At 41.9% G+C, this 71,735-nt stretch overlaps 3 protein-coding genes across 15 annotated transcripts; all 3 read left to right on the forward strand.

Moving 5' to 3' along the window:
* The first annotated feature begins 3,255 nt into the window (after positions 1–3,255).
* On the forward strand, positions 3,256–31,061 carry LOC135633728 (N-terminal acetyltransferase A complex auxiliary subunit NAA15-like). Of its 8 annotated transcripts, XR_010495103.1 has the most exons (28): positions 3,273–3,506; positions 10,400–10,478; positions 10,579–10,661; positions 10,749–10,898; positions 12,135–12,250; positions 14,073–14,178; positions 15,807–15,878; positions 16,265–16,380; positions 17,177–17,309; positions 17,686–17,763; positions 17,937–17,990; positions 18,092–18,162; positions 19,780–19,834; positions 19,925–20,020; positions 21,693–21,821; positions 21,907–21,989; positions 22,095–22,325; positions 23,447–23,579; positions 23,663–23,773; positions 23,958–24,089; positions 27,527–27,583; positions 29,711–29,808; positions 29,893–29,951; positions 30,028–30,139; positions 30,205–30,305; positions 30,428–30,570; positions 30,659–30,770; positions 30,840–31,061. XR_010495103.1 is itself a non-coding variant. In XM_065143578.1 (27 exons), exons 1-27 carry the CDS (start codon positions 3,456–3,458, stop codon positions 30,677–30,679), a joined length of 2,670 nt encoding a protein of 889 aa, XP_064999650.1. In that variant the 5' UTR covers positions 3,256–3,455; the 3' UTR covers positions 30,680–31,061. The 8 variants fall into 8 exon arrangements, 4 of the variants coding, with proteins under 4 accessions (XP_064999650.1, XP_064999649.1, XP_064999651.1 ...); XM_065143578.1 differs by having other exon boundaries at positions 3,256–3,506; positions 30,659–31,061; XR_010495102.1 differs by having other exon boundaries at positions 30,428–30,770.
* Positions 31,062–38,069: 7,008 nt separating this feature from the next.
* On the forward strand, positions 38,070–48,453 carry LOC135633625 (auxin-responsive protein IAA1-like). 5 transcript variants are annotated; one of them, XR_010495074.1, is made up of 5 exons: positions 38,070–38,342; positions 38,765–38,946; positions 47,101–47,212; positions 47,821–47,952; positions 48,212–48,258. XR_010495074.1 is itself a non-coding variant. In XM_065143312.1 (5 exons), the coding sequence occupies exons 1-5, from the start codon at positions 38,098–38,100 to the stop codon at positions 48,247–48,249; spliced, it is 639 nt and encodes a 212-aa protein (XP_064999384.1). In that variant the 5' UTR covers positions 38,070–38,097; the 3' UTR covers positions 48,250–48,408. The 5 variants fall into 5 exon arrangements, 4 of the variants coding, with proteins under 4 accessions (XP_064999384.1, XP_064999383.1, XP_064999382.1 ...); XM_065143312.1 differs by having other exon boundaries at positions 47,891–47,952; positions 48,212–48,408; XM_065143311.1 differs by having other exon boundaries at positions 47,891–47,952; positions 48,135–48,376.
* Positions 48,454–49,843: 1,390 nt separating this feature from the next.
* LOC103972933 (serine/threonine protein phosphatase 2A 57 kDa regulatory subunit B' kappa isoform) lies at positions 49,844–54,947 on the forward strand. Of its 2 annotated transcripts, XM_009387346.3 has the most exons (3): positions 49,844–50,201; positions 50,468–51,750; positions 54,181–54,947. In XM_009387346.3, the coding sequence occupies exons 2-3, from the start codon at positions 50,590–50,592 to the stop codon at positions 54,547–54,549; spliced, it is 1,530 nt and encodes a 509-aa protein (XP_009385621.2). In that variant the 5' UTR covers positions 49,844–50,201; positions 50,468–50,589; the 3' UTR covers positions 54,550–54,947. The 2 variants fall into 2 exon arrangements, with proteins under 2 accessions (XP_009385621.2, XP_009385620.2); XM_009387345.3 differs by having other exon boundaries at positions 49,844–51,750.
* Positions 54,948–71,735: the final 16,788 nt, after the last annotated feature.

A 71,735-nucleotide genomic window follows, 5' to 3' on the forward strand; every position in this document is an offset into this window, starting at 1 on the left:
GGACCAATGACATGCCGGACAACTTGATTAATGCTTAGTATTAATTATCTAGATTGAAGTTTGTTTTACATGTGTAGGATTAACTACGATGACAGTAAGACATGTAGTAGGTGTTGCGCTGGAGTCAAGACCATGATCACGTTGGGGGTTCGAGAGTTCGATGGAAGTCCGGACGGTCATCGGAGGTTCTATGGGAACAAATCCGAGAAGTCTAGGAGCTTGCCAAAGAAGCTCGTCGGAACTTGCCAAGGGGATCGTCGCAAGTCCAGGAGTTTGCCGGAAGTCCACCGGAGCATCGCCGAGGGTTCGTCGGATGTTTGCCGGAAGTTCGCCGGAAGCTTGCTTGAAGAAGCGATTGACGCACCGGAGCAAGTTACAGTATTAATATCTTAAATATCGTAGTTAGCATGTAGATTAAGTTAGGAATGAGAGGTGATCCCATTAACTTAATCTGGGGGCAATTGGGCTCTTGATAGACCCAAATTAGGTTGAATGGATCAGCCCATTTGGACCCAGAATTCCTAGCCAGCGGTAGCATCGCCTGGGCCGGTGGTGGCACCACCTAGGAGCTTAGTCTCTTAGGGATGCCAAGCGGTGGTACCGCCCTTGTCAAGCAGTGGTACCGCCTGAGCTCGGTCTCCGAGTAAAGTCAAGTGATGGTACCACCTGAGCTCAGTCTCCAAGTAGTGTCAGGTGGTAGTACCACCCAATTATGGTGGTAGTACCGCCAGGACCCCGGAAATCCGGGAGATGATATTTTTTAGTTCCAAATTCAAACTAATTTGGGCCTATATAAACCCCACCTTTTCCTGCATGAAAGGTAACCGAAATCTTGATCTTATTCTGAGAATTTAAGAGCTCAAAAGTGTTGTAAAAGGCCAAAAATTCTTCTCCCTCTTTTCATCTAAGTTTTGATCATTCAAAAGAGGAGTGAAAATATGTAAGGGTTGTCTCCTAAGCCCGTCAAAAGGAGTAAAGTTGTAAAAGGGTGGTTGGCCTTCGCCTATTGAAGGAAGGCCTCTAGTGGACGTCGGTGACTTCATCGGAGGAGGAAGCCAAAAGTGGATGTAGGTCAAGATTGATTGAACCACTCTAAATCCCGGTTTGCATTTACATTCTGCTCTCTATCTTAACTGCAAACTATCTCTATTGTTTTTCTTCAACTGTACTTCACTTAATCTTAAGTTGGAGAACTTTCCGAAACGATTTTTCATCGAAAGTGTTTTTATCATACGAAAGTCATTTTTCTGTTACACTAATTCACCGCCCCCCCCTCTTAGTGCTCTTGATCCTAACATGTTTGACTTAGAATAAGAATAATAAGCAATTAAGGCAAAAAACAATGAAGAGCAACAAGAAAGTGTATGTAGTGGTTCGATTGTCGTGACCTACATCCACTCCCGATTCCTCCTTCGTTGAGGCCACCGACATCCACTATTGGTCTTTGTTCAATAGGCGAAGACTAGCCACTCTCTTACAACACTTTCTCCATTTTATAGGTTTAGGAGACAACCTTTTATAAGCCTCACACCTCCCTTAGATTGATCACAAAGCTAAAAAAGGAAGATGATGACACTTAGCACTTTTTCAACATTTTTATAACCAAAGTCTTAAGACTTTTATTCACACTTTTCGTGCCCTTTCATGCAGGAAAGAGTGTGATATTTATAGGCCCTAAAGACTTCATAAATGAAGTCAAAAAGTGTCTCATCTCAGGTTTTCGGGGTACCGACGGTACCACCGCCTATAGATTGACACTGGGTGGTACCACCACCCAGTCAAGGTGATACGATTGCTTGATAGAGCCTCTGAGATCGAGCTCTGGTGGTACCACTGCTTGGCAGCATTAACTGTCGACGGTACCATCGCCCATACCACTTGGGAGGCTAGGCCTCAAGTGGTTCCACCGCTCAGTCTCGACTGTGCCATCACCCAGTCTGGGCAATGACACCACCCAGTCTGGGCAATGCCACCGCCTGACATGGCTCCAAGCGGTTGAATGGGCCATCGAACCGGCCTAATTCAGTCCTGTTTAGGGCCTAATTGGCCCCTAATTGAGTTAGTAGGATTTCTCCCAAAATTAACTCAAATTAAAGTCCTAACAACGATAGTTAAGGCTAAAACAATTTACGATATAAGGAATCTAAGTTGTCCAACACGTTAATTGTTCAACTGAACTCTCGGTGAACTTTCGATAAACTCTTGGCGAACTTTTAGTGAGCTTTCAACGAACTTCTTGCAAGCTTTCGTTGAACTCCCGATGAACTTTCAGTGAGCTTTCACTGCATCATTCAATCCTTTGGTGTATCACCCGATTTATCCGTCCTGATGCCCGATCACCGATCATTGACTCCGACCCAATATTAAATTCTTCTTTAATCGTTTTGCCTATATCATGATCGTAGTTAGTCCTATATCACTTATCTCAACATATAAATTAGATCATTAATTCATTAATTGATTTAATCATCAAAATCTGAGATTCAACAATAATAGCGAAGCTAAAGAGAGGATAACCAAAGAGAGGATAGCGAAGCTTTCACATAAGTTACTCTTCTATAAATCAATATCTTTAGACGATGAGGATCAAAATTATATTTTTCTCTTTTTTAGTGTTATTTCTATATATGACTGTACATGCGTTATCTTCTATTAGTAGAATTGACAACGTAAGGAGAAATAAGATTAAATATTTTATTTTTATAAGTATAAGAATATTAATATAATTTTTTAAAATGTAATGATTCGGATACTAAACATAAATAGCTATAAGAGGTAATATGTAATTAATCATATTTGAATTATAAAAAATTAAAAAGAAAGGATAATATTGTAAAATATATTTATAAATCATTCTAATTATTTGTGGAATGGAGTGTACGTGGCCTTGTTTTTTGTTTTTTTTATAGAGGGCAACCCGAGTGTTTCTGACTTACCTCTTTTGCCAAGATCCCTAAATCTGATCAGATTTGAGGTGTAATTGAAATCATGATTTGGATCTAGTTTATGCTTAAGGGTATACAAGAATTTTGAAGTACTACATTTTTTGTTGCTTTGAAATAAATACAAAATTGATCTGGGCCATCCAACGAGATTGTAGCCGCCACAACCCACTCCGAGAAGATGCTGTAGCCGTCCGATCGGCATACCCTGCTACTCCATGATCGGTCGACGGTAGGATGATGGAAGCACGATCCTCAAAGCGAAGGTGCGGCCCCGATGCCATCCCCATATAAACGATGGTTCTCTCAGTTCATTCGGTCAGCTGATGCTTGTGAAGGAAGCGAGGCAGGGGTAGGGTTGCAGCATTAGATACCTCCGCTCCGCTGCTCCGCACCCCTCCCACCAAAAGAATTGAAGACGAGAAACCCTTTCGACTCGATCCTTCCCTCCTTATCCTCGCCCGGCTCCTCCTCTTCTTGCCCTTCTAGGGTTTCCTTAGATCTCCACCAAGTATGGGTTCTTCTCTTCCCCCCAAGGAAGCCAATCTCTTCAAGGTCATCGTGGTAAGTGCAACTTCTTATGGTCCATTCGCTCGATCATCTGCAGTTCCATTTCATCCGATGATTTGCTTAGTTTGCCTCATCAAGACCCTAACATTTACTTGGTCGTCAATGTTCATCTTGATTTTAATGCTGGTCTGATCAGGGTTATCGCTTACCTGTTGTTCGTATTAATTTGCACGAGTTACTAAATAGGTTTTCCTTTTCAAACTTAAAGTTAGTTAACTGGTCCCGCTGTTGTATATTAATGTGTGCAAAATTCAGTAATCTTGGCTTTGTTGGCGTATTTGTTTGAGACATTATTCGCTATTTTTTAGCAATCTCATGAGCTACCATATTCTAAGTAGACCTATATAGATATCTTATTATGAGGGATAAGGATGCATGATTTTATACAATTTTGTTCGTTAAAAAGTAGGTTGCTGCATGTTCTTTGTCGATATGGTTTCTGCTGCATATGCTCAAGTGTTTGCTTGTTAGGACTCTAGCTAGGAGAGTCCTAATTGAGAGGGACATTCATGTAAAACTGTTAGGACTTTAGCTAGGAGAGTCCTAATTAAGAGGGACATTCTGTTAGGACTCTATCTAGGAGAGTCCTAATTGAGAGGGACATTCTGTTAGGACTCTAGTTAGGAGAGTCCTAATTGAGAGGGACATTCATGTAGGAGGTTTTTTCTTAGAGAAGAATTAGGAGTTGTAAGGGAATAGGAGTCTTGAGTAGGAGTCCTATTAGGAGTTGGTTAGAAGTAAGAGTCCTATTAGGAGTTAGGGTTTAGAAGCCCTATAAATAGCCATGTATTCCTCCTCTTTTCTCAAGCAATAAATGAATCTTTTCTGCAGCCTTTGAGCAGCAACTTGGAGGGAGGAACCCCTATAGAGTTCCAAGGAGGCCGATCCCCTAAAGAGATCAACCCCAAGTTTAGAATCTGCAAGGGTTCTAACACCTGGTATCAGAGCAGCGTTCTTGGCGTCTCGCTGCCCTTCCACAACCATCCATCAACCCTCTACAACCATCCAAAGCAATTCCCACAATTGCTTAAAAGATCGTCACCGAATTCCGTCATCATCTCCACCACCACGGATCATCCTTTGATCTCCCCGTGAATTGCAACAGGTTCTGGTTTCCTACCTTATTGCTGCTGCAATTTAGTTATCCTTATTCGAAAATCCAAAAAAAAAAAAAAAATCTTTCCTATATTGCTGCATAAACTTTTCGTCACAAAGTTTTCATCTCTACGACGAAAGATACATTGCAGAATTCCAGCCGCATAGCACCATCTGTTTGATCTTGCTACTGTGCTTTTTCTATCCAAATTTTTACGAAATTTTTATGACATCTTTGACACTTCTTAACAGTGGATTTCCCTTTAGTTTCATCAAAAAATTCTCAATATAAACTACTGATCTTTTATGTCCAATCTGCTGCACTTGAATTGCAGAATTCAAGCCGCATAGCACCATCTGTTTGATCTTGCTACTCTGCTTTTTCTATCCAAATTTCTACGAAATTTTTATGACATCTTTGACACTTCCTAACAGTGGATTTCCCTTTGGTTTCATCGAAAAATTCTCAATATAAACTACTGATCTTTTATGTCCAATCTGCTGCACTTGAAAATCTATGCTGCAGAAAATTTCAGCTGCATATCGTTGCCTTAACCCATCTATTTGCAATCTTTTTTGAATGAAATTTCTTATACACTTCATAGATCATCTTGGCTTCCATCTAAGATTGATCTATTAAGAAATTCATCTCTAAAAACGATTTTATATTGCTGCAAATTTTCATCGTAACCCGTTGAAATTTTTCGACGACAATTCTGCAATTGCAACTTGCACCAATTTCCTTGCTATTATACTGCCGAAATTTTCTTGATTAAATTAGATATCCTTGCTGTCATATAAACTGTGATTTTGCTATCAATTTCCTCCTAAATTCTCTTAAGTTTTTGGCGGAAATTATGTCGAGAAACCGTTGTTTCTTCGACGACAATTCTACTCTTACAAGACAGCACATACTTGCTGCAAATTCTACGGATTTCTGTCAAACCTTTGCTACCATCTACCACAGATCCAAAACTTTCATCCACAACCTCAAAACTCTGCCAAACCACACCCTCAAACTGTACCCAAAACAGCCACAAAACAAGCCTAAATCGTAGCCTACATCCACCGATCCACCAACCCTTTCGACCATCACTTCTCTCAACCTATACATGCCTTTAACCTGACAACAAAAGAGAGATCTTAACATCATAGATTTGGAGGCATATACTATGGCATCTAAGGAGGCAATCGATGCTAAATTCGAAGCCTTGGAGACGCGAATGGAGGATAAGATTCGGACGCTCTTTACCGAACTCAGATTGGGCCGACTACTAAGCCCGAAAAAATCATATCACGGAGAGAGCTTTGCCCAATCGCACCAGGCCCGAAGAGATGAGTTCCAAGGGAGGGGAGGCTCTATGATCGATCCCAATTATCCACGCATAAGGGTGGACTTCCCTAGATGAAAAGAAGGAGACCCGATTGGTTGGATCTTACACGCGGAGCGATATTTTCGGTACCATAAAACCGCGGATGCATCTATGGTGAAAATTGCAGTTATACATCTTGAAGGGGATGCTATACAGTGGTTTGACTGGTTTGAACATACTTATGGAGTCCTTTCATGGCAACAATTCAAAGAAGGACTGCTGATCCGCTTCAGACCAACCGATTACGAGAATATTGACGAACAACTAGCAAAGATCCGACAAACCTCCACCATTCAGGAGTACCAAACCAGGTTTGAAAGGTTATCTAATCAAACTCTTGATTGGTCTAAAAACAGCTATTGAGGACCTTTATTGAGGGCTTGAAGCCGGAGATCCGAGGAGAAGTTAAAGCGCGACAACCGTACACGCTTATGGCAGCCATCTCTTTTGCACGATATCAAGAGGAGCAATTGAACCATGAAGCTCGAAGGACTAGGGTCACTCCTCAACCAGTAATATTGAAGCCCTTAGCCCCCCCTACTGTTGACCGAGTCCCTGCACCAAAAAGGTTGACAAGAGAAGAGCTTCAGGAGCGATCTGCGAAGGGGTTATGTTGGCATTGCGACGAGCCGTGGAGCCATGAGCATCGCTGTAGTAAAGGGAGACTTTTTATCATTGAACCAGTAGAAGAAGAGGTCATTGAACATCCAGAAGAGAGCATTGAACATAAAGAAGAAGATACAAAAGAAGAGTCACAACCGACCGAAGTTACGGTACATGCACTAGCCGGCTACTCAAACCCGCAAATGATGAAAGTTGGAGGCCTTCTCAAACAACAACTGATCACTGTTTTCATCGACACGGGCAGCACTAATAATATCCTAAATAGTAAGGTTGCTATCCGAATGGCATTACCTATCGAGAATCATTGCAGGTTTGATGTTAAGGTCACCGACAGACGGATTTTGAAGTGTGATCGTAGGCGCCCGCAGGAGAAACTATTGCTGCAGGACCAAGAGATAATTGCAGATTTCTTCCTTCTCCCTCTTGATGATCATGAGGCCATGCTCAGAATTAAATGGTTGATAACATTAGGTGATTTTTCTTGGAATTTTATGAAACTAATTATGAAATTTTACAGTAAGGAGAAACAAGTGATACTGCACGGGAAACGTGGGGGCGACGTAACGATGATTTGCACACAACAAATGAAGAAGGTTTTGCATAAAGCATGCAGTGGCTTTTTGGTAGAACTTGAGCAGCAAACTAAGGGAGAGCCAACAAAATTAGAAGATCCAAATCTACTTCCTTTGCTTGCTGAATTTTTAGATATACTACGCAACCTACCTCTTACCCGTCGGCATGATCATTGTATAACGATTCTTCCAGGCCAATCTCCAGCAAATGCTCAGCCATATCAGTATCCACTTCTCCAGAAGGATGAAATAGAAAGGATTGTAAAAGAGATGCTCAAAACAGGAGTTATTCGGCCATGTTGTAGCCCCTACACTTCACCTGTGCTCCTCATACGAAAGAAGAATGGAATATGGCGATTATGTGTTGATTATCGAGCTCTCAATGGCATAACCATCAAGGATAAATACCCTATTCCAGTAGTAGATGAGTTGCTAAGGGAGCACAAATCTTCACAAAGCTGGACCTTCGATCCGGGTATCATCAAATACGAGTATGCGAAGAAGACATACCGAAAACCACCTTTTGAACACACAACAACCACTATGAATTTTTGCTTTCTTCATTATAAGGTGGAATATCTTGGGTATATCATATCAGAGGAAGGTGTGGCAGTAAAACCCTTCAAAATTGGGGCAATGCAAAACTTGTTGACCCCGAGGAACATAAAATTGCTACATGGCTTTCTAGGTTTAACAGGTTACTATTGCAAGTTCGTGAAAAACTATGGAGAGATCAGTGCACCACTTACTTCCTTACTGAAAAAAGATGTCTTCCAATGGTCGGACAGAGCCTCCGCTACCTTCGACAAACTTAAGGTAGCCATGATGATGACGCCGGTGCTAACACTACCATATTTCAACCGACCCTTCATTATTGAGGCCGACGCATCTGGAGTCAGAATTGGAGCCTTTCTCATGCAAGATGGTCAACCACTCACATACACTAGCAAGGCATTATCTCCCTCCCATCAAAATAAGTCAACATATGATAAGGAGATGCTTGCCATTGTGCGCGCAGCAACGAGGTGGAGACCCTACTTGATTGGTCGACGATTTCAAATTAAAACCGACCATAAAAGCCTCAAGTACTTTTTGGAGCGAAAGATATCATCCCCTGAGCAGCAAAAATGGGGGAAAGAGAATGTACTTGCAGATGCGCTTTTGCAGCTACCCGAGCAAGCTGAAGTTTCGGCCATTTCACTTCCGACCAGCAACTTTCTTAAGGATATTAAGATGGAATGGCAGGAAGATTCAGAGACTAGTAAGATTATAAAAAAATTGGAGGAAGCACCAAGCTCCGTAGCTCATTACAATTGGGACTCAAAAGAACTACACTATAAGAGTACTAAATTGAAAAGGAGTATGGCATATCACTCACAATCCGACGGCCAGATAGAAGTTGTAAATAAGTGCTTGGAGATAGCCCAAAGCCACCCACCAAATATGACTACCCAAGGAGGACTTCAGACTCAGCTAAGTACCATTATTGATCGACGGATTATGACTCGACGCCGACGATCCACTACTGAATTGCTAATACAGTGGGCAAACCTACTAACAGAAGATGCCACTTTGGAGAACTATGATGACTTGAAGATCAAATTCCCAAAATTCATGAATCGTCAGCCTCGAGGACAAGGCTGAATTGAAGAGGGCGGGTTTGTTAGGACTCTAGCTAGGAGAGTCCTAATTGAGAGGGACATTCATGTAAAACTGTTAGGACTTTAGCTAGGAGAGTCCTAATTAAGAGGGACATTCTGTTAGGACTCTATCTAGGAGAGTCCTAATTGAGAGGGACATTCTGTTAGGACTCTAGTTAGGAGAGTCCTAATTGAGAGGGACATTCATGTAGGAGGTTTTTTCTTAGAGAAGAATTAGGAGTTGTAAGGGAATAGGAGTCTTGAGTAGGAGTCCTATTAGGAGTTGGTTAGAAGTAAGAGTCCTATTAGGAGTTAGGGTTTAGAAGCCCTATAAATAGCCATGTATTCCTCCTCTTTTCTCAAGCAATAAATGAATCTTTTCTGCAGCCTTTGAGCAGCAACTTGGAGGGAGGAACCCCTATAGAGTTCCAAGGAGGCCGATCCCCTAAAGAGATCAACCCCAAGTTTAGAATCTGCAAGGGTTCTAACATTGCTGTACTTGTTTTGTTAAATTCAACCAGCAATCACATTTTCTTGAATGAACTTCATAAACTCCAGCACCATCCAGTTCTGGTTTATGCGCGTCATGCATCATGCACGATGGTCAGCATCTTTCTTTTGATAAAGAATCCACTTGCAAATGATAATATCTTACCAGTAATGGGTTTTTATTTTGACTGCCTTATTAGATGTGTTTTTCATGGCTTTGCTTTGAGGAAAATGTCAACGTCTGAACATGTTTGAACAGAACATTAATGGTTTCAAACATACAGTGAATATGAAATTTCAGTGTCCATATTGTTGTGTCATTGTTTTTGTTTGTTTTATGGCATTGTAAGTTTTATGACATTGATTGTGAGAGTTTGGTGCTTACTAGTTTTCACAGGCTAACCACATCAATGTTTTTGGCAAGTATAAGACAGACCAATATGTATTTGGCAAAGAATTTTTGTGAGTTAGCACATATGTAGGCAACACCAGATATAGTTGTGTAGTTGCAAACATGATGCATAGGTGTGCTGGATTTTAATGCCAATTAGAATGTATAATGTCAGCGTGCAATTCCACAGAACAAGTTTGTTATTTCTTCCGATCTAAGAAAGTTTGTGATATTTTGTTAAAATGGATTGCTGCCTTTTGGGCATCTACACGTCTGCTTCATGAAGATTTTTGGTAGTGCTAGAAATAGGGTTTTCTAGCGCATCAAAAGATTTAGCAGCTAAGCTTAAAGCTTGTGCAGGTGATGAATTTACGTCTTCTATATTCTAGGAACTCTCCTGTACTCTCATGCAACTTCTTTTATCTATTGCATGGGTGTTCTGTTAGATTATTAGATTCATTATCATGTAAATTAGGAACACTGCTTGGAGCTACTGCGACTTTTTAAATATAATGTTTGAATATTTAGTGTAAGAAACATAAGTACTGTAAAAAGATGTTTGATCCATTATGATTCTTCATCTATTATTTAAACAATTTCTGGAAAAAAATTGTTTCATCAGCTTTTTTGTTGTTCAGTCTTGTCTTCCTCATATGGTAATGAATCCTCAAGCTCAAGCAAGCAATTTTCTGTTTTTCATCAGAAATCATATGAGACCAAACAATATAAAAAGGGACTAAAGGCTGCAGATTCCATATTGAAGAAATTTCCTGAACATGGAGGTGGACTTCTTTGTTCTTGGTGCTTTGCGTCTTTGTGTTCTGACCAACTTGTTTCAATGTAAGTGTTGGCTGATGTCCTTATTTTTTTTGCGGCTGTTAGAAACCTTGTCCATGAAGGGATTAACATTGAATTGTATGGACCGGAAATCAGAAGCATATGAGCTTGTTCGTCGTGGTCTCAAGGTTATCCAGTGTTCTGCATATAGAGAAAAAGGTTGCCATTTATTTTATCTAAAATATACTTTTGCTGACTCTGAAAAAGGTTTGCAGAATGACCTTAAAAGTCATGTGTGCTGGCATGTTTATGGTCTACTCTATCGATCAGACAGAGAATATAGGGAAGCAATTAAGTGCTACAGAAATGCTTTGAAGATTGATCCTGACAACATTGAGATCTTGCGGGATCTATCACTGTTACAGGTGTGTATGAAAGTGGTTAGCTCTTGATCTTACTATTAGATCGTGTGAGTTTCTTGTTATCTCTTTACAAATTTTTATCTCATCTCCTACATATTTTAATTTGATGATATTAAAGTTGTCTTTTTCTTTGTACTGCTGAAGATGGTTATTCCATTTTTGAATTTTATGGTGATGATAATTGCTATCTTAGGCATGTCTAGAACTTATAATTCCGATACATTGTTAATACTTTTAAGTCAATGCATTTGGTCCTTTGATCCTGTTGTGGGTCATTATGTAGCAATATGAGATCCATTGATTTCCAGTAAATTATTCTTAGGTCTTTGTTTTACCGCTCCTCATACTGCTAATCTAAACCAACTCATTACCTTACTGACATTCTCATTTCACAACCTCTGCATTTTGTTCTCAACCATAACTATTGCTAATTTTTCAAGATGAAAACATTTCCTTATTTAAAATCTAAGATGTAGGACGCTAAATTTTGCACAGATAATTTATGGCATAAATTTAATCAAGAAGAGTTGTTTGATGGCCTAGTCAAAGTTACACCAAGGTTTGAGCATTACATGTAGTCCAACCTGGTTGCTGTAAATGCATCATATATATTTTCTTTTGTGGCCTATACAGAAATATCTTCTGGTCGCAAATTTAGTATGTATGCATTTGTTTATATTTACAACTTTGATTTTTGGTTTTTACCAACTATTGTCCAGAAGCTTTAGTTTAAGAAATGTTCATTACCTCTATCAACTTCATGGGTGTCTGTTGCCCATAACTGCTCATCTTCTTTTGATTTGATACTGGTTATTGGGTGGTTTTGGTCCCTTAACTAAGTGGTCACTTTTCATAGCTTATTACACATGCATTCTTAGATTAATGTGATCTCAGCTTAAAATGTTGGGCTTCTTGAGGTTTCAGTTTAGCTTTGGTTATTTTTTTAAAATGTTGTTTTGTTTTTTATATGGTTTGCATTATCGGTCCGTACCGGTGTATCGACCTGCTGTCGGTACAATATGTACTGAGTTGTACCGAGCATACTGACACATAGTATATTAGAATGTACCAATGTACCGCCCATACTAGTCTTCTATTGGATCAGTATGTAACGCCCATACCGAGCAGTACACTTCGGTACATCAAATCTTGGTTTTTTATTTACATGCTAGTTATGTCATAATTATTATATTAAGTACAAATCAAATTTGATTTACTATAGGTACATTCTTTTTGCAGGTACAAATGCGGGATTTGACTGGGTTTGTGGAAACTAGACAACAACTTTTGTCACTTAAGCCAAACCACCGCATGAACTGGATTGGCTTTGCTGTTGCGCATCACTTGAATTCCAAGTATGTGTCATTTTCTTAGAGAACTCATTCTAATAGTTCACCGATGACTACCAGTTGTTCTTACCATTAATATGTTTATGAGATTTGACATGTTGAAAGTCCTTTATTTTGTGGATGATAGATTACATTAGGTCACACCTTGTCTCTTTTTAGGAATATAGTGGGACAGTTCAATCCTCTTTGGTTAAGTAAAAGCATAGCACATTAATTCTGTTAAGTGGTAGATGGTTGAGTTATCATTTCTATATGGAGAATATAAATGCCCTAATATTCATTCCATGTGATGGAATCAGATAATAGTTCTATTGAAGCATTACTGTGCAGAGGGGCAGAAACAACCAACAAACATCTGATTGAAAGAGAAACATGCCCAGATCTCCAGGATTTTATCCCAGCATAGAGCTGTGCTTTTTCCTGCCTTCTTCTATAAATTCGTGATATTTTTGTGTAGTTACTTTGATTGTGTTGCTATTGGTACATAAGTTATTAATCCTTATTTATTTCTATTGACACTTCCCTGAGACCACATAAATGTTCCAAACAACGTCCCTCTTGTGATTTTTGTTACACATTCTCTTAATCCATAGGTGAATCTGAGATGACTGGACAGGCCATTCAAATTCTATGGTTGTGCACAATATAGTGTCATGCTGAAGATCTGAGTATAAGAGAGCTGGTCAGCTCTTGACTTGCCCTGGTCCAGATCCTTTGTGCAGGTGAAATTTAGAAGCTAGTGCTGATCCATCCATCAGGCTGTTGACATTGAAAAATAAAATCTTCTAAATGAGGTGACTTTTAGTTTGAGGATCTCAGGTTGGTCAATTAAAGCTCAAATTCTCGACTTTTTTATTTTCTCGAGATTCTATCACCAAGCAGGCTCTAGAATCTTTGAAATTAGTATTTGATTCCAACACAATTTTTTAAGTCTTGATTTTTGGGACTTCAAAATGCCATTTTTGGTGGACATCAACAGCATGGAGTGGCATTGTTTCATGTCAGTTCTGGATTGAGTAAAGTGCTGCAGTACATTCTGCATTATGCCATTGATGCTCCCCATATTCTTTGACATGTGCTCATAAAATCATAATTGTGGATTTACACATATATTTGGAGGTCTGTCCATCGTGCCTTTATCCACTCACCACATTGATTTGAATGTTTTGACTGTCATAGGCAACACAGTTGACATGGTGGAAGTTTGTTTAAATTGCTCATTAGTAGTAGTCCTAACACAAACGCTAAATTTATATGTTTCTGTTACAGTTTATGTTGTGATTCATCTTGTGAGTTCCGTCGGTGCAAAATTGCCTGTTAGGCATGTAGTTCTAGGTTGGAAGCTAATCTAATTGAAGCTACTTCAGTTTAACCATGCCAACCTTGTTTCTACTCATGAGTGCTTCATGAGTAAATGTGGATAAATTGTTGTAGGTGTTTTCTCTCCAAAACATCAGATCATTAATTAGCACCACAATAGTAGCAATGTTTTGTCATCATCTTTGGTCACAGTGAACTCACAAACTTCGTATCAGTTAAGTAGCATTGGGGTTCTTGGACAAATGCTTTGCTTGCACGTACTATTAGATTATTCTTTTCTTTGATAAGTCACAAGTGCTAAGGGTATTAATTTTTCAATATTATCTCTGCTTATGATAGATATCACAGTTTATGACCCCATATTTTTGCTGTGCATTGTGGTAAGATGGAGTATTCTTGGATGTTGATATTAGTAATTTTAATATCCAATGATTCTCTATTATATTTTCTTAGTATAAGAACATTATATAACTTTTTGTTACTTACCATTGATTTCTGTGCATGTCAGTGCTTTAAAGGCTGTTGATATTCTAGAAGCTTATGAAGGGACACTTGAAGATGATTATCCCCCAGAGAATGAGCATTATGAACATGGTGAAATGCTTTTGTATAAGGTAGCAATGTTTAGATAATGTAACTTAAAGAGATATATGTATCATGTTTTTTCGTTTTGTTAATTAGATCTTGTGCAGTAATTTCTTTCTTTTGCATTCTTTGTAGTAGCTTTCTTGATCAGGACTTTATAACTAGGCTGGTAGACTTGCCGGTTACTCTGCATGAAGAGTCGTGCTAGGAAATTCTTTTACGTTGGAAGGATTTGCAGTTTTGATACTTGTCCACATAAAAAATGTTAAAAAAATAAAATCTTGCTATATTTTGTAATCAATTTGCAAAATTTTGCTACTATTCTTGCCCTAGTCTGGTCTAGAATTGTGTCTAGGAGTGAGATATTGTCTAAGAAGTATATGCACAATCCCTGTTGATAATTAGGGTGTTGAGAAATGAAGACGGTATCTCCTTAAATTGTAGGGACTTTTGAAAAGAGAGGTCAGTCATGTTAGAAAAGGAAGGTTTTTGTAGTAGGACTGATAATGTTACACTGGTGATGAAAAACCTTTGTTATGTAATTATCGGGAGGCTTTTTTAGAGTTGGCAGGCCTTATCCTTCTCATAACTTATGTTATGATCTGCTTTTTATTCTAGTTTTCTTTTAAATCTTTCATCTGATTTCTGCTGAGTTCTGGCAGCGAATTCTTCTTTTTTTTCCCTCTATTGATGAATTTGGCATATGATACGATCTGTGGACAATGTGATGTTCATCATTATCTGTTGATAAAATGTATGATGATAAATTCTGAATAGCCACACAGCTGTTGTAACCCTTTAATTTTAGGCTGAAAATTTTAATCAAGCTTTTCAAATTTTCTTGAGAAGTAATCTGGTTTCTTGCTTCATGATGCTGGACGTTGAATATAATGCTAAGCTTCTGCTTAAAGTGTTTCATTCTATTTTCATCTGAAGGCTTAAATGAGAAAATGAAAGGCTTGAGTATACTAGTTAAGGAAACAGCCATTTAGAAATAAATGCACTTGGGAATTTATGAAGCTCACTACAGTTTGTTTGGACAAGGCTTTAATTTTATATGTTTCATTTTGCAAGTTGAAAGTTGATAATTTTGGTAATTTTCTTAAAGTATGACTTCCTTTTTTAATTATAAGTTGTTATCTTAAGTGATTTTCTTAAGATATGGCTTCCATTCATAATGATAAATGCTGTTCCAGCATTTCTTCTTTTGCTTTCTTTGTTTCACGAGTCAATTTTCTTGATTAGTATAAATTGTGGCCACTAACATCTGCAAGAGTTTTCGTGGAAAAATTTGAAGTATGTGAAGAGTATATTTTATTTTGATAGCTAGGGAAGCAGAGTGCTGCTCCATGGATCATGTAGTTTATTTGAAGGCTGTATTGCTAAAACTAACCTCCGAGGGCACCTTGATGCCTATATGTCTCCATGACTATGCATTCATTATTATGTAACAACACCAATAGTATCTTTTCTTCGGCCTTGTTTTTTTGATAGACATAAGGCTTAATCCAACCAGTAATTAATTAACTGACGAAGCAATTTACATTGTCTTCATCCAGCTTTTTTCTGTTATTGTTCATAAACTGTTTGTTATTACTTTAGAATATAGGCTTTGTTGGTGGTTATGGGGAAGGTTATATTCTTACGACTTCTACAGATTTCATTGTTAGAGGAATGCGGGTTGCTTGACAGAGCACTGGAGGAAATGCACAGGAAGGAGGCTAAAATTGTAAGTTCTCACTGTAGTTGAAGCTATGTAGTTCACTATCTGTTATTCTAGTTATACAAATCATGGTTTGCAATATCGTACCGTACCACTTGGTACGGATGGTACATACCAGTCCGATAAAGGACCGATATGGGCAGTATATCGGTACACCTTAGTGTATCATGTATTGGTACCTCAGTATAGCTTGGTACATACCATATCAACAGCTGATCGGTATACCGATACAGTACGGTATTCAGAACTTTGATACAAAGTATCGATGGAAAGGTCAGTATTGCCTACACGAAGGTCCTCGACAGTTAATATCAGATATCTTTTTATGCATTAGATCATCTTTTTGACTTGTTACAACATATTCCTTGCTTGCATGCATATTTTCTCATCAGGTGGATAAGTTAGCCTTCAAGGAACAAATGGCATCCATTGTGTTGAAACTTGGTTGCTTCCAAGAAGGGGAGAAAATATATAGGTCCCTGCTCTTTATGAATTCTGACAATTACAGGTAAGTGGTACGGTATATGAATCTTTTAATTATCAAAGGGGCGATATTTGAATTTTCTTCTTCTGTTTTTTTTTTATTTGTATGACATGCTTTATTCTGCCAGTAGATTTTTAAGTCTCTTACTTTTCCAGTCAAATATGTTTATGCATTTGGTGGTGAACCCTCAGGTGCTGATACTGCAGCAGATACTTGGTCTCACTTCATTGCTTAGAAATTTGCTTTGGTATTGATGGAGGGTCTTAATTCCTTTTATTTATCATAAGAATCTTGATAGGCATATATTATTCTTTTGGGGTTGAGATAGTTTCCTATTTTCCTTATATATTCAATTAATGGTAATGATCATCTACGAACTGTTTGGGATTGCCTATATGGATTCTTTTTAGCCATTAATCTATAAAAATATTATCTTCTATTCTTCTAGAGCATTTAGTGGTCAAACTCAAGGTTCGCCATACAGCTCGATATAGGCGGTATGTACCGGTCCAATAGGAGATTAGTATAACCGGTACATTGGTATGTCTCGGTATAGCTTGGTATAACTCGGTATATACCGTACCAACAACTGATCGATACATTGGTACGGACCAGTAAGACTAACCATGGGATTGAAACTATCTTTTTAGCCATCTAGTGCCAAATGCTTTTTTGCTTTTCCATATACTGAGTATGTGGCGTATTCTTAAATGCCATTTGGCTTTTTGGTTATCTTTTATCTCATTCTTTTCTATCCAAGCCATGGACCTATTTTATAGGCTTCAAACTGTATTAATTACTGTTACTTTTCATTAAACAGGTACTTTATTGGCCTGCAAAAATGTCTTGGACTATATTCTGAAAAAGGTGAATATACATCTGATGAAATTGAAAGATTAGATGCTTTGTATAAGTCACTTAGGGAGCAATACAGTTGGTCTTCTGCTATTAAGGTAAAATAATCTTTTCTTGTAATTGGACAATGATTCTGGTTTATATTTTTAGTTACTCTTTCTAAATGCTATCAATTATTTGGTTGGAATGAATAATCTGTCTTTCATTTTTGGTTCATGCCTGTTAGAATGTTATTATCATTTCTTTTGAGGCAACTAGAATTCAGGAAGTCTCTGCAAAAGAAAACTCTTCTGTTTTCTTCTTGATTGTGATAGCACTGTCATGCCTTTTAGAATGTTTGCTTGAGCAGCTACTCGAGCTTCTTAATCTTTAGCAGAATTTTTATTTTATTTGTATTATTAATATGCTCTATCATCCCTGCAATGTTCTATTTGCAATTACTGTATCACTTATTGGGTTCTTTTTTTTGGTCAGCGAATACCACTTGATTTTCTAGAGAGTGTCAAATTTCGGGAAGCAGCAGACAACTATGTCAGGCCTTTATTAACTAAGGTTAGACAAAATTATTTTACCACATTAATTGTTAAGCTTTTTATATTATACAATTATGACCCTTCTGTAGTGGGTCACGCTGTTTCTTATTTTTATTTTTTTCTCAGTTTACTATACTCTTCGAATTGGGTGTAGTGGCCAATCAAAGCTAACATAACTTGTCACACATTCAGGGTGTTCCTTCATTGTTCTCTGATCTTAGCCCCTTGTATGAACAAAATGGAAAGGTTTGCAGAATCCTTAATGAAAGACCTATGCGATTTCTTCCCAAATTACTCTTCAAATCAAAATTTGATAAAATCATTGAGCAATTGGATTCATTTTGCAGGCAGCCATTCTTGAACAATTATTTCTTCATCTAGAACACTCAATTAAATCAACAGGATGCTTTCCAGGAAGGTAATTTTGAAACCAGACTTTTCTCTCATGATGATCACTGTGAATTTCTGTTTAATTGATTTGGATTGGTCCGTGTACTGGTCGTATTGTTGACCATATATAATGGTCAAACCATGCTGAACCAATCGAGATTTCAATTCTTGCATGACAATAATTATCTTCAGATTAGTTATTGAATAGCTATGTTATGAAATAGCCATACAGCATAATTTGGACAGTTTGGCATAAGATTCACCATGCCAACCTAAACTTAAATTCTGGCTGATGAATATCCTCTGGAGCAAGGTATGCAATTTCGAATAATACCACCCGGTACGGGTGGTACGTATCGGTCCGTCGGCTGATCGGTACACGAATCGCTCGTTATCGGACGGAACAGAATATATATATATTTTTTTATAAAAGGTGATGTCATGTCGCCTTTTATAAGAATATATATATTTAAATATATATAATCTTATATATACATATATATATACATATATATATATATATTTATATATATATACACACACAAACGAGGTGACGTCGCCCCACGTGGGAGAAGGAAAAGGCGATGTCGTCGAGGCGATGCGAGGTCGCCTTTTATAAAAAAAATATGTATATATATATATATATATATATGAGGCGACGTCGCCCCCCCAGGGAGAAGAGAGAGGCAACGTCACCGAAATATATATATATGTATATATATAAATATATATGTATATTTATAAATATATATTTATACATATACGTATATATATATATATAAAAGGCGATGTCGTCGAGGCGATGTGAGGTCGCCTTTTATAAAAAAGAATATGTATAAATATATATATATATACATATGTATATGTATATATATATGTATATAAATGAGGCGACATCGCCCCGCCAGGGAGAAGAGAGAGGCAACGTCGCCGAAATATATATATATATATATATATATATATATATACCGAGTGGTATACCGAACGATATACCGCTCGGTATACAATATCGTACCATACCGAGCGTACGTCGAAACTCCGATACGGTATTTCAATCCTTGCTCTAGAGACTCCTTATTACATGAAACAAGATACATGATTTGACGAAAAATGTTGATCATTTTATAACAACTCAGGTTTAAAAAGAATCTTTAGGCAAGAACTTCGGCTGGATTGGCAGTGAGTATATGCACATGACTGTGTGGTTCTGACATCATTGTATCCTTGTCATTTGACAGTTATTCTCTCTTTTGGAGAAACTCTGATGTAAATACTAAAACCAGGAAATGTTGCATTTTTTTAGACATTGTTAGGCAATCTCTTAATAGAATTATTTTGCATCAGATAGGAAGGAGCTTTCCTAGAATGCTTCATAAATTCATATACAAATACATAAATTGAGCGCTACCTTCAGTTAATTTCTTATGTCTTCTAATGATCTCTAACCTGTATTGTATTGGCTCCGATACTGTTCTAATCTTAAATATTTAGCTAAGAATAAGCATGTCATGATGTATTTCTTTCAAACAACAGCCTATGCCTTTGAAAATTATTGCTAAGGTTCCATTTAAAATGCATAATTTAGATGTGTTTCTTAGAAATGGCATTTGTGACTGTGGTCATAATTTTTCTTTTCAAATTTCAGTTCCAAAAGAGAGCCTCCTTCAACAATCATGTGGACTTTGTTTCTGGTTTCCCAGGTTTGTTTTGTTGTCTCTTATGAAATTAGATTTATGTCATTCTGAATTTGTATTACATATGTCAAGACTTTTATTTCTGTTGTGATGCAGCATTATGATCGACGAGGCCAGTATTCCCTTGCTCTAGCCAAAATTGATGAAGCTATTGAACACACTCCAACTGTCATTGATTTGTACTCCATTAAGGTTTGTGTCATAAATCAACATTAGCAAATGTGGACATATCTGACTTAGCAGTGATGAAACTGTCATATGCAAATTATGGTTTACTATATTTATTCCAATTTTCAAAGACACAAAATAGTGTTTATTTGTTGGAGTTTTTTACTTAAGTTGGTGTGTCTCTTCCATATTTCAGTGTCTTGCTTGTTTTGGGATACTTTGTTTAAGGAAGGGGGGTGAATTTTTTTTTCTTTGGAGAAAGAGTTATGCTAAACTATTTAGACCTCAACAGTTGTTGAAATCAAGGGTTGGTTTGGTATCAAGCTTTATATACAATCTCATGTAATTAAAGGTATCTAGGTAAACTCTCTCTCAAAGATTAGGTTGTTTTGGTATCAAGCTTTATATACGATCTCATGTAGTTAAAGGTATCTAGGTGAACTCTCTCTCAAAGATTAGGTTTACCTGGTTACGTCTTTTAGCTGAGGCATCCAAATGACATTTATAATGTCATGACCCAACCTGATGGGATAACCTGAACTATTAGTAAAAAATGTTTAAGCCTTGTCAATTATAGTAGAGTTATACATCTATTTGAGCCTTTTCCCACTTTGTATGTGAGATTAAATCGGGGTATTATATATAGTATTATCTTTTATAATGTTAAGTGATGGGAAATAAAGATTAGAAATAATAGGTTGCATTTAAGAACAACTACAGTTAAGTACTGGCAAATATATTTGTATAAGAAGATATTGATTTTACCATATTGTCATGAAAGATTTGGAAAAGATCAGGGACATTTCAGCAGCAGGTGCTTTAGTTGGCAAGATGTATACAACATGTAAAATATGCCTTTTTGTGAAAACTTAAAAGTATGTGTAAGAAGTAAAGTCCATCAAAGTACACTTACTCTTCTCTGTATCAAAAGGTTGTAAGATTTAATACTTTGTCTTAGAATTCCAAATCAAAACTGAGGTAGCAGCAAAACTTGGCTCAGAACTTTTTAATTCCAAGTTTTGGGAAGTTGTTTTTATGAGGATGTCTTCTTTTTGACTGGTTGATCTTAGAGATTTTCAAAACTGATTTCGTAAGAAGAATCCAAAATGTGATCTTAACAGGAAATCTCTCCGATGGTGAAGTGAGGGATGTGAAAATTTTTGGGGAAGATATTTGAAAGAAGTGACAAACTTGCATGAAGGTGGTTAAGCTGTATATATTGGTTGTAAAGAAAGGACTGTGTCAGATAAGAATTATTGGGATGCAGGGTCTTGGTGTGAGTGAGCTTTCTTCAAAGCTACAACATGAGAATTGACAGGCTTTATCGGGAAGGGGATTTGATTTAGATATTTGAAGTGTTAATGCAGTGTCTATGTCTTATAGTAATTAGAGACCTGTTAGAAGCAGGATTAAGAGTCTGAGTTATTACTCCCCTTTGGATCTCAGATTCCATCTTGTGGGTTGGAGTAGTAATTTTTTCCCACATTAGATCTATTTTTTGGCTGAGGCTCTATGATATAATTAATTTTTAAGCATATTGTATCTCTTTCCATATACACCTTCCAGATTGACAATTATTCTTACTGTTAGTTCTAAATTAGCCTCTTTAGTAAATAGAAAAATTTATGCCTTTATATCTTGCAACAATTAGATGATCATTTGCTCATTCATCACATTTATCCCATCTTGATCACAGGGCAGGATACTAGAAAATGCTGGTGATTTGCCTGCTGCAGCTGCCTTGGCAGATGAAGCTAGGTCTATGGATCTTGCGGATCGTTACTTGAATAGTGAGTGTGTTATGCGTATGCTTCAAGCTGATCAGGTATCCTACTTTCTGACCTAGGCATTATTTGATATTCTTGTTCGAGTCTGTGGAAGTAATATTTTTTATTCATTGATTGACGAAGGTTGGATTAGCAGAGAAAACAGCTGTTTTGTTTACTAAGGATGGCGATCAGCACAATAATCTTCATGACATGCAGTGCATGTGGTATGTATGCTTGAGTTTCCTCCATCATGATCGACTATTTGATTGAAAAATCTCATTTGTCTTTCCTCTTTATGCACTCTTTCTGGCATGTATGTGTTGTGGAAGGTACGAACTTGCTTCTGGTGACAGTTACTTCCGTCAAGGTGATCTAGGACGTGCACTCAAAAACTACTTAGCCGTTGAGAAGCATTATTCAGACATGACTGAGGACCAATTTGACTTCCATTCTTATTGTTTGCGTAAAATGACTCTACGGGCTTATGTATCAATGCTGAAATTTCAAAACCAGTTGCATTCACATGAGTATTTCCATAAAGCTGCAGTTGGAGCTATAAGGTGGAGTTGCCGTCTTTCCTTGATTCAATGTCTATTTTATTGAGTTCTTGAGTGCATCCTTCTGTCAACAGTTTCAACTTGTTCAGATGTTACCCTTGTTATTCTTTTACTTTGCATAAAATTAGTTACAATCAAAACTTAGAATTATGCATATGATGTGACCATTGACCATAAAAGATTCCTTATCATATACCTGATTAGCATTAAACTGATTGAATAAGTTTGAGGATGGAATGGATAATTTATCTGTTATTTGTGTACTATAAAGGTAGCATTTTTTTAGGATCTTGATTGGCAAAAGATTGCTAAAGAAGGATTAAATAACCAAAAATAGCATAACAGTATTTAGAACCACAAGGCATTAGAACTCCTTTTTCCTGTTTCAAAACTTGTTCAATGGTCAGTCTCATTTTAACATTGATAGCAGATATTGATATGCTTCTATTTCTGCATCGCACAAGGTTTTGGCTTAAGTTGATTTGTTGCTTCTGCATGACAGTGTTCTCACTGCATTCGACCTGTATAATCATTTTTTACGTTTCCAATAAGCTTTCCCAATTGTCAATATCTAACACTTGATATTTGCTACAATCATGTGGTTTACTATTATTCTTCCCTTCTTTCTTCAATTGCCCTAACCCTTCTCATTCTTCATTGATCGTTGTGCCTTCTACCTAGATTTCAAATACCATATAGTATGACAATTGTACCATACGGTTCTGGTCTCATACTGGTGTACTGACTCTTCTGATATATATTGACACAGTAAGAAATTTTTGTTTTTCTTTAGTATACCAAAGCATACAATACTGACTGATACACACTGGTCTGATGAGATTCTGGTTTGGATGCCAGTACTGCTGTTTAAGACCTTGGGTGGTGGGTGTTGAGGTGTGTACTAATATTCTTTGATCATAAATGAAAGGATGGTGAAGGAACATAGTCTTCCTTTGAGAAATGGGCATATGGAGGAGCACTTCATGACAGATCTACTCACCCCAGCCAGTTATCTGCGAATATGGAAAGATTATTTACAGGACTTAATTTGACAAACATTTATGTACAGTAAAGTTTATTTTGCTTGGAAAATTAACCAATTGAATGTGACCTTTTAACTGTAGATGCTATATAAAGTTGCATGATTTTCCATCAAAGTTGGCAATGGAGGAAGGTGATGAGATGTCACAGTTGCCTCCTTCACAGAGAAAGAAAATGAGACAAAAACAGAAAAAGGCAGAAGCTCGTGCCAAGAAAGTAATTTAGCTAGAATTTTTTACACTTGTAGATGCTCTTCTGTTGGGATGTTTTCCTCCAAATTTCTCTTTGATATTCTGCAGGAAGCTGAAGAAAGAAATGAGGAGGATACAACTTTTGGCACATCTAAATCTGGCAAGCGACAAAATTCCAGACCAGTTGATCTAGATCCTCATGGGAAAAAGTTATTGCAGGTTCCTTCTAAACTTTCAATGTTCATTTCAGCTCTCAAATCTTTTGGTTACGCAATGCAACAGCTATCTGGCTTCCTTTATGTTAATTCAAAGAAAGTGATTTCACTGATTTGTGTAGTCTAGAGATCTTCTGCATTGGTATGGTATGCTTAAATAACCCAGTCAATATGATCTTTCTATGCAGGTTGAGGATCCATTATTGGAAGCCACGAAATATCTAAAGTTGCTTCAGAGTAACTCAGCTAATTCATTGGAAACACACATTCTTTCTTTTGAAGTGAACATGAGAAAACGGAAGATTTTGTTAGCATTTCAGGTAACCTCACTTCACATTCTTATTTATTACTCAAAAATCAAAATGTTATCTTGCTTGAAACCACAATAAAGAAGCATGGTTCTTGTGCATTATGTACTTTATATGTGATATTTATCAAGGTATGCGATTTCGAATAATACCGTCCAGTACGGGCGGTATGTACCGATCTGTTAGCCAGTACACGGACCGCCCATTACCGGACGGAATGATATATATATATATATACCGAGTGGTATACCGAACGGTATACCGCTCGATATACAGTATTGTACCGTGCCGAGCGAACGTCGAAACTCCGGTACGGTACGAAATTACGAACCTTGATATTTATACTTCTATTCATTACCAAGATGGGAGCATGGTTTTGTTAGCAGGGTTTGTTCAACTTGTCATTAATAATGTTTCTACTTTTTACATCCAATGAAATAGTAACTATTAGTATCCTTCATCCTTGGTATAAATATAAAAGGTTGGATATAACTGAGCATAATGGATGAGAAAAAAACATATAAGGTAGTGGGGGATATTGAAGGTAATAATCAAGTATTGATGTTTCAATTATTTTTTTAGTTCAAAGAAAAAGGAAGAAGCATGTGTCATGGATGAATTATGATCCTGATATTATCTAAGAAAACAGAAGACCGGTTTTGATTTGAGGAGCCACCTACAGCCAATAAAGTTCTACACATCTTGTTTCTTTGGAAGAAAGGGTCTGTTGCAGGTGTCTGTCCAGGTGCACTGGAAAGGACGTTTTAATCTCCACATTGGATTTCACCAAATGCTGATCTGGTCTTAGCATTAAGTAGAAGATCAGTGTGAACTCAGGCTTCCTCAAGTCAGAGCCTGTCATGAGCTATTCTTTTTGATCTTTGGTGTGGACATAAATACAATAGCTTGAAACTGAAACTGATGTTATTAGCTTGAACCTGAGCCTAGGTCAATCTGCCTAATTTTTAAAACTTGACAACAACAAAAGCCTAATAGGAACTATGACATGCAATTATGTTATATACCTTGGCCACAAAAGATAATAATATGACAGGTTGGAGGCTTTATTTGCAATATTTTTCTGTGCAATTTAGGTTATGTCAGGTTGGCTGGATGGTCTATGGCTCAAGAAGGAAATGATAGGAACATGTTGAATGGTATGCTCCTAAGAGCTTTAACAGCCAATGTTCTGTGGCTTCTTTGGAACTCTAGCAGTGATTCTCTTCATGAACTTAAGCCTTGAAATATCTTCTATAAGGCTGTTAATTATGCTCTTAGCTATGTTGAATCCACAAAAATCTGAAGGAATACATGAGATATTTCATCTCAATGTAAGGTGGAAAAAACCTGTCGTAGAACGGTTTAAGCTAAACATAGATGAAGCTTGGACTGACACAGAATATGGGAGGAGCTACTTTTTAATATGAGATATGACTGTTGATTGTATCTCGGCTGGGTGTAGGTGTATCCAGGATAGATCAAATTTCCTAAATGCAGCTATTGAACTCAAAGTAGGCCTGGAGCATTTACTCTTAAGGAGGTTGTGCAATTTATGCATGTTGAGGCCGATGCAGCTTGAACAATTGGGCGTAATCTCCATGGAAGATCCTTAATGCAATGAGTGATATTTAGGATTTTATGATGTATGATGTTTTTAATGTTTGTCATGTCTATAGAGAAAGTAACAGAGCTGCAGACTGGCTAGCTAATTATGCCAGGAAATACAAATCCAATTTTTTTTGGAAAGGAACATGGACTGTTGAGTTGTCTAGGATTCTGTGCTCCAATGCTAGGGATGTTCTCTGTAATTGTGAAGCAATAGTTTATTATGTTTTCTGTACAAAATAAAGTGACTTTACTTATTGGTAAGCAGAAGTCTATGTTGTAGTCAGCCGATACAACTTCAGTAAAGTATCCCAATCCTGATTCTATTCTAGTGTTTTTAAAAGTGCTAGGTACCAAGGTTGCAAAACGTTTGAGGTGTTAGGAGCCCGCCCGACCGAAGCGAGGTGCTCTAGAATATTAAATATAAAAAATATATAATATGATTATAAAAATAAAAATATGATATGAAATTGATTTTAATATTACTTTGGACACTTGTCATTTTTCTTGAAACCCTAATAGTAGTTTTAAATAGAAATTAACAGTGCTAAATAGGGACTAATAACATTTCTAATATTGATTAACAGTGCTAAATTTATATTAGTTCTAAATAGAAATTAACAGTTTTAAATAGGCTTAACAGTTCTAAATAGGGACTAATATCAGTTTTAAACTATTCAAAACTAGTTTCGGTGAGAAGAGGAGTTACCGATGATTGAACCAAGATACTATTTGTTTACAATCTGGTTAGATTGAACCAAGATACTGTTCAATCGAACCATAGTTGACAATCTGGTTTGATTCTTCACATTTACAGTGAAGCGTAATGCCTGGATACTATGCGAAGCGCTCGGGCCTTGCCTTCCCCGAGCACCCCAGCGTCTTTTAACAACACTGGTCTATTCAGGTTGTGTTCTAGCCTGAACTTTCATATGCACCATCCTGAAAGTGAAACATTGGCCAAATTTTTTGAAACTAGGGCCTATAACTCGATGTCTAGATTTTGAAACTAGAAAGCAATTAAGTGTTCACTTGTTGATCTGGCTGTGAAATGGAAGGTTGAGCTAAGTGTTCACTTCTTTATTGGTTAAAGAACGTCTGGCTAAAGCTTCCTTATAATTTGTTTTTTCTTGAAGGATAGACTCATTCATGTTACTGTCATTCATCTAATGTATGCTTTTTTTTTTTGGGAGCATTTTCTATACTTGGATCATGTCAGATGTGTGTTACTGTTCTTAAAGCTGGGGCAATAACATTTATATATTATTTTATATCTCGGTTCAAAACTGGTTTTGGTAATCTGTGGTATCAGTGTATCGGACATATACTGACCTGTATCATCTAGTATCAGCTGAAAAAGTATTAAAAAACTTAATACCAGTACTGGACCACATGGTCTGGTACAGGTTCTTGCTTGGACTGGTAAATATCAATCGATTCTTACTGTACCAGCAACTAATTAATCTGATCATGTTAGGTAATTCAATTTGCCGAGTATTTTTAGTAGTAAATTATAGTTTTACATGATTTCTATGTGATAAGATTGGAGGAGCAAAAGCTGGGGCATCTAACTTCTATTGGCTTGCTTCAATTTTGTATTTCTGACTAGGATGCTAGGATATTGTGGCTAGAACTTAAAACAAGTAAGACATACCATAATTTCCTGATTGAGCTTGATCAAGTTCAATTTGCTTTGTTCCCTATTCATGCAGTGTATGCAACTAATTTAATATCTTATGTACCTTAATTTGAACTTTGTGTCATATGATGTGTACTCTGTAAATATTGTTCTTTAACCTTGATAATTATAATTGTTCTGACTTCAAGTTTTTTAAAATCATCAGGCTGTTAAGCATCTACTTAAATTGAATGAGAACGATCCAGATTGTCATCGGTGTTTGGTACGTGTTACCAACTTGTAAACTTGCTTGGTGTAGCTTTTGCTTCTCGGAAGTTTAACTTATTTTGATGAAAGACAGCATATCTAAATTAGCTGCACTGATATGTGATTCATCTACATCTGTGGATATATGACATTCAAAGTTTATATATGTGAATATGTGCAAAATTTTTATGGATTTTAATCATGGTTATGGTCGAAAACCTTTGATTGCATGCACATTATCCAAGTCATTACACCTCTTTGTTTGCGATGATCAGCAGTCATCATACCTCTAATATCTCAAGGCTCCATACCTTGAATATTAGAGGGGGCCTGAGTGAAGGAGAAAAGGAAGTTTAAATATGGACAAAACAAGATCATTGGGATTGTGGGTTTAAATTTTGCATTGCAAGAATTGTGGGTTTAAACTTTGCATTGCAAGAATTATGGTACTATTTTATTGGAGAAATTACTTGAACTTAAGGGAGAATAACTGAGAAGCTTGGTTGTGGTTATCACTTACCAGATGATGGATTTGGCTATTCAGTATAGTTGCAGATCATTTGATGCAAGTACTTGTGATTTGGTTTTCTTCGGATTGTAGGACCCGGTTGCCTAAAGCCAATCCAGACTTATGGCCCCTATGTTAGTTATGGGTATTTATGGGTATGAGATAAAGCCTCTTTGAATTTATTAGACCTGGACTAGGATCCTAGTGGAGAATATTACAAAATGAAGTGTTTTTAATCTATATATTCTGATACTTCTATAAATTTATTAATTTTTTTCTGTAGAATTCCAGTGATGTCCTTGGTATTTCTTTGCTTATTTTGTTCTTGCTTGAGATTTGGGTATGAATTCTGACCTTCCAGTTTTGTAAATTAGGTAATTTGTGTGATTGACTTGGCCAAGCTTTCATTTGAATTTTTTTTATTCTATTAGCTAGTTTTTTACTTTTTAATAATTTAGCATATATTGGACCTTTGCTCCACTGCGGCTGATTTGGAACTGATCTCTTACACCAGAACCCAATAATAAAATGTTTCAAATCTGATCGTCCGACCCATTGCTTGAAGCAGGTCCATGTCCAGTTTCAATCATGCCTGAACTTGTCCAGGTCCTAGCATATATGACTAGTTTTGTCAAATGCCAGGAATGAAAGTTTTGAAAATTTACTTTGGATGATAATTGAAACAGAAGAGTGTCAATTAGAAGAGTCAAAATTGGACTTTATTGATGTTTAAGTTGGATGGACGTGGAAGTTGGATTATGCAAAACTATTAGGCCTAAAGTGGAGATAAGTCATGCTTATAAAATAAATTAGAGTATTAATGTTGTTCATTAATTAATCATCCAGAAACCTTGGAGATAGTGACTCACATAAGGTTTTATTTAATATTTGCACTTTTCTCTTTTACACTGTAAGCTGGTTTAAGTGTGTGGAAAAGAAAAGTTAAGGTGTCTGTGGAAACTTCAATTAATTCCAATTGTGATTACTAGTCAAAAAATGTGTGGAAGTCATATTTTTCATGGTGCTAAAATAACTTGCAGGTGCATATTCTGATGCATAAGTGACTAATAGAGCAACTACAAGATTATGGAACAAAAAATAACCGTATCCAAAAGAAACTTTTGATTGTAAGACTAGGGTATTAGTCCATTGCTCTCTAATTTTTCATGAACCTTGAGCTATAAGAACTTAGATAAATAGTATGAGCTTAAAATTTGACATCTGAATTTGTATTTTGACCTTCAAAGACAGATGTTGCATTTTCTCAGAAGGATGAGTATTTTTCCTTGACAGTGTATTTTGTGCAGTGAGAATACAATTGCCTAAACTTTTATATTGACTGATTTAGAGTGTAAACATCAAAGAGAGTAAATTTACTTGTCCACTACCGATCACATTATAGCACCACAAACAAAGTTGTGGTCCTGAGGTATGCAACAAAGCTTTGTTTCTAAAAGTCATCCACAGATTTCACAAGGAAAGGAACTGTAAAATGCTACTGTTTGTTCAATCTATTTCTTCAGCATTTCTTGTATTTTTACTTGTAATCTAAAGATTGTAGAATATAATTTGGCCTGGATAAACTGTCACAATTATTTCTGTTATGGTAGACTAATTCATTGTACCATTTCACAGATAAAGTTCTTTCACAAAGTTAGCAGCTTGACTTCTCCAACGATAGACTCAGAGAAACTTGTTTGGAATGTATTAGTAGCAGAACGACCACATATAAGGTTGCTGTTGATGCCTGTTTTACTTCAACAAATTCACATTTTTTTTGAAGTGGGTAATAGGTTTATGATTCTCGTTTCTTGCAGTCAGTTGAGCGGAAAGTCAATAATTGAAACTAATAAATCTTTCCTCGAGAAGCATAAAGGTTTTTAAATTGTTTCCTACCAAGTTATCTTTTGGATGACACTGAGGTTGTAAATATAATCTCTCTGAATTTTCAGATTCCTTAATGCATAGAGCAGCAGCTGCTGAAATGCTATATGTTCTTGAGCCAGATAAGAAGCTTGATGCAATTATGTTAATTGAAGATTCGAAAAACACACTAGCAATGGGGTAAGAATGATCTTAACTAGTAGACAATCATATTCATCTTTTAATGATTCTGGACTTTTAAACAGAAATGATGCACTTGGTCCTGTCAACATATGGAAGCTTGAAGACTGTATTGCAGTCCACAAATTGCTTGAAGATGTGTTCAAGGATCACGGTTCTGCTTCTAGTAAGTGTACATGGATATTTCAGTAGTCAAATAAGTATTTTATGCATTTGTACTTGTCTGGGTAAATAAGCTTTGTTAAAATCTAAATTATCATTTCTCCTGATACTTTTGTGCAACTACAGGATGGAGAGCACGGTGCGCAGAATACTTTCCATATTCAACATATTTTGGAGGCTGCAGTAGCTCTGCTGTCATGTGTACAATCAGTAATAACACACATAGTCCGCCAGAAAATGGAATTGCAGCTTGCCAAGATGCCAAAATAGTAGATTCTCATTTCTTAAATGGAAAACTACATGGCTTGAAGGACCTGAAAATTCAATAGTGAATGGTTCTCTTGTCTAACGCTACAGGTGGATCCAAAAAATGCTTGAGATGGGAAGTGGAGTGGTCTCTTCAATTGTAGAATCTTGCCTCACTCATTACAGTACAAAAGTTTATTTTTCTTGCCAGGGCACTTAGAAGGTATTTTTGATGGCTCATTGCAGTAAAGATATTGCTGGGTTGGTACTAACACCTTGAGTAATTTTGTAGTATTAGATCTGATCTCGCTAAAATGGTGGAAGCTTTTCCTCGCATCAAACAGTCAGTCATTTATCAGTTTTGAGCTCGGTAGCAAAGATCTGTAAGTGGTCAGCTAGCTTGGAGATATATTTAAGCAGTGGGTCAATGATTATTGCCTGGATTTACTTTTGTGCACTCCTTTAGGACAAATTTTGTGTGATCTGTGTTATTATTAAAGTACAAATTTTGGCATATGCTATGTGCGATCCCATTATTGTCTTCAAGAGCTGAATAATGTTATGCATTCAAATCTGATTGGCGACAATAAGAGAGCTTTGTTTGTTCCCCGCATGATAATATTTACAAGCTTTTGATACACACTCGTATGGTCAGTGTAAATCAGTTAAATACCTTTTATTATGCTGGTGTCAAAATGTTCCTAAATGTGGTGTTCTAGTTTCCTATAACTTTCATATATGCACACACACACACACACTATATATATATATCCTTTTACCGTGTCACAGTAGTTATTCTACTTTGACCAGCCGACATCATGCGTGGTTTTCTTAGCAATACTGAAGCTACTCTGTCCATTGGAGACAGCGGCAGTGTCATTTGAGTTGTCACTTTCGATTTTTTTTTCCTGCACTATTTGCTTTCGCCTTCATCGATCAGGCCCTCGTGGTTATGTTTTGAGGTACGATGCCCAAGCAGGAAACACCAAGAAGCATACGTCGCCATTTCGTCCTCTTTTTGTCCGCACCACCGTGGACAAGATAAATAACAAGATAAATAAAGTGTGGGGAAGAAATTTGTTAATACGGAATAATTTTTTCCCTATTAAAATAGGTTTCTTATCAAAATACCAACTTGATATTAAAATGTTAATATCAATCAGCACAACATAAACAATAGAGTAATAAATCAATCACATAGTGAGACCAAATCTGTTTAACGTGGAAAACCCAACGTGGGAAAAACTACGGGACCGTAGTCCACCTCAAATTTTCACTATCAATAATAATGATAACAGGTTTACAGTAGGTCTTCTCTAGAATAACTAGAGGATCAAAATAACATCAAGATCATAGATCTTGGCTCAAGGATAGCATATCTTCATCACGTAGGATGGATCTCCTCAAAAGAGAATTCTGAGTCTCACAGAGTAGATATCGCAGGAAAGTACCTTAGAGAGGGTAAACTGTAGATCAACACCGTTAGGATTGTAGAGTTTGCTGCAAGGATTCTCTACATAAAATTTGGGCCGAAACTGACAATGTTTGGCCACCGATCGTCAAGCAGTAAACTCAGAAACCTAATCTTTCTCTCTCTATTTCTCTGCACGCCGCACGCTGCACGCTGCAGACTGCACGCTCACTGTGCACACTGCCCTCTCACTCAATTTTGCCCTTTCTCTCTTGATTTCTTTGATTTGGGCTGATGGCCCAAATTTATCCAAGCCCACATATGGGCTGGACCCAACAATTCTCCCCCTCCAGCTCATATGCTGGGTTGCACCAAGCTTGCTCTTCGCCTACATGCTTCAAGCTTCTCCTTAGGCAAAGACTTTGTCAACATATCTGAACCATTATCATTGGTATGCACCTTTTCCAACTGTAATTCTTTCATCTCAAGCACATCACGAATCCAGTGATATCTCACATCAATATGCTTGGATCTAGAATGGTATGTTGAATTCTTGGAGAGGTGAATAGCGCTCTAACTGTCACAGTAAACAGTATATCCTTCCTGTTTCAAGCCTAATTCCTGTAGAAACTTTTTCATCCATAAAGCTTCCTTGCAGGCTTCAGTAACTGCTATGTATTCTACTTCTGTGGTTGATAGAGCAACACACTTCTATAACTTAGACTGCCAAGAGACTGCTCCTCCTGCAAATGTCATCAAGAATCCCGAAGTGGACTTCCTGGAATCAGTATCACCTGCCATGTCTGCATCTGTGTACCCTTCTAACACAGGTTCATCATCACTAAAACATAAACACAATTTGGAAGTACCTCTTAGATATCTTAATATCCATTTCACTACTGCCCAATGTTCCTTTCCAGGATTTGAGAGAAATCGGCTAACAACTCCAATTGCATGAGCTATATCTGGCCTAGTACAAACCATAGCATACATCAAACTGCCTACTGCAGATGAGTAAGGCACTCTAGATATTTCTTCTTTTTCTTTCTCACTTGTAGGACATTGTTTTGAACTCAGCTTGAAATGACCTGCAATTGGAGAACAAACTGCTTTGGCTTTACTCATGTTGAATCTTTCAAGAACCTTTTCAATGTAAGTCTCCTAAGATAGCCAAATCTTCCTTTTCTTCCTATCACGAAGAATCTTCATGCCAAGTATTTATCTCACCGATCCTAAGTCTTTCATGGCAAAAGACTTACTTAGCTCTCTTTTAAGCTTTTCAATTTTTCCAACATCATGACCAACAATCAACATATAGCAGTAAAATAATAAAATCATCATCTGAAAATTTCTTCATAAACACACAATGATCAAATGTGGTTCTATCATACCCTTGGCTCATCATAAAGGAATCAAACTTCTTGTACCATTGTCTAGGTGCCTGTTTGAGTCCATATAAGCTTTTTCTAAGCTTACATACCAGATTTTCTTTTCCCTTGACTTTGAAACCTTCTGGTTGCTCCATGTAAATTTCTTCTTCTAAGTCACTATAAAGAAATGTTGTTTTTACATCAAGTTGCTCAACTTCTAAATTCAAGCGGGCAGCCAAACCAAGAACAACTCGGATAGAGGACATTTTCACAACCGGAGAAAATATTTCTTCAAAGTCAATACCTTTCTTCTGACTGAATCCTTTCACAACTAGTCGTGCATTGTATCTTTGTTGTGAGCTATTATTTTCAGTCTTCAATTTATAAACCCACTTATTCTTGAGAGCTTTCTTCTCTTTCGGCAGCTTTACCACGTCATAGGTGTGGTTCTCAAGCAAGGATCTCATCTCTTCTTGCATGGCTTTAACCCACTCACTCTTATTCTCATGTAGAATAGCTTCTTGGTAAGTTTCTGGCTCTCCCCCGTCAGTAAGCATAACATACTCATGTGGAGGATATCTGGTAGAGGGTTGTCGCTCTCTAGTGGATCTTCTCAATGAAATCTCAACTGGTGGTGAAGGTAGCTGTTCAGTTGGTTCAGAATCATCAACTGTAGGTGTATCATCACTGGTATTCTCACCACAATCTTCTTGTTCATCTCCCCCATGATCATCATGAACTACAGGTGAAGGAACTGGACCCAAACTCCAAGGAATATAAACAGAGGTTTTTGGCTTCTCAACATTATCACCATCATCAAACAATTGGTCTTCAAGAAACACAACATCTCTGCTTCTAATAATCTTCTTGTTCACTGGATCCCATAATCTGTACCCAAACTCTTCATGACCATATCCCAAGAAGATACATGCTTTTGCCTTATTATCAAGCTTGGACCTCTCATCTTTGGGAATATGAACAAATGCTTTACACCCAAAGACTCTCAAATGATTATAAGATATATCTTTTCCTCTCCATACTCTCTCTGGAACATCACCTTGCAGAGGAACTGATGGAGAAAGATTTATCAGGTCAACTGTAGTTCTCATAGCCTCCCCCCAAAATGACTTTGGTAACTTGGCGTGAGCAAGCATACACCTAATCCTTTCTTCAATGGTTCTGTTCATCCTTTCTGCCACACCGTTCTGCTGAGGAGTTTTAGGAATTGTTTTCTCAAGCCTGATACCATGAAACCTGCAATAATTCTCAAAAGGACCCCTGTACTCGCCACCATTATCTGATCGAATACACTTTAGTTTTCTGCCAGTTTCTCTTTCAACACTGACATGAAACTCCTTGAAAGCATCGAGTACCTGGTCTTTAGATTTCAAAGCAAAAGCCCACACTTTTCTAGAATGGTCATCAATAAAAGTAACAAAATAAAGAGCACCTCCAAGAGTTCTAGTTTGCATAGTACAAACATCAGTATGAACTAAATCAATAACATCAGATCTTCTAGATGATGGATATGTCTGAAATGTAACTCTATGTGTTTTTCCAGCTAAGCAATGATCACAAGATTTAAGAGATGTACCTTGCAACTCTGGTAAGAACTGCTTTCTAGCAAGAGTTTGAAGTCCCTTCTCGCTGATATGTCCAAGCCTCTTATGCCAAAGATCTATACTTTCACCTTTTCGAATTGCATTAATCTCTCCTTTGTGTAGCTTAGCTTCCATGACATAAAAAGAGTTAATCTTCTTTCCTTTTGCCACAATTAGAGAACCTTTAGTGAGTTTCCATTAATTTCACCAAAATAATATGCAAAGCCCTCATCATCAAGTCTACCTGTAGATATCAAGTTAAGACGAATATCTGGAACATGCCTTACATCTTTGAGTATTAATTTGCTCCCAATACTGATCTCCAAGCAAATATCTCCAATATCCAAAATCTTAGATGTACCATTGTTTCCCATTCTAACATTACCAAAATCACCAACAGTGTAAGATCTAAAGAAATCACCATGAGAAGTAACATGAAATGAAGCACCAGAGTCAATTACCCAGTTTCTATCCTGAGCTACAAGACTGACACAACCTTCATCACAAACAATAGTGATATTACCTTCAGCAGCAACTGTATTGGTCTCTTTTTCATTTTTCTTTATTTCATTCTGTTCTCGCTTCCAAAACCTACACTCTTTCTTCATGTGACCTGGCCTATTATAGTGAAAACATTTGATATCTCTTCTAGACTTGGATCTTCCTCTATAACCATATGGATTTCTGCTATGACTTCTTCCACGTCTTTCTTGTTTTTCAGTAACAAATGCACCAGAAGAAGATTCACCATGTTCTTTCCTTCTTGCATCTTCATTTAGCAAACTATCTTTAACCATATCTATGGTTAGATTCCCCTCTGGCGTGGAGTTACAAATAGTCACCACATACGTTTCCCAACTTTCTGGTAAAGAGTTGAGAAGTAATAATCCCTGCATCTCATCATCTATATTCATTTTCATAGCAACCAACTTATTTGCAAGACTTTGAAATAGGCTTATGTGCTCAACAATGTTGCCACCATCTTTATATTTCAAATTTACAAGCCTTCTGAGGAGAGAAATTCTATTTCCCACTGTCTTTTTCGCAAAGAGATTTTCTAACCTTTGCCAAACAACATCAGCTCTGATTTCATCTGAAATATGCTCATGCAAGTTTATATCCATCCATTTTCTAATATAGGCAATAGCTTTTCTATATTGAACTTCCCATTCTTCATCGTCCATAGTAGAAGGTTTATCTTTAACCTTGATAGGCTTATATAAATCTTTGCAATAGAGTAAATCTTCCATCAGACGCCTCCAAGTGGAATAATTTGATGAGTTCAATTTAATCATACCATCTGACTTCATTTCAATCACATAAGAAAACTAGCACCAAACAACCTGATGCTCTGATACCACTTGTTGGGAAGAAACCTGCTAATGCGGAATAATTCTTTTCCCTCTTTGTGTATCAAAATAGGTTCCTCATCAAAATACAAACTTGATATCAAAATGCTAATATCAATCAGCACAACATAAACAATAGAGCAATAAATCAATCACACAGTGAGACCAAATCTTTTTAACGTGAAAAACTCAATGTGGGAAAAACCACGGGACCATAGTCCACCTCAAACTTCTACTATTAATAATAATGATAACAGGTTTACAGTAGGTCTTCTCTAGAATAACTAGAGGATCAGAATAACATCAAGATCATAGATCTTGGCTCAAGGATAGCATATCTTCATCACGTAGGATGGATCTCCTCAAAAGAGAATTCTGAGTCTCATAGAGTAGATATCGTAGGAAAGTACCTTAGAGAGGGTAAATTGTAGATCAACACCGTTAGGATTGTAGAGTTTGCTGCAAGGATTCTCCACATAAAATTTGGGCCGAAACTGACAACGTTTGGCCACCGATCGTCAAGCAGAAAACTCAGAAACCTAATCTTTCTCTCTCCTCTTTTCTATGCACGCTGCACGCTCACTGTGCACACTGTCCTCTCACTCAATTTTGCCCTTTCTCTCTTGATTTTTTTGATTTGGGCTGATGGTCCAAATTTATCCAAGCCCACATATAAACTGGACCCAACATAAAGGGCAAGAAGGGTAGTGGCAGGCAGCCCATGGATGATGACGACGATATAACCTAAAAGAGACTCTAAGTTGGCGTTCTTAAATTAGGACAGATGGCTGACGCTAATCATAGTATCGTTAAAGCAACACGGAACGTAGCTGTTTGATTGTTGTGCTCTGCAATTTCTCGAGTCGTCTACGTACGCTGATCCCAGCCAACCTCGCACGATACGCGTTGGCAGTCCCCGCCCTTTTTCCTTCTTTTCCTTTTCTCTTTATAGTCTTTCCGTTGCCCCCTTCCTTTGTCTCTTTTGCTTTCCCCTCCTCCCTCCACTTTCGTTTATTTTCCTCTTCGGTCGCCCGTAGAATTGCTAAACGAGCTGTGGTAGAGGAGACAGCCGCTTTGCTACGGGGCCCTCTGGGCAAATCTTTACCGCCCGATCCCGCCACGCGTCCGTCGAAGGCTGCCCGAGACTCGTCCTCTCCTCTCTTCTCTGTTAGTAACTACTCACCTCCCGTACTGCTTCACCTGTTCTTCGGATCGACTGTGTTGGGATGATGGCCCATATTCAGCCCATGTGGGCTGATGGCCCATATTCAGCCCATGTGGCTGCGTTTTAGAGGCAGATTAAGGCTATAAAAAGGTAGCAACGAGGCAGATCTTTGAGGCCACGGGATTCCAAAGAGAAGAAGGAGATCAAGGCAGAAAAGGAAGAGAAAGAAAGGGAAGAAGACAAGGACAACGCAGAGAGACTGTTCACAATCATCTAGCAGTGTTCTCATCTCAGGTTAGATCAAATCTACAGTAGACTCTTGCTGTGATTACTTGGGGAGGTTTTAGATATTGTGGGCAGTGACGTGATCCTTGTATCCCAGTTATTCTCTTGTGGTTGTTGCTAGGGTTTTGGGCAAGAGATTGAGATTTGTATATTCATTATTCTCATAGTGGATTATCTCTAGTTTGCCCCGTGGTTTTTACCCTTCACATTGAAGGGGTTTTCCATGTATATCTTGGTGTTCTGTTTGATTGTGTTTCCATTTTATTCCGCTGCGTATTTTGGTCTTCTAGTATTTGTTCCTATACAAAGATTATTCCTCTTTTTATCCCCCATCAGACTGCCTTTGGGAGGAAAAGATCGGAGCAGGAGATGTCGACGACAGAGTCGGGGAATAGCTCGACAGAGTCGGAGGTGTCCGGTCTCGACTACGAGGAGACACAGCTGACGCTCGCCCCGCCCGGGGGTTCGAAATCGGAACCCGAGAGGAAGCGCGGTTTCTCGGAGTCTGTCGATCTCAGATTCGGGAGGCCTGCGTTGGAGGCGCACGCCAAGGATCCCGCCTCCGGATCCTCCGACGGGCCCGTCTCCGGTGCCGGAAAGTCTCCAGCCTCCAAGTAGCGCATGCGTACAACCTCAACTCATGTTCCGAACTTACGCTTTTGCCCCTGTGAACTGTCTCGATTTCCGGTGCCGAAGTTTGGTGGGTGTTTTGGGTCGTCTCGATGGAGAACGGCAAGTGCGCCTCCCGACCGTAGATGAGAGGACCTAATTACCCCTAGATTGTTCTCATATTCACTAAGCTGTGCCCTTCATTCCTACGTTGCCTTGCCTGGACTTATCTTATTCTATCAGTTACGAAGACGAGCGTCGATTACCGATGTCAATGGTGTGCCCAGTGATTCCACGATCTGGTTGATGCGCCCTTGAAGCAAAGAAAACGGCTGTCTTAACGCTCTCGTCCTTTTGGTTGAGGCGCGATGGGGTTGACTTCAATTGTAATACCATCGATCTTTAGTTTGTTTTCTGCTTTTGACAGGGCACAGGTGGTGGGTTGGCCGCCGGTGAGGTCGTTCCGGAGGAACGCTTTAAGGAGCTGCACCTATGTGAAGGTGGCCGTGGATGGGACGCCCTACCTTCGTAAGGTTGACCTCGATGCCTACGCAGGGTACCAGCAGCTGCTGATCGCCCTCGAGGAGATGTTCTCCTGTTTCACCGCCCGTCAGTCCATTTCGTCTCTCTCTCTCTCTCATACACCTACCGATGTATCATCGTTGCTGATGAGTGCAATAATGGCGAAACGACGTGAATGACGTCGGCCACCCTGTACCGTGACTTCACTCCACGGTCAAACGAAACCCTGGGACGCCGTCCCAGGCGCATTAACGCCCGGACTGGATCCCGTCCGTCACCACAACACCCTCACCCCTCGTCCAACGAGCCCAGCCCTGCGCCTTCCAGGGCTCGGTCAAAGGTAAGGAACACGCCAATCGAGACGCGCCATACCCTGCAGTAGCCCGGCCCCCAACACAGCCCCAATGGGCGTGTCAGACGCAGCGCGAGGTACTTACCCAGGCCCATCTATAAATACTAGAGGGTTCCAGACGAGGTGGAGGGGGGAGACACTCGGACACCACACTTGTACGGAGGCATTCCGTCCTCCAAAACCTCCTCCACATCTCTCCCTAACTTGATCGTCGGAGGGGTCGGGCCGAGCTTCCGACCCGACCTGTGTGCAGGAGCGAAGACGAGGTGACCTCTTCCCGGCACCGCTGCGGGGCTGCCGACCCGATCTACTGCCCGCAGCCACCATCCCGACCGGGAGACTCCGAGGGAGCTGCGCCCGAGATCCTCGACATTCCGAGCCCCAGAACCGAGCCGCGTCGACCCCGAGGCCACGGCTTAAAAAGTTACTTACCGTAACATTTTGGCGCTAGAAGGAGGGCCACCAGCATGTCGAGCGATCATCACGACGAGCGTGCCAGACTCGCGATCGGGGGACCATTCCCGACCGAGGCTGCGGGAGAACTCCCCCCTCTCCGAGGACCTCGGGAAGAGCGTCCCGCTACGACTTCGGAGCGCTACTGGCGGATCTTCAACGATCCGGGCTTATCGCCCCCCGACGGAACCACTGGCAACCCGCCGCCCGTATCGGCGGAAGCCTTCCACGGCCTCACTCACCAAGTCCAGCTACTCACCGACATGGTACAAACCATTGTCCCCCTTGTCTCTCGTCCATCTCGGCCCCCGGGCCCCCAGCCGTTATATCAACAGGGGGTCCCTACTCAAGCTCCCACCCAGCTTCGAGAGCCCCCCACCTCACCACGGGTGTTGCTATCTCAAGCCCGCGAGCAGGCGGCGGTCTGCCCGGAAGGCCACTCGGAACCAGAGGCTCTATCCTCGAACTCTGCAGTTTCCCTCCGCGCTCAGCTGCGTCTCATCAACGAACGGCTTGACAATGTGCAAAGAGAAATCCGTGCCGGACCACCAGGAGAGCCCACGGAAGGCCCAGATCAGGGGTCGCCGTTCGTGCCGAAGATACTGGAGCACGCCATTCCCCCAGGCTTCCGACTCCCCCCCCTGGACACTTATGACGGCTCCGCGGACCCGGCCGACCACACAGCGGCCTTCCGCGCACAGATGTCGTTGTACGGGACCTCTGACGCCTTGATGAGCAGGGCATTCCCCACCACGTTAAGAGGGCCGGCCCTCGCGTGGTACGGAGGCTTGAAGACTGCGACGATCGCCTCATTCGATCAGCTCGCCAAGAACTTCGAGCTCCACTTCATAGCTTGCGCTCGCCCAAAGCCTTCCATGGCGTTCCTCCTCGGGCTTACCCAGAAGGAGGATGAGCCCCTCTCCCTTTATGTAAATCGCTTTGCTACAAGGATCCGGGAACTCCCGGACGCTCACCCTTCACTATCAATGCAGGCGTTCGTAACAGGCCTGCGTCCCTCCCGGCTCTTCTGGTCTCTCGTGGAGCGACCTCCTACCTCGGTCCCCGAGATGCTCCAGCGCGCGAACCAGTTCGTGGAAGTCGAGGCCTGGACGGGGGGGAAACGGCAGGAGCACAAGAGGGAAAGACCAGAGCCGGCTCAGGGACCTCCCCCTCCCAGACGCAAGCTCCACCAACCCGATCCTCCCCTGCTAGGACCCCTCAGGGGTACATCCCGCACAGAAGTCTTTCTCCAGATCAGGGAAAGGGGACTGCTCAAAACCCCTTACCCGATGAACAACCCGCGAGAACTGGCCGACCGGTCCAAGTACTGTCGCTTCGACCGCCAAAACGGACATGACACGGAGGAATGCCGCGAGCTCTCGCGGCAAATCTACGAACTCCGCCGGGAAGGACGCCTCGACCCCTCCGGTGATCAGACAGGCAACATCCCCCCCACCTGCCCAGACGGCCCGGCCGAGCGCCTGATCAGCGTCATCACTGGCGGACCAGCGTCCGGAGGGGATAGCATGTCTGGAAGGAAGGCCTACGCCCGCTCGGCCTGGGACGAGGGTCCCCATGGAACTCCCGACCCCCAGGTCACATTTCCCCCCGAGGTCGTCGGACGACTGGAGCATGACGACGCGCTGGTAATAACCGCCAGAATCGCCAATGCCCAGGTAAGAAGGATTATGATTGACACAGGAAGCTCGGCGGATATACTGTTCCACGACGCCTTCCAGAAGCTGGGACTTACGAAGCAAGCCCTGAAACCCGTCCGCTCGGACCTCACCGGATTCACCGGCAACTCGGTTTCGCCTTTGGGATCAGTCACACTACCTCTGACGCTGGGGACACCGCCCAAGACTAAAACGGTGATGTCGACCTTTCTGATAGTAGACCTTCCCACAGCGTACAATGCCATCCTCGGCCGACCTTCCCTCAACAAAAGCAGGGCCCTGGTTTCCACTTACCATCAGACAGTGAAATTCCCGACTCATGCGGGAACTGGGGAGGCTTGGGGAAGCCCTCGGGAATCCAGGCGATGCTACTTGACGGCGGTCTCCCTACACAACAGGGCAAAAACCGAAGCACCCCTGGACGATCCCAGAAAAATGAAGCGGCCAAATCCTCATCCCGAGCCGTCGTCCCCGACCTACGACGTGCCAAAAGCACGCCCGGACCCCCCAACTTCCGGCGGTCCCGCTCTCCCCCATCACATGCGCGTGGCCATTCGCGCAATGGGGGCTGGATCTCCTCGGCCCCTTCCCACCAGCCTCAGGGCAGAGAAGATACATCGTGGTCGCAATAGACTACTTCACCCGATGGCCGGAAGCCGAACCGTTGGCGGCGATCACCGAGCAGCAGATCGAGAAGTTCATATGGAAAAACATCGTGACCTGGTTCGGCCTCCCCAGGACCATCGTCACGGACAACGGGACCCAGTTCTCCGGCAAAAGGATTCAGGAATTCTGCGCCAGCTATGGAATCCGGTTAAAACACAGCTCGGTAGCCCACCCCCAGACGAACGGACTAGCCGAGGTAACAAACCGATCTATCCTGGATGGGCTCAGAAGAAGGGTATCAGCTTCCCGAACGGCCTGGGTCGAGGAGTTACCCAGCATCTTGTGGTCCTTGCGGACCACCCCCAAAACAGCCACCGGGGAGTCAGCCTACAGCCTCTCGTATGGGACCGAGGCCGTCCTTCCCCCCGAGGTAGTATTCCCCACCCCTCGAGTAGAAGAATATCAAGAGACCACATCGGACCAGGGGCTGCGCGCCGGCCTGGACCTGATCGAAGAGCGGCACGCCGGCGCACACCGGAGGGAGCTTTCTTACAAAAGAGCAGTTGCCCGGGTGTACAACCGCAGGGTACGACCTCGGCCCATTAAAACGAACGACTTAGTCCTGCGAAGGGCCGAAGTTAGCAACCCGACCAGGGCCGGGGGCAAGCTGGCCCCCAACTGGGAGGGACCTTATCGGATCATCGAGGTAGTCCAACCGGGCACATACAAGCTCGCGACAATGGACGGGTCCCGCTTGCCGAGAACTTGGAACGTCCGGAACCTTAAAAGATTTTTTGTTTAGAACAAGGCAAGATCGCGCCGACAAGCAAAGGGCCTCTCTGGGCGGACAGCACACGAATAATAGAAAGCTTCCTTTATTTCAAAAATGGAGAAATACAAGGATCGGCGCCCAGAAGAAGCACAAAGGCTCGGCACACATAAAATCCACAGGGCGGAAGACCGTCCTCACGGCCGGGGGACCTCCAAACGGTCGTCAAAGGGAACCTCCTCGGGCATGTCCACACCTCGGTCCTCGGGGTGAGAATTGAAGGGGTCCTCGTCCACCACAAGACCAGGATGACGAGCACGGAAGCGCGAAGTAGCGATTCGATACCCGTATTCAAAAGATACCCGCCCTGTCCGCGTCAGCCCAAGTTCGAACCCTTCCGACTTCTTGTACGCCTCGATGAGTGCCTTATCCTTCAGAGGTCGAAGCAGGGTTTCCTCCGCCAACGCCTCCGAGGCCTTTTTTATCTCAGCGTTTGCGCCCTCCAGCTTCTTGCTAAGGGCACTCGCCTCGGCCTTCACCAGACGGAGCTCGGTCCGCTCTATCCGTATCAGTTTTTGAAGCTCCCCGTTGGCCTCCTTCATGGCGTCGTTAGCTTCTTGGGAAGCCTCAAGCTCCGATCGGAGACGGACGACTTCCGCCTCAAAACCCAAGGCACGCTCCTCAGCAGCCGCCACGACCTCCGGCCCGTTTTTTGCCTGAATCTCCGCCATCTGGTGGCTGAGCTCAGCGTTACGACAAACGAGATCCCCGACGGTTCGGCCGGCGTCCCGCACCCTGTCCATCAGGGCCGTCGCATAATGAAGACCCTGCGAAAGAAGAAGAGTGTCAAGAAAGTCGACACCGAGCAGCCAAACATCAAAAGAAAGATATACTTACCCAGACCAGCGACTGAGCAGACTTGTTAAGGAGCGTTTCCGAGGTCAGGGTGTACAAATCCCGAGCCAGGTCGGGGTGGAGCGCCCCTCGGAGGAACGCCGCAGAGGGATCCCCTCCGGCCCACACCCTATCCCCCCGGAAGAGACCCTCCCAGCGGGCGACCAGGGGCTCGCGGGGTTCGCCACGCGGGATCTCGCCTACCAGCCGTGCCAGGAACGGCTCCCCATCCCCTGCCGGGAGCCGGCACAAGCCAGGCACGGAGACAGGGTGGGTCCCCTTCCCCGCCACGCGCCGATCGGGTCCCCCCCCCCCCCTGACGGGAGCTCATTCCCGGCCCTTTGGACGCACACACCTTCGCCTTCTTTGAAGGGCGCCCGTCCCCGACCTCCAAGGTGGCACCCTCCGTACCGGGCTGCGATTCGGTCACCGCTGCCGAGGGAGGGGGCGACGGCTCGGTTGCCAGAGCAGGCTGTGGAGGTTGTGATTCGATCACCGGAGCGGGGGGAGGAGGCCGCAAGGTGGTATCTGGAGTCGGGGAAGGGGGCTGCGACGCCGGATTCCCCAGGAGTGACCGAAGGTTCACCATCTCTACAGGAAATGAAAAACATTAGCGTCCGAAACCAGCCACCAGAAGACCCGACACAACTATCACTCACATACCCTGAGGCACCGGGCTAAGGCCCGCCGCGACCAACCACTGCTCAGTCATGGTCCGGATGGCCTGCGACTTAGGGAGAACCTCTCTGAGCCTCTCCCGAGCTCGGCGATCCACTTCGCCCAAACAAGGGGGGGTGTTGTCAATCACCCTCGCAGACCACCGAACTCCGAAGCCCCAGTCCTGCGTACGGCTGACATAAAAAAACCTCCCCTTCCATCCCTTGTTATTGGAAGGGGCACCCCCAACGCGAAATCCAGTTCGAGCCGTTAAGAAGTAACCCCCCGAGCCTTTGCAAAAGCGGTAGCAAGAAAGAAAGAGGCTGAGGGTGGGGGTGATACGGGCATAATGACACTCCCCCAGGAATACCACTAGGTAACGCCAGGAGTTCGGCGTTACCTGAGACGGAGAAACCCGCCAGAAGGACAAACAAGATACAATGAAGGGATGAAGGGGGAAACGCAAGCCCGCCTCCAGAGCATCAAGGGACAAAGCGAAACCCTTCGGGATCGGGTCATACGCCCGCTGCCCCGGCTCTGGTATACCGAGGGTGTGATCTCCCGGGATGCAATAGCATTCGCGGAGTCCCTCCAGCAAAGGTTCATTCACAGTTGAGTCAATATCGTGCGACCACATCAAAGCCTCAAGCGACCGCGCTACCTCCCCGTCAGGGGACTTGTCAAGGGTGGAAGGAGGACCGCCCCCTCCAGCCCCAAGCACGGAAGAAGAAGAGGGAGAGGAAGACGGAGAGGAAAGCAAAGAAGGAGAGGACGACATCTCGACTGACCTCGAGAAGAAGATAAAAACCGGGAAGAAGCCGGGGACAAGCTCTGGGACACGATGACGGGGCTCGAAGGAGGAAGCACGGCAGCAAGGGGGTGGAGGACAGGACAGGCGCCCAAACGAGTAAAAGAGACACCCCCCCCCGGAGTCAATGCTTCATCGCTTCCCGAGAATGGGCGGCAGCGCACTGGCGCAAAGGCGCGGCCGTTACGTCACATCGAAGAGCGCCCGAAGGCGCCCCGAATTAAAGAAAGGCCCTGACGTGGCGAGCCCGGACGACACGGTGCCGCCCAAGGACCTCCTCGACCTCAGCACCGGGAAACGTGCAAAGAAAGTAACCCCCGTCAACAAGGCAACGATCGACACGACAGCATTTAAGAGCTGCCACGGCCGCCCCTCGGCTGCTCGGCTTTACGCCACCCAAGACACGCTCGGCCGCTCCTCGGCCCTTCGGCTTTACGCCACCCAAGACATGCTCGGCCGCCCCTCGGCCGCTCGGCTTTACGCCACCCAAGACACGCTCGGTCGCTCCTCGGCCCTTCGGCTTTACGCCACCCAAGACATGCTCGGCCGCTCCTCGGCCCTTCGGCTTTACGCCACCCAAGACATGCTCGGCCGCGCCTCGGCCGCTCGGCTTTACGCCACCCAAGACACGCTCGGCCGTTCCTCGGCCCTTCGGCTTTACGCCACCCAAGACATGCTCGGCCGCTCGGCTTTACGCCACCCAAGACACGCTCGGTCGCTCCTCGGCCCTTCGGCTTTACGCCACCCAAGACATGTTCGGCCGCTCCTCGGCCCCTCGGCTTTACGCCACCCAAGACATGCTCGGCCGCCCCTCGGCCGCTCGGCTTTACGCCACCCAAGACACGCTCGGTCGCTCCTCGACCCTTCGGCTTTACGCCACCCAAGACATGCTCGGCCGCTCCTCGGCCCCTCGGCTTTACGCCACCCAAGACATGCTCGGCCGCTCCTCGGCCCCCCGCTTTACGCCACCCAAGACATGCTGGGCCGCTCCTCGGCCCTTCGGCTTTACGCCACCCAAGACAATGCTCGGCCGCTCCTCGGCACTTCGGCTTTACGCCACCCAAGACATGCTCGGCCGCCCCTCGGCCCTTCGGCTTTCCACCTCCCGACACATACTAGGGCCCTTTCCGGCCCCTCGGCCTTGGGCCGCACAGGAGTCCATTCCTCTGCCGCACCCCCAGGGTCTACGACTCCGCACCCGACTGACTCGAAGAACGAAAGCCATGCCCCGGACTCTCGCTACGACTACCGACGCATAGCTTCTTTCCGGGGGGGAATATGATGAGTGCAATAATGGCGAAACGACGTGAATGACGTCGGCCACCCTGTACAGTGACTTCACTCCACGGTCAAACGAAACCCTAGGACGCCGTCCCAGGCGCATTAACGCCCGGACTGGATCCCGTCCGTCACCACAACACCCTCACCCCTCGTCCAACGAGCCCAGCCCTGCGCCTTCCAGGGCTCGGTCAAAGGTAAGGAACACGCCAATCGAGACGTGCCATACCCTGCAGCAGCCCGACCCCCAACACAGCCCCAATGGGCGTGTCAGACGCAGCGCGAGGTACTTACCCAGGCCCATCTATAAATACTAGAGGGTTCCAGACGAGGTGGAGGGGGGAGACACTCGGACACCACACTTGTACGGAGGCATTCCGTCCTCCAAAACCTCCTCCACATCTCTCCCTAACTTGATCGTCGGAGGGGTCGGGCCGAGCTTCCGACCCGACCTGTGTGCAGGAGCGAAGACGAGGTGACCTCTTCCCGGCGCCGCTGCGGGGCTGCCGACCCGATCTACTGCCCGCAGCCACCATCCCGACCGGGAGACTCCGAGGGAGCTGCGCCCGAGATCCTCGACATTCCGAGCCCCAGAACCGAGCCACGTCGGCCCCGAGGCCACGGCTTAAAAAGTTACTTACCGTAACAGTTGCGGACCTGATTACCGATTTTATCCTGTCACCCTCCATCATCTTCTTCTGGTTTGGCACCTATGAGGGCGATTGATTCCGTTGCTGATTTGCTGCAGGCGACTATACCAACGAGAGGAGGCTGGTCGACCCCGTGAACGGGGCAGCTTATGTCCCTACTTATGAGGACAAGGACGGTGACTGGATGCTTGTTGGTGATGTCCCCTGGAAGTAAGTTTCTCCATTTCCTTCTGTTTGTGAAGGGAGGTGGGGGGAATTGGGAATCGGAAACGAAAAAGAAATATTTGATTTGGGTTGTTCTGAAGTTAGATGCATGGATCAATACCAACATATCCAATCTGCAAGATTGAGTTTTGATGATTTAAATTCTCAAAGCCATTCAACTTTGCCATGATGCATAACTATAGGCAGGTTCAAATGAAGAACATAAAGGCTTTCATTCAGGGATGAGAAATGTCTTGAACAAGTTGTTTTTGCATTAGTAAATTTTTGTGACATGGTTGGAGGACAGGTGGAAATGCATTCTCTAGAATTTAAGCAGGGTGTCCGATATTCACATGCAACTTTAAGATTCTGTAAATGTCCTCTAAATGGCCATAAATGTATATATATTATATGATGCCATAACAACATTGCTAAGTGGGATGAACTTCCTTGTGTAGAGTAAGAAACAGTGGCAATAAAAAGAAGCTTTCCCTTTCTAATATGCTTTAGTGCTTTATCATTTTAATACACCTAATATATCATTACTTTTTAGTATCTGTAATCAAAATCACGATATAGTACTCATTTGCTGTTATGTTGTGTGATGTCTGTAGCTTGAAGCTTCATGATGGTGCACGCCATCATGTTGCATGAGCAGTTCTAATTAATGCTTCCGGTTTCTAGGATGTTTGTTGCTTCATGCAAGAGACCGAGGTTGATGAAAAGCTCAGAAGCTGTCAATTTAGGTAACTTGGATGAACTTCTCACGCTCCATTGTTTTGAACACTGATCACCCATTGATTATTGAGATATTACATGGAGTGTGGAGCACATAGATGCATGTTTATGTTTGAAATCCATGAATTTTTTTTCTTCTTTTTTTGTACTATCCATTTTCCATTAAGCGGCCATTGCATCAAACCCTCAGGGATGCGCCAATGCCAGGTGTTTCCTACAGTCCTCATGGGTTCAACTTAGTCTTTTTGCTTGCTGTGGTGCTTGCAGCTCCAAGAACACCTCAGGGATGCGCCAATGCCAGGTGAACCAGGACACAACATCAATAAAAACAATGAGATGTGTACATAAATTGTTTGTAATCCTTCCATGTTTCACATGTTCTGACTAGCATCAAGGAGAGTAGGAAATAAGAATTGTTGTACTTAATGTGTCATGGGTTATAGTTTGTAGCAGTTTAACAGTATGTTGCGTGATAATAAGCAGAGTTGGGTTTTCTGCCTGTTGTCTTGTGTGGCTGCTCCTTATTAGCGTTTTGGGTTGAATTTACTTGGATGAGAACATTGCGTATGATGTGCCTGCGATGAACAGAACACATGATGATTCCTAAATCCTGAAATGTTCTCAACATATTCGGAGTGAATCAAGAACTCTAACCGAACAAAATATCCCTCGCCCTCGATGCGTCAAGGAACAATATTTCTAATGCTGAATTCATAAAGTCATTTTGAACTCTCTGAACCAACCAAATGGAATCATATATGGGTTCGGGTCGAATCTCCTTAAGTAGACAGACATCTTTCCTAGTCAAGTTCTTGTGTCGGTCTTCCAAATCACACTTTATTTCACATCGAACTTCTTCCCAATGACATTTGAATAAACGAGATATTATTATAAATTGTTCAAATTAAAAAAAAAATTTCAAAAGATTTATTTGAAAAGATGGTTTCTTTTGTAGTTATTTTAGTAGTTATTTTTAAAGATTATGTCTTATGAGAAAAATATCTATAAATAGATATTTGAAAGTAAATAATGAAGACATCTCTTTCGTACTATTCTTCTTTACTCTCCAAATGATTGAATTAGATGTTCTCTAATTCTTCTTTGAAGATTCTTTATTGTTTACTCAATATAGATCTTCTAAAGGTCTGTCATATCCACTAAAACTGTTTACATCAAACACATAACAATCTTATTGAGAAAAGGATGCAAATATCATTTTTAAGAAAATGTTTATATACGTTTCAAGCCTAAATATATTTTCTAATGTATTCTTGATCTTATGTTTGTTATTTGTTTCTATAGTGTTTTCATCATCTTCTTTGCCAGTATTTTTCGAACAGATATTTGAGCAAATGAGACAAAAATCAAGTCAAATTTATCATCTTGGATTGATGCCCATAATTTGACACTTACATATCCCAACCCAATTAAGACTATAAATGTTTGATATTTTCCTTATCTAATATGTTTGTGTAAGATAAAAATATCCAAAACACTCAAATGTATTTTAATTAGACAAAACATCTTCATGTATTTGATACACGTATCTCAATCTAAAGTATTTGAAGCACTAACAAATAGAACACAGTATCTCTTTGCTCGATGCACCCATCTTAGACCCAAATAAACAATAACAATAACAATTCATCCGAATACCCCATGATGCCGGTACTGCCATCTCACTTAGTCCGATGCATCTATTTTGTCCGAATCATCCGGGATATGTTCCAACCATTTCTACGCATCTAATATCAAAGGTCGATACGATGATGACGATGTAAATCGATGGCTCTGTTTATTTCATCGGTGAATCTCGTGCCGACGGCTCAGATGAATCGAACTGCGCCAGGCGGGCCACCAGAACCGTTCATTCCGAACCACAAAAGAATAAGCTTCTGCGAGGAGAAGGGAGGGACAGTGGTCACTTCTGCTGCTGCTTCTGCTAAAATTCGTTTCTATTTCTTTAACCTGCCGCTTCTCGTCTCCTCTTCCTCTACAGCAGATCTCGCAATGCGGGTGGGAGAGATCGAAGGCGGCGCCCATTTCTCGAGTTCCTGCTGGAATTCGTCGCCGCCTCTCGGAACCAAGCTTCGGATCGACCTCTTCTCGCTAGATCCCTAAACGTCGGCCCGAAAGAAAACCTCGATACCGTCTTTCTCCAGAGGTTTCCGAGCGCTTCCGGTCGGTCCCCTTCTTCCAAAGCGTTCCCTCGGTGGAGATCTGCAGTTGGTATAGTCTCGGTTACCTTGGATTGACGGTAGGTGATATTTGTGCTTCGGTTGGCCGTTCTTGAAATCCCTTGTTTCTGCTCCTCGATCTTGGCTTCTGTTTGCTTGATCACTTATTTAAGCGCAAGGATTTTCCTTCTCCTACTTAATCTCGATATCTCAGAGCTTCATTGGAAGTGGTGGTTTCAGTATCATTCTAATTTAATTGCTTTCGGTTTCTACTTTCCCTTTTCTTTTTCTGATCAAGAACGGTTGTTGTTGTTGTGGTCGTCGTCTGGCGTCGCTTGGTATTAAGGTTCTCTTTGCACCATTTGGTCTTTCATCGGCAACGGTGTATCCCAAAACAAAATTGGGTTTAGGCCTGCCAAACCCCGCCAGCATGAGCTTGATCTGAGTGGCTTCCCCAATCTCGGCACCATGTGGAAGCAATTCCTGAGTAAATTACCTCGCAAGTCTTCCAAATCTGATGCTTCCTCGGGTTCCGATAGCCATCCCAGCAACGATTGTACGGGTCCCTTGAACGGGAATCCGATCCAGCGGACTAGCAGTGGCAATGTGGTTCCCTCACGATCAACCACGGTGAAGCGGACTGCTTCTGCTATCTTCCCCTCCAGTGTCGTCACCAGCATCGAACCTCTTTTGCTATTCAAAGATGTTCCTAACTCACAAAAACAGAACCTTTTCATTAGTAAGTTGAACCTCTGCTGTGTTGTCTTCGATTTCTCGGATCCAAACAAGAACTCCACCGAGAAGGATATGAAAAGGCAGGCGCTATTGGGTCTCATTGATTATGTTGATGCTGGGGCTTCTCGTTTCACCGAGCCTATGATTTCTGCTTGCTGTAAGATGTTTGCAGTTAACTTGTTTAGGGCCTTTCCTCCAAACACGCAATCTTGTACTGGTGGTGGGGAGAATGAGGAGGAAGAACCGATATTCGATCCTGCTTGGTGCCATCTGCAACTTGTCTATGATTTGTTGCTCAAGTTTGTAGAGTCATCCTCACTTGATGCTAAAATTGGGAAGAAGTATGTTGACATTTCATTCATTGTGAGACTGCTTGACCTCTTTGATTCTGAGGACCCCAGGGAAAGGGATTGCTTGAAAACAATTTTGCATAGGATCTATGGAAAATTTATGGTGCATCGCCCTTTCATCCGTAAAGCGGTGAGCAACATATTTTACCGATTTGTTTTTGAGGCAGACCGGCACAATGGGATTGCTGAGTTGTTAGAAGTTTTTGGTAGTGTGATCAGTGGGTTTGCACTGCCTCTGAAGGAGGAGCACAGGCTATTTTTTCAGAGGGTTCTAATACCTTTGCACAAACCAAAAACATTAGGTGTCTATCTTCAACAGCTGACTTACTGTGTGACACAGTTTATAGAGAAAGAGCCCAAGATGGCATGTTCAATAATAAAAGGGTTGGTAAGGTATTGGCCGGTTACAAATAGTCAGAAGGAAGTCATGTTCCTGAGCGAGTTGGAGGAGGTCTTGGAGGCTACTGACACTGCAGAGCTTCAAAACTGTATGGTCCCATTGTTTCAGAGAATTGGTTTCTCCATTAACAGCTCCCACTTCCAGGTAATGAAAACTGTTGTATCTAGTCTTCTTTTATTGTCCACTGGAGCATTATGCTTGTTTGTTAGTTAGCCTGAACCTACTGTACAATTTGAAAGGTTGATCCTTGTACACATAAGTTTCCAAGAATTTTCTTGGTAAGGGATGACTCCATCTTGTGAGCATCAGCATTGAGTTCCCAACTCACTGAATAATTCTGTTGAATCACTAATAGAAAATTTCTGTTGACTTCTCTTGCCTTTTCCTCTTAGTTGTTTTTTTTTTCTTTGCCAGAAAGAAGATATTGTAGTGTCATCTGAATTTCTTTTCATGTTACACTGGTTCCTCTCTGGATGATGTGAACATTCAGAGGTAACCTGACAGATTAGACTGTCTATTGATTGGCATTTACAGGCTTGCCATTCAACTTCCTTGCTGATTGCAGAAAATTTTAGCAAACAAGACTGAATCAGGATTTATCTGTGTTGATAGTTTGTCACCTAGAATGTGTTATGCTTTCCAGCTCTAGTGAAGATAAAGTGAGAAGTTGAGCTTAATGTGTTGAGTGCGCAAGAAATGATGGAAGGCCAATAACTATTTTTAAGTGGCAGAAAGAAAAAATAAAATCATATCCAAATTATTGAAGATCATATGGGAAAAATTGTAGCCTAACATGAGTAATAGGAAAAGAATGAACTATAATGCTGCCAGTGTCATAAGCCTCTGAATTATCTTTATTACGGTTGAAGCCAGCTCCTTATGCCCTAACTAGCTCATATGATTCTTGAAACATGGCAGTTATATCTAAATGTTGATACATGTGGTTCTTCTAATGGTGTATTGAAAACTAAAATTGTTAGACTCACTATTTGAGGATGGAGGAACAAATATACTTAGGATCAGAAGTTCTCTGCATGGTCCTTTCTTCTGATAATGGCAAGTATGAAGCATAATGATGGATCTGAGATACAAATATGAAACAGATAGGCCCATGTTCATACAAGTTTGGAAAGAGAAAGTAGATATCTTATATCTAGCACATTAACAAAATTGGAGAGAAAAAAATGCCACTCACAGCACAGTGACATATGGTTTTCTTTAGTTAATAAAATACAGGCTGTAGAACATTTTTATATAGCACATTTTTATATAGGCTGTAGGTTACATATGGTTTTCTTTAGTTAATAAAATACATTGTACAAGAGCACTTTTAAGTGCTGGAGAAACCCTGACTGTAAGCACAGCACAGTAGATAAATTAACGATTATTATATTATTTCAAAGAAATACCATCAAGTGTTTAGTGTTTTTGTTATTATGTATAGAAGGTAGTTTAATCAAGTATATATTGTAATAATGATGACTTTAATTATTTGTTCATCTGAAATTTACTAGTACCTCTTATTCACACTTGAAGGTACAACCAAAAATACATTGCATATGATATATATATATATATATATATATATATATATATACACACACACATACATACATACACATACATACATATATATTTATATATGTATTTATATGTGTATGTATATGTATGTATATGTACATATACATATACATGTACATACATACACATATGTGTGTGTGTGTGTGTGTGTGTGTGTATATATATATATATACATGAGGTTCCAATAATGTGGAGTATAGGGAGGATATCTATGCAACTTTACCCTTGTAAACAAAATGTTTTTTCCACACTTGGAGCATTTGACAATGACATCTAAAGTCACCTTCTATGTGTTCAAATTTCTCTGTAGACCTAAATTTAATCATTTCTTTCTAGTTTCTTTTTGTCCTTTTAAATAGTAGCGTCTGCTTGAGAGTTCTATCATGTTCTTTTTGTTTGCTAGTATTGTATTCTCCTGTTACTTTATTGTTTGTGTTGTTCTTTGATTGTATTCTCTTCATGAATATGCTAACAGTACAGCAAATCAGTTCCTGGTGGCCTCTATAATAAATCTATATTATCAACAGAATGGGTTTCTTTAGTGATTTTCGTATGGTTAATCCATGAACAAGGACCTAGCTTGCTTAGGAAGCAATTATAGCAACACTAGAAAATTTTGAAGAACAACTTATTAGTAAGGTCACATTACATAATTCTTCCTATGCTTGGTTTTCTTCATTGTGATTACCCAGTCTCTAAACAGATAGTGATGTAAAATAAGTGTGGTCATCTGTTTTCTCCATTATGGTGGTTAGCAAACAATAAAAAATGCACTATAATCATGAATAAATTTTTTGGAACTGTATCATAAAAAAAGTGGATGATGTCTTAATGAATAATCTGTAAGATCATCTTTGGTTATGACAACCTGTCCATCACCTTACATTGTCTTCCTTAAATTTGTTACCAGAATTTATACCATTTCTTACAGTCAGCTTGTGTTTCATTTTTCATTTTATCATCAATATCTTAGATGTCTTAAATGATTTTCAGGTTGCAGAGAGGGCGCTATTTTTGTTGAATAATGACCATGTGATTAGTCTGGTGTCCCAAAACCGGCAAGCAATCATGCCGCTCGTTTTGCCAGCTTTAGAAAGGAACACACGGAGTCACTGGAATCAAGCGGTTATTAATCTATCACAAAATGTGAAGAACATGTTATCTGAGATGGACGAAGAGATATTTTTGGCTTGCAAAAAGGAGTTGGGCGAGGAGGAAGAGAAGAGAAGGATAGCAGAGGAGAAACGAAAGATGATCTGGGAGCATCTGGAGGGCAGTGCGGCCTTGCAGCCAGTAACTGGTAACACAGCCGTCATGGTAATGCCTACAGTGGCTCCACCTATTACTGCTGCTCTTACTTAGGCCGAAGAAGTAGAAATGGTGCCAGAGAAAATGAGAACGAGTAGCCTGGGGTGTGTGCAGTTTGCACAAGTGCTTTCTGTTTCTTTGGGTTTATTGTTGTGCCCCCTAATTGCTCTGCTAGAGATCGTTGGTGTATTTTAGGGAATGCTTGTAGGAGTAATAGCAACCATTATGGGTACTTATGCTATTTATTAGGAGCATAAGCCAATTCCCGTAGTTCTTGTTTGCCCACTTGGTGGTTCATCCGATTACAGTTGTAAGTATCTTACTCAGCAGCACGGGGCACGCAGGGTTCTATGCGTTGTTCGATGCAGTGACATTACCGACAGGAAGTGGGATTTGGTGTGGTGTTGGACTGATGGATGTTCTTTATTTAATCGTATTGTGTTTCTGAGTGCTGGATTTAGGGTTTTGTGACATTAGTTGGCTGATGATATGGTGCGAGACTGACGGAGTTGTGACGTGTGTCGCTGGTGCTCCTCTGGCTTACAAGGTGCTTGCTGCCTCCAGCGAATGAGGCTCCGTCCTCAAACGTAATGTTATTGCCTTGTGAGGACGCCCGAGTCGAGCCACTGTTCGCAGCGAAATTCTTCACTTCTCAGCGCTTATATGATAGAAATTATGAAATGTTGAGAAAAATCAGTTAAAGCGGAATAGTTTTTTTTTTCTCATATCAAAATAAGTTTCTCATTAAAATATTAATTTGATATCAAAATGTAAATATAAATAGTAGAGTAATAAATCAATCGTGAGATCAAATATTTTAACGTGAAAAACCTAACGTGAGAAAAACTATAGGATCGTAATTCATCTCAAATTTTCACTATCAATAGTAATGATAACAGGTTTACTATGTCTCACAAAGTGGGTATAGCAGGAAAGTACCTAACTGCAGATCAACACCATTAGGATTGTAGAGCTTGCTCTGATACCACTTGTTGGGAAAAACCTGTTAAAGCGGAATAATTCTTTTCCCTCTTATGTGATTGAAATTGAGTAGTCAGATGATATGATTAAATTGAACTCATCAAATTATTCCACTTAGAGCGTATGATGAAAGATTTACTTTATTGCAAAGATTTGTATAAGCCCATCAAGGTTAAAAATAAACCTTCTACTATGGATGATGAATAATGAGAATATTGCCTATATTAGAAGATGGATGGATATAATCTTGCATTAGCATATTTCTGATGAAACCAGAACTGATGTTATTTGGTAAAGATTGAAAAATCTCTTTGTGAAAAAGACAGTAGAAAATAGATTTTCTCTCATCAGAAACTTGTAAATTTGAAGTATAAAGATGGTAGTAATATTGTTGAGCACATAAGCTTATTTCAGAGTCTTGCAAACAAGTTTGTTGCTATGAAAATGAATATAGATGATGAGATGCAAGGATTACTACTTCTCAACTCTTTACCAGAAAGTTGGGAAACATATGTGGTGACTATTTGTAACTCCATGCTAGAGGGGACTCTAACTATAGATATAGTTAAAGACAATTTGCTAAATGAAGATGCTAGAAGGAAAGAACAAGGTGAATCTTCTTCTGCGGCATTTGTTATTGAAAAACAAGAAAGACGTGGAAGAAGTCATAGTAGAAATCCACATGGTTATAGAGGAAGATACTGCTAGTCATAGGTGCCCAACAAGCCAATCACGTGAGTGATGGCAAGTATGACTTGATACAGAATCTTTTTGCTTATTATATTTTGGCATATATCACTTTATAAGTATTGCATATATATATATATATATATATATATATATATATATATATTGTGATGTCCTTGGATTTGGGCAATGAGAATCGGATCGTGATGAGATCACGATAATAAGATCGATTCACCTTTAAACACAGATCCTAAATAATCCCGGTCACAGGTTACTCGAGAGGGACATCGTGATAACCGGACAGACTGGTGTGCTGTATACCTGTTCATATGATGGATGCAGCTGGTCTCATAGCTGCTCGTGTAGGGACACTAGGGATATAGTATAGATGCTCATTGGAGAATGAGTTCACTGATTGATCCGCTTACGGAATGCTGGATGGTTGATGAAGCCTAATTGTCAGACAGCGATTCCGTAGTCCTAGTTGTGTATCTAGCCCTTAGACTTAAGACACCAAGGATGTCCTATATGAGTGCTCCACTCTTTGATACTAGACTTATAGGTTTGGTTGTCCCAAATCTTGTACAACTAGTCATTGGGAGTGGTAGTCGACCTTACGAGGGCTATTGAGTGTCGATAGAGGATCATCCACTCTCGGCGTCATGAGAGGAATATCCCATGTGTTCTTGCTCAGACAAATCCCTGGCCAGGGTCATTCGGGTTGAGAGAGAAAGAGTTCTCCGAGAGAATCCGATTAGAGCGAGACTCGAGTAGAAACTGTATGGGTCGGATAGTACCATGCTCGATATACGGTCTCTGGGATATTAGATGGATGAGGGGCTATAGGTATACGGTAACTGAGGACAGACAGGTCAAATGGATTGGATTCTCTTGTATCGTCTGGAGACTACGGCGTAGTGGCCTAGTACGTCCGTAGTCAATGAGTCGAGTGAATTATTACAAAGATAATAATTCACTGAGTTAGAAGGAGTTCTGACAAGTATAACTCACGGCCAGCTCGATATTGGGCCTAGAGGGTCACACATATTGTAGGCATTGCGATGAGTAGAGGTTCGGATATGAGATATCCGACGGAGCCCTTATCTTATTGGATATCCAATAAGCCCCTGAATTATTGGATCCCATGGACGAGATCCAATAAGAGCCCATGAGAGATTATTGGATAGAGATCCACTAATCTAAAAGGCTTAGATTATTGGATGCAGATCCAATACCCACTAGGGGAGGATCCATTAGGTTTTGACAGGGGACCTCTATAAATAGGAGGGATTCAGAGGCTCATAGGCTAGAGCCTTTGCTTGCTTCTCCTATTCTCCTCCCCCTCTCCACCTCAGAGCAGGCCTGGAGTTTTGAAGAGCGTCATCACAGCCCTACTATGTGGATCACCGCTAGAGAGGAGGATGCTTAACCTCCTTCACCCTCTCCTAAAGATCTGCAAGGAAACAGGGATATACGATATCCCTAGGTAACACAATCTACTCTATACGCAGTTTTAAGTTTCGCGGATTTTGCGCACCAATCTTCGCATGAAGATGAACATTTCTTTGGGAATCAGGGATTTTATTTTCTTGTTCTTCCGTTGCGCATATGATGTCGCCTCTAAGATTTCCCAACAGTGGTATTAGAGCTAGGTTGTTCGTGCGAATAATTGGTTTTGAACTACGTGTGTTGTGTTTAGGAAAAACTTTTGACGTCAAAATCTTTGACGCAATAGCGAGAAAGGGCAGCGCAGTCGCAAGCAAGCAGCATAAGGGCTGCGTCTGCAGCAACCGGCTAGCGGCCTGCTTGCAGCAGGCTTACTGCCGGCGGGGCTGGCAGCCCGTGGGCAGAGGTGCTTGCGGTCGCTTCTCCCGGGGGGTGAGGCGCCGTAGGGTAGCAGCGCTTGTCGCCACTGCTCCCGCGGGCGAAACCCACCCATAGGGGTGGTCGCCCGGCGTGACAGCACCGCTTGCGGAGGCGGCGACTCCCATAGGGGTGCCCACCTGCTGGGTCAGCACCGCCTGCGGGCGTTGCCCTACGGGCAGAACTGCCCGCGGAGGCGGCGACGCCCGTAGGGGCGCCCACCTGCAGGGGTAGTGCCGCCAGCGGGCGTGTCGTTTGCAAGCGAGGGTAGCGCCCTGCCCTCCGCTGCACAGCCTACCATTGGCAGGGTGGCGGCGGCGACAGCAGCAGCAGCGAAGAGGGAGACGACCGTAGGGTCTTTGGGAAAAAGACAGTTTTACCCCTATGAATATGAGAAATTCTAGTTTTTGGTTTTTTGTTTAAATTACGAAAATACCCCTATGAATTCAGAAATTCCCTATATGTCCCTGATTTTATAAAATACTAATTAATTAAAATGTTTAGTTGATTATTATTTTTATCACTATCTAGTAGTCCTACATGATAATGATTATTTATATATGTGATGTATGATGTGTGGCCGGATGATCATGGACCGTGTGATGTGTGTACTTGTGATTATTATTATTGAGGTCTGCGAGCCTCCATTATATTTCTCATTTATTATCGGGCCTGCATGCCTATGATTAAGTTGTAATCATATGAGGAAGCGTAGCGAGAGCGTGGATGCGATAGCAGGACCCACGAGACGGACGATCGCGATGCATGAAGATGCATCGAGATGTCGACGGAATCGACGAGGATGAGATGAACGATCATAGGGCATGGAGATGCACCGTTGCACACATAGATTTTGATGTGAGTGATTAGGCCTACTGGCTCGAGCCTAATTACATTAGGTTGTGGTCCTTGATCATCTGGTGTGATTGCTTATACACATACTATATATATATATATATATATATATATATTAGCATGCGATGTTGATATATATTAAATATGTATATGTGTGACATGTCATATTAGGAGACCAAATCATAGAAACATCTCTCTCGATAATATTAAGTCGGTAAACGTGAGACAATTAGATTGACCCACGTGGCCTTCCATCGTTATAAGTAGGAACCGATTCCCGGTGTAGGTTGAGTTGGTCGAGTCCCTCGAGACTCACTTATATCGCGATTCGCTATCTTGTTTACGACATAAAGATGTCATCGGTGACCTGAGGACATGGTATGCTTGGTCGAGTCCCTCGAGGGTATATCATCAAATCAGACTCATCTTGTAACGAAGGTGTTGACTTAATCGAGCATCATGGTTGGTCGAGTCCCTCGAGACCATAGTGATTCGGAGGCCGAATAGGACGGGAATCACAAGGAGTTGTGATTGGCAAGAGTTGCCTACCTTTTAGGCTTAGTGTGATTGGTCGAGTCCTTCGAGATTACACTAAGACGCTGATTGGATCCTGATCCCCACTAGAAGTCTGTCGGAGACTTCCGTTTCATGTGCTGAGGGTGTCGCGTGACTCGTTAGTAAAATAGTGGGAGCATATTAAGATAGAAGTCCATATCTTAATAGTTTATTTCTTGCAAAATCTGCATGTTATTCATTTCTGCTGCATCTTTATTTTTAGAAAAATGTCGCTTTCAAATCCCTTACATGGCATACTTGATGTAAACTGCCTCACTGGTCCAAATTATATGGATTGGCTCCGTAACTTGAGAATTGTTCTCATGGTGGAGAAAATCGTGTACGTCCTTGATATTGTGATGCTTGCGCCCGAAGAAGGGGCAAGCGAGGATGAGATTGCTCGCTACGTGAAGTACATTAATGACTCCACTCTTGCTCAGTGCTATTTGTTGGGCTCTATGACTCTTGAGTTACAAAGACAACATGAAAAGATGGATGCCATATCCATTCTCCTACATGTCCGTAAATTGTTTGAGGAACAGGGAAGGACTCAGCGATATGAGATATCCAAGAGCCTCTTATGCGCTAGGATGATTGAGGGGACACCGGTTCAGAACCATGTACTAAAGATGATTGAGTGGATAGAGAAACTCACAAGTCTAGGAATGGTCCTAGAGGATAACTTGTGTGTGGACATTGTGCTTCAGTCCCTACTAGATTCCTTTTCACAGTTCATAATAAATTTTAATATGAACAAGCTTGAGGTGACTCTCCCAAAGCTCCTTAATATGTTGAGGGAGGTAGAGAGTACTATTAAGAAAGAGAAGCCAGTTCTCTACACTGGTGAGACCAGAAAGAAAAGGAAAGCAGAAAGGTCCCTTAAGAAGGGAAATGGCAAGGGCATACCAGGTAAATCAAAGGTTGTTAAGAAAGACCCAGCAAAAGACAAAGGCTAGTGCTTCCACTATGGCAAAGATGGGCACTAGAAGAGGAACTACAAAGAGTACCTTGCAGAGAGGGTGAAATAGAAGCTTGGAGAAGCTTCAGGTACATTCATGATCAATCTCCAATTGTTAGATTTTTGTGATAGTGCATTGGTATTAGATACCAGTATTGCTTATCACATCTACAACTTATTGTAAATTCTAGCAAAGCCGAGGGGAGATTGGCGAGAGGAATATTGCATAAAGGTTTGTTTATGCTAGATACTACTCCACATATCATGAATGTAAGTGTGTCTAAGAGGAAACGAGATGAGGTGAATAGTGCATACCTATGGCATTGTAGGCTAGGTCATATCCATGAGAGAATGATTCAAAAGTTGCTAAATGATGGATATCTAAATCCATTCGACTATGTGTCATATGTAACTTGCGAGCCTTGCCTTCGTGGAAAACTGACCAACTCTCCATTTAGTGGAACTGGTGAGAGAGCCACTGAGCTATTGGAACTCATACATAGTGATGTATGTGGATTGATGTCAACTCATGCCATTGGTGAATACTCCTACTTCATTACCTTTACTGATGATTTCTCAAGAAATGGATATGTGTACTTAATGAAGTACAAGTCCGAGGCATTTGAGAAATTCAGAGAGTATAAGAATGAGGTGGAGAACCAGACTGGAAAGAGTATCAAAACTCTTCGATTAGATCGAGGAGGTGAGTATTTAAGTACAAAGTTTACTCAATTCTTCAAGGACCATGGGATATTATCCCAATGGACACCTCCTTATACACCTCAGCTCATTGGTGTCTCTGGAAGGAGGAATCGTACGCTATTAGATATGGTACGGTCCATGATGAGTTTCGCTGACCTACCCATCTTATTCTAGGGATATGCCCTAGAGACCGCAGCTTACCTTCTGAACAGAGTTCCAACTAAGTCGGTAGTGTCTACACCATATGAGATATGGAAAGGGAAGAAGCCTGATCTTAAGGTTGTTAAGATTTGGGGCTGCCCTACCCACGTTAAAAGACACAACCCCGATAAGTTAGAATTAAGGACAGAGCGATGCAAATTTGTGGGATACCCCAAGGAAACTTGTGGATACTATTTCTATCATCTCGAGGACCAAAAGGTCTTTGTAGCTAAGAGAGCAGTGTTCCTTAAGAAGAAACACATTCTTGGTGGAGATAGTGGGAGAATGATAGAGTTGAGCGAGGTTGGAGAACCAAGCTCAAGCACCACTCTATAGCCCGAGTCTGTTAAGGTATCTAATACACAAGTTTCAACATTACGTAGGTCTGATAGAATATCCCATCCTCTTGAGAGATATGTGGGACATATTAGAGAGAGGATGTTGAGGATATTGATCCTCAGACCTATGAGGAGACTATTATGAGTATAGACTCCGGGAAGTGGCAAGAAGTCATGAATTCTGAGATGGATTCTATGTACTCCAATAAGGTTTGGAACCTAGTTGATGCGCCCAAAGGTATTGTACCCATCGATTGCAAGTGGATCTTTAAGAAAAAGATCGGAGTAGATAGAAAGGTAGAGACCTATAAAGCAAGGCTAGTGGCTAAGGGGTATTGTCAAAGGCAAGGTGTTGACTACGACGATCTCACCCGTAGTAATGTTGAAATCCATCAGAATTCTATTGGCTATTGCAACACACTATGATTATGAGATTTGGCAGATGGATGTGAAAACCGCATTCCTCAATGGGAACCTTGAGGAGGAGGTGTATATGATGCAACCTGAGGGATTCGTATCCAAGAACTGCACAGATAAGATGTGTAGGTTGCTTAGATCCATTTATGGACTAAAGCAAGCTTCTTGAAGTTGGAACATAAAATTTGATGAGGCAATCAGATCTTATGACTTCGTTAAGAACGAAGATGAACCTTGTGTGTATAGGAAAGTAAGTGGGAGTGCTATCACCTTTTTGGTGTTATATGTGGATGACATCCTGATCATTGGGAATGATGTAGGAATGCTATCCATAGTAAAGGCTTAGTTATCTAGACACTTCTCCATGAAAGACTTAGGGGAATCATCCTATATCTTGGGGATTAGAATCTATAGAGATAGATCCAAGAGGATGCTTGGCTTGTCCTAGTCCAGTTACATAGAAACCATTGTCAAATGGTTTGGTATGGAAAATTCCAAGAGAGGTCTCATACCGATTAGACATGGGATATCGCTTTCTACGAGTATGTCCCCAAAGACTCCAGAAGAAAGGGCGAACATGGATATGATACCTTATGCCTCAGCAATAGAGTCTATCATGTATGCCATGCTATGTACTAGGCCTGATATAGCGCATGCTCTGAGTGTCACGAGTATGTATCAGGTGGATCTAGGCTTGGAGCACTAGAAAGCAGTAAAGTGTATCCTTAAGTACTTGAGGAGGACTAAGGATCTTTTACTAGTATATGGAGGTAGTAGCCTTAAGGTTGAAGGCTACATAGACTTAAGTGGCGAATTCAGGGTATGTGTACACCTTGAATGAAGGAGCAGTGTGCTGGAAGAGTTCCAAGCAAGATACTACTGCTGACTCGACCACAGAGGTGGAGTACATTGCTGCATCAGATGCTATAAAGAAGGGAGTCTGGTTGAAAAAGTTCATCACAGATTTGGGAGTCGTGTTGGATAGCGAGAAGCCGACTTCCTTATATTGCGACAACTATGGGGTGATTACTCAAATAAGGGACCCGGGTCTCATCAGAAGTGTTTTGAGGAGGTTCCAGCTTATCAAAGAGATTGTAACCCGAGGAGATGTAGTAGCAGAAAGTGTTCCATCCGAAGATAACATTGCAGATCCACCGACAAAATCGTTGTCTCAGATTGTCTTTGAGCATCACAGGGGTCTGATGGGGATCAGACACATAGGTGATTGGCTTTAGGTCAAGTGGGAGATTGCTAGTCATAGGTGCCCAACAAGCCAATCACGTGAGTGATGACACATGTGACTTGATACAAAATCTTTTTGCTTATTATATTTTGGCATATATCACTTTATAACTATTGCATATATATATATATATATATATATATATATATATATATATATATATATATATATATATATATATATATATATATATATATATATATATATATATATATATATATATATATATATATTGTGATGTCTTTGGATTTGTGCAATGAGAATCGGATCGTGATGAGATCATGATAATGAGATCGATTCACCTTTAAACACAGATCCTAAATAATCTCGGTCATAGGTTACTCAAGAGGGACATCGTGATAACTGGATAAATTGGTGTGCTGTATACCCGTCCATATGATGGATGCAGCTGGTCTCATAGTTGCTCATGTAGGGATACTAGGGATACAGTACATGTGCTCATTAGAGAATGAGTTCACTGATTGATCCACTTATGGAATGCTAGATGGTTGATAATGCCTTATTATCAGACATCGATTCCGTAGTCCTAGTGGTGTATTTGGTTCTTAGACTTGAGACACCAAGGATGTCCTGTATGAGTGCTCCACTCTTTGATACCAGACTTATAGGTTTGGCTGTCCCATATCTAGTACAATTGGTCATTGGGAGTGGTAGTCGACCTTACGAGGGCTATTGAGTGTCGATAGAGGATCATCCACTCTCGGCGTCATGAGAGGAATATACCATGTGTTCTTGCTCAAACAAATCCCTGGTCAGGGTCATTCGGGTTGAGAGAGAAAGAGTTCTCCGGGAGAATCCGATTAGAGCGAGACTCAAGTAGAAACCGTATGGGTCAGACAGCACCATGCTTGATATATGATCTCTGGGATATTAGATGGATGAGGGGCTATAGGTACATAATAACTGAGGACAGATAGGTCCAATGGATTGGATTCCCATATATCGTCTGGGGACTACGACGTAGTGGCCTAGTACGTCCGTAGTCGATGAGTCGAGTGAATTATTACAAAGATAATAATTCACTGAGTTAGAAGGAGTTCTGACAGGTATAACTCATGGCCAGCTCGATATTGGGCCTAGAGGGTCATACACATATGGTAGGCATTACGATAAGTAGAGATTCAGATATGAGATATCCGACGGAGCCCTCATCTTATTAGATATCCAATAAGTACCTGAATTATTGGATCCCATGGACGAGATCCAATAAGAGCCCATGGGAGATTATTGGATAGAGATCTACTAATCTAAAAGGCTTAGGTTATTGGATGCAGATCCAATACCCACTAGGGGAGGATCTATTAGGTTTTGACAGGGGACCTCTATAAATATGAAGGATTTAGAGCCTCATAGGCTAGAGCCTTTGCTTGCCTCTCCTATTCTCCTCCCCCTCTTCACCTCAGAGCAGGCCTGGAGTTTTGAGGAGCGTCGTCGTAGCCCTACTGTGTGGATCACCGCTAGAGAGGAGGACGCTTGACCTCCTTCACCCTCTCCTAAAGTTCTGCAAGGAAACAGGGATATACGATCTCTCTAGGTAACACAATCTACTCTATATACAGTTTTAAGTTTTGTGGATTTTGCGCACCAATATTCGCACGACGACGAACATCTCTTTGGGAATCAGGGATTTTATTTTCTTGTTTTTCCGCTGCGCATGTGATGTCTGTTGGGAAATCATAGGGGGCGACATCATATGCGCAGCGGAAGAACAAGAAAACAAAAATCCCCGATTCCCAAAAAGATGTTCGTCGTCGTGCGAAGATTGGTGCGCAAAAATCCGCAAAACACAAAACTGCGTATATTGATTGTGTTACCTAGGGAGATCGTATATCCCTGTTTCCTTGCAGATCCTTAGGAGAGGGTGAAGGAGGTCAAGCGTCCTCCTCTCTAGCGGTGATCCACACAGCAGGGTTGCGACGACGCTCCTCAAAACTCCAGGCCTACTCTGAGGTGGAGAGGGAGAGGAGAATAGGAAGGGCAAGCAAAGACTCTAGCCTATGAGGCTGTGAATCCCTCCTATTTATAGAGATCCCGTGTCAAACCCTAATAGGTCCTTCCCTAGTGGGTATTGGATCTGCATCCAATAAGACAAGGGCTCCGTCGGATATCTCATATCCGAACCTCTACTCATCGCAATGCCTACCATATGTGTGTGACCCTCTAGGCCCAATATCGAGCTGGCCGTGAGTCATACCTGTCAGAACTCCTTCTAACACAGTGAATTATTATCTCTGTAATAATTCACTCGACTCATCGACTACGGAAGTACTAGGCCACTACGCCGTAGTCCCCAGACGATACAGGGGAATCCAATCCATTGGACTTGTCTGTCCTCAGTTACCATGTACCTATAGTCCCTCATCCATCTAATATCCCAGAGACCGTATATCGAGCATGGTGCTGTCAGACCCATACGGTTTCTACTCGAGTCTCGCTCTAATCGGATTCTCCCGGAGAACTCTTTCTCTCTCAACCCGAATGACCCTGGCCAGGGATTTGTCTGAGCAAGAACACATGGGATATTCCTCTCATGATACCGAGAGTGGATGATCCTCTATCGACACTCAATAGCCCTCGTAAGGTCGACTACCACTCCTAATGACCAGCTGTACTAGATCTGGGAACAGCCAAACCTATAAGTCTGGTATCAAAGAGTGGAGCACTCATACAGGACATCCTTGGTGTCTCAAGTCTAAGAACCAGATACACCACTAGGACTACGGAATCGTTGTCTGACAATAAGGCATCATCAACCATCCAGCATTCTGTAAGCGGATCAATCAGTGAACTCATTCTCCAATGAGCACCTGTACTGTATCCCTAGTGTCCCTACACGAGCAGCTATGAGACCAGCTGCATCCATCATATGGACGGGTATACAGCACACCAGTCTATCCGGTTATCACGATGTCCCTCTCGAGTAACCTATGACCGGGATTATTTAGGATATGTGTTTAAAGGTGAATCGATCTCATTATCGTGATCTCATCACGATCCGATTCCCATTGCACAAATCCAAGGACATCACAATATATATGCATTTATGCAATAGTTATAAAGTGATATACGCCAAAATATAATAAGCAAAAAGATTCTGTATCAAGTCACATGTGCCATCACTCACGTGATTGGCTTGCTGGGCACTTATGACTAGCAATCTCCCACTTGACCTAAAGCCAATCACCTATGTGTTTGATCCCCATCAGACCCCTGTGACGCTCAAAGACAAAATGAGACAATGGCTTTGTCAGTGGATCTGCAATGTTATCTTCGGATGGAACTCTTTCCACTGCTACATCTCCTCGGGATACGATCTCTCTTATAAGCTGGAACCTCCTCAGAACACTTCTGATAAGACCCGGGTTCCCTTATTTGAGTAATCACCCCATAGTTGTCGCAATATAAGGAAGTCGACTTGTCGCTATCTATATCGACTCCCAAATCTGTGATGAACTTCTTCACCCAGACTCCCTCCTTTGCTGCATCTAATGCAGCAATGTACTCCGCCTCTATGGTTGAGTCAGCAGTAGTATCTTGCTTGGAACTCTTCCAGCACACTGCTCCTCCATTCAAGGTGTACACATACCCTGAATTCGACTTGCTATCATCGACATCAGATTGAAAACTTGAGTCAGTGTAGCCTTCAACCTTAAGGCTATTACCTCCATTTACTAGTAAAAGATCCTTAGTCCTTCTCAAGTACTTAAGGATACACTTTACTGCTTTCCAGTGCTCCAAGCCTGGATCCGCCTGATACCTGCTCGTGACACTCAGAGCATGCGCTATATCAGGCCTAGTACATAGCATGACATACATGATAGACCCTATTGCTGAGGCATAAGGTATCATATTCATGTTTGCCCTTTGGAATTTTCCATGCCAAACCTTTTGACAATGGTTTCTATGTACCTGGACTGGGACAAGCCAAGCATCCTCTTGGATCTATCTCTATAGATTCTAATCCCCAAGATTTAGGATGCTTCCCCTAAGTCCTTCATGGAGAAGTGTCTAGATAACCAAGCCTTTATTGTGGATAGCATTCCTATGTCATTCCCAATGATGAGGATGTCATCCACATATAACACCAAAAAGCTAATAGCGCTCCCACTTACCTTTCTGTATACACAAGGCTCATCTTCGTTCTTAACGAAGTCATAAGATCTGATTGCCTCATTAAATCTTATGTTCCAACTTCGGGAAGCTTGCTTTAGTCCATAAATGGATCTAAGCAACCTACACACCTTATCTGGGCAGTTCTTGGACATGAATCCCTCAGGTTGCATCATATACACCTCCTCCTCGAGGTTCCCGTTGAGGAATGCGGTTTTCACATCCATCTGCCAGATCTCATAATCATAGTGTGCTGCAATAACCAATAGAATTCTGATGGATTTTAGCATTGCTACGGGTGAGAAGGTTTCGTCGTAGTCAACACCTTGCCTTTGACGATACCCTTTAGCCACTTGCCTTGCTTTATAGGTCTCTACCTTTCCATCTACTCCGATCTTTTTCTTAAAGATCTATTTGCAACCGATGGGTACAATACCTTCGGGTGCATCAACTAGGTTCCAAACCTTATTGGAGTACATAGAATCTATCTCAGAATTCATGGCTTCTTTCCACTTCCCGGAGTCTATACTCATAATAGCCTCCTCGTAGGTCTGAGGATCAATATCCTCTACATCCTCTGCTCTAATATGTCCCACATATCTCTCAGGAGGATGGGATACTCTATCAGACCTGCGTAAAGTTGAAACTTGTGTATTAGATACCTGAACAGACTCGGGCTGTAGAGTGGTGCTTGAGCTTGGTTCTCCAACCTCGCTCAATTCTATCATTCTCCCACTGTCTCCGTCAAGAATGTGTTCCTTCTCAAGGAACACTGCTCTCTTAGCTACAAAAACCTTTTGGTCCTCGAGATGATAGAAGTAATACCCACAAGTTTCCTTGGGGTATCCCACAAATTTACATCGCCCTGTCCTTGATTCTAACTTATCGGGGTTGTGTCTTTTAACATGGGCAGAGCAGCCCCAAATCTTAACAACCTTAAGATCAGGCTTCTTCCCTTTCCATATCTCATATAGTGTAGACATTACCGACTTAGTTGGAACTCTGTTCAGAAGGTAAGCTACGGTTTCTAGGGCATATCCCCAGAATGAGATGGGTAGGTCAGCGAAACTCATCATGGACCGTACCATATCTAATAAAGTACGATTTCTCCTTTCAGAGACACCATTGAGCTGAGGTGTGTAAGGAGGTGTCCATTGGGATAATATCCCATGGTCCTTGAGGAACTGAGTAAACTCTGTACTTAAGTATTCACCTCCTCGATCTGATCGAAGAGTTTTGATACTCTTTCCAGTCTGGTTCTCCACCTCATTCTTATACTCTCTGAATTTCTCAAAAGCCTCGGACTTGTACTTCATTAAGTACACATATCCATACCTTGAGAAATCATCAGTAAATGTAATGAAGTAGGAGTAACCTCCAGCATGAGTTCCAACAACTCGGTGGCTCTCTCTCCAGTTCCACTAAATGGAGAGTTGGTCAGTTTTCCACGAATGCAAGGCTCACAAGTTGCATATGACACATAGTCGAATGGATCTAGATATCCATCATTTAGCAACTTTTGAATCCTTCTTTCATGGATGTGACCTAGCCTACAATGCCACAGGTATGCACTGTTCAACTCATCTCGTTTCCTTTTGGACACATTTATATTCATGATATGTGGAGTAGTGTCTTGCATAAACAAACCTTTATGCAATATTCCTCTCGTCAATCTCCCCTCGGCTTTGCTAGAATTTATAATAAATTATAGATGTAATAAGCAATACTGGTATCCAATACCAATGCACTATCACAAAAATCTGCCAATTGGAGATTGATCATGAATGTACCTGAAGCTTCACCAAGCTTCTGTTTCGCCCTTTCTGCAAGGTACTCTTTGCAGTTTCTCTTCCAGTGCCCATCTTTACCACAGTGGAAGCACTGGCCTTTGTCCTTTGTTGGGTCTTTCTTAGCAACCTTTGCTTTACCTTGTTTGCCCTTGCCCTTTCCCTTCTTAAGGGACCTTTCTGCTTTCCTTTTCTTTCTGGTCTCACCAGTGTAGAGAACTGGCTTCTCTTTCTTAATAGTACTCTCTGCCTCCCTCAACATATTGAGGAGCTCTGGGAGAGTCACCTCAAGCTTGTTCATATTAAAGTTCATTATGAACTGTGAAAAGGAATCTGGTAGGGACTGAAGCACAATGTCCACACACAAGTTATCCTCTAGGACCATTCCTAGACCTGTGAGTTTCTCTATCCACTCAATCATCTTTAGGACATGGTTCTGAACCGGTGTCCCCTCAGTCATCCTAGCGCGGAAAAGGCTCTTGGATATCTCATATCGTTGAGTCCTTCCCTGTTCCTCAAACAATTTACGGACATGTAGGAGAATGGATCTGGCATTCATCTTTTCATGTTGTCTCTGTAACTCTGGAGTCATAGAGCCCAACATATAGCACTGAGCAAGAGTGGAGTCATCAATGTACTTCACGTAGCGAGCGATCTCATCCTCGCTTGCCCCTTCTTCGGGCGTAGGCATCACTGTATCAAGGACGTACACAATTTTCTCCGCTGTGAGAACAATTCTCAAGTTACGGAGCCAATCCGTATAATTTGGACCAGTGAGGCGGTTGACATCAAGTATGCCACGTAAGGGATTTGAAAGCGACATTTTCTGAAAATAAAGATGTAGCAAAAATGAATAACATGCAGATTTTGCAAGAAATAAACTATCAAGATATGGACTTCTATCTTAATATGCTCCCACTATTTTACTAACGAGTCACGCGACACCCTCAGCACGTGAAACGAAAGTCTCCGGCAGACTTCTAGTGAGGATCAGGATCCAATCAGCGTCTTAGTGTAACCTCGAGGGACTCGACCAATCACACTAAGCCTAAAAGGTAGACAACTCTTGCCGATCACAACTCCTTGTGATTCCCGTCCTGTTCGGCCTCCGAATCACCATGGCCTCGAGAGACTCGACCAACCATGATGCTCGGTTAAGTCAACACCTTCGTTACAAGATGAGTCTGATTTGATGATATACCCTCGAGGGACTCGACCAAGCATATCATGCCCTCAGGTCACCGGTGACATCTCTATGTCGTAAGCAAGATAGCGAATCGCGATATAGGTGAGTCTCGAGGGACTCGACCAACTCAACCTACACCGGGATTCGGTTCCTACTCATAACGATGGAAGGCCACGTGGGTCAATCTAATTGCCTCATGTTTACCGACTTAATATTATCGAGAGATGTTTCTATGATTAGGTCTCCTAATATGACATGTCACACATATGCATATTTAATATATATCTACATCGCATGCAAATATATATACATATCTAGTATGTGTATAAGCAATCACACCAGATGATCATGGACCACAACCTAATATGATTAGGCCCGAGCCAGTGGGCCTAATCACTCACATCAAGATCTATGTGTGCAACGGTGCATCTCCATGCCTTGTGATCGTCCATCTCGTCCTCGTCGGTTCCGTCGACATCTTGATGCATCTCCATGCATCACGATCGTCCGTCTCGTGGGTCCCGCTATGGCATCCACGCTCCCGCTGCGCCTCCTCATGTGATTACAACTTAATCATAGGCACGCAGGCCCGACAATAAACGAGAAATATAATGGAGGTTCGCAGACCTCAATAATAATAATCACAAGTACACACATCACACAGTCCATGATCATCCGTCCACTCATCATACATCACATGTATAAATAATCATCATCATGTAGGACTACTAGATAATAATAAAAATAATAATCAACTAAACCTTTTAATTAATTAATATTTTCTGAAATCAGGGATATATAGGGAATTTCTCAATTCCTAAGGGTATTTTCGTAATTTGGACAAAAGACAGAAACTGGAATTTCTCAAATTCCGAGGGGCAAAACTGTCTTTTTCCCAAAAAACCCTAATGCCCTTTCCCCTTTTCGCTGCTGCCGCCGCCGCCACCCTGCCGGCGGCGGCCTGTGCGGCGAGGGGCGGGGCGCTGCCCTCGCTTGCGGGCGGCACGCCCGCTGGGGTCGCTGCTGCTGCAGGTGGGCGCCCCCGCGGGCGCCGCCGCCTTCGCGGGCGGTTCTGCCCGCGAGTCAGCGCCCGCAGGTGGTGCTGTCTCGCTGGCGGCCACCCCTGCGGGGTTTTTGCCCGTGGGAGCAGCGGCCACAGGCGCCGCTGCCCTGCGGTGCCTCAGCCCGCGCTGCTGCCCCGCGGCGCCTCTACCCGCGGGCTCAGCGGCCGCAGGCGCCTCTACCCGCGGGCTGCCAGCCCCGTCGGCAGCAAGCCTGCTGCAAGCAGGCCGCCGGCCGGCTGCTGCAGACACAGCGCTTGCGCATGCGCCAGCGC

This window comes from Musa acuminata, chromosome BXJ3-3 (genome assembly GCF_036884655.1).
Source record: "Musa acuminata AAA Group cultivar baxijiao chromosome BXJ3-3, Cavendish_Baxijiao_AAA, whole genome shotgun sequence".
Taxonomy (NCBI): domain Eukaryota; kingdom Viridiplantae; phylum Streptophyta; class Magnoliopsida; order Zingiberales; family Musaceae; genus Musa; species Musa acuminata.

Coding starts and splice junctions, on each gene's coding strand:
- LOC135633728 (XM_065143577.1), top strand. CDS start 3,456: ATGGGTTCTTCTCTTCCCCCCAAGGAAGCCAATCTCTTCAAGGTCATC. Junction 3,507..10,399: donor ATCTCTTCAAGGTCATCGTG/GTAAGTGCAACT, acceptor GTTTTTCATCAG/AAATCATATGAGACCAAACA. Junction 10,479..10,578: donor GAAATTTCCTGAACATGGAG/GTGGACTTCTTT, acceptor TGCGGCTGTTAG/AAACCTTGTCCATGAAGGGA.
- LOC103972933 (XM_009387345.3), top strand. CDS start 50,590: ATGTGGAAGCAATTCCTGAGTAAATTACCTCGCAAGTCTTCCAAATCT. Junction 51,751..54,180: donor TTAACAGCTCCCACTTCCAG/GTAATGAAAACT, acceptor AATGATTTTCAG/GTTGCAGAGAGGGCGCTATT.
- LOC135633625 (XM_065143310.1), top strand. CDS start 38,098: ATGTCGACGACAGAGTCGGGGAATAGCTCGACAGAGTCGGAGGTGTCC. Junction 38,947..47,100: donor GTTCTCCTGTTTCACCGCCC/GTCAGTCCATTT, acceptor GATTTGCTGCAG/GCGACTATACCAACGAGAGG. Junction 47,213..48,211: donor GTTGGTGATGTCCCCTGGAA/GTAAGTTTCTCC, acceptor TGGTGCTTGCAG/CTCCAAGAACACCTCAGGGA.